This window comes from Delphinapterus leucas, chromosome 6, assembly GCF_059928025.1.
Source record: "Delphinapterus leucas isolate spDelLeu-1000000601 "Yukka" chromosome 6, BTC_Dleu_Yukka2, whole genome shotgun sequence".
NCBI classification, from domain to species: Eukaryota; Metazoa; Chordata; class Mammalia; order Artiodactyla; family Monodontidae; genus Delphinapterus; species Delphinapterus leucas.
The window spans coordinates 83,977,168-84,049,256 of NC_143134.1; positions in this window are offsets into that span (position 1 = coordinate 83,977,168).

Genomic DNA, 72,089 nt, shown 5'->3' on the forward strand with positions numbered 1-72,089 from the left:
AATGAGACATTTACCTTTAGGGACTTCAGGGAGGACACATCTGGACATGATTTACTGGAGTAAACTTTTGGTGTAGCTTCAACTTTTCCTATCCCTAAGCATCTGTTTCCAAGCTGTTTTCTTTTTTTAATAAAAATTTTTCAGGTAGGTCTAAAAGCCAACAGATTCCAATAGTCCCAGTGTAGAGAAAGGACAGCTCAAGAGGTTGCCAGCTGAGAAGATTTACGGGGAATCCTACTACTGGGGACATACATCAAAGCCAGATGATGCCTCTAGCGAGATGCTGGGTCTAGTTAAGCTAATACTGCTGGTCTCCTTTCAGACTTCAATCAATTGGACTAAACTAAAAATATGCCTTGCCGCTCTGAATTTACACCTGGAAACCAACACTGAATGCTATCTTCATTGTTACCTAAAACATACTGATATGTATTAAATATGAATCCCATGTGAACATAATTAACTTTCTATATATGACTGGTGATTAAAAGTTTGCAAAATTCTCTATGATTACTTTTAACATTATACCTGATTTTGTCCTAGGACAACATAATTTGATCATGAAAATTAGTGGTAAATGGTTTTGAGACATAAGATTTTGCTTAGGTTCTTTATAGATACACTCTATTTCTGTTGGGTGAATACACTCTGTTACTGTCTGTAAAGTAGAAAGGTGCCACTGTATTCCTGAAGTCTTTGTTTTCTCTTTACTGCCATTTAAGATTTCTTTTATCAGGGAAAGGAGAAAATGAGTAAACAAGCATGCCTCAAAGCCCATACACCCTCAAGTAGTTAGTGCATTGCCAGAGAACAGGGCCCAAAGTGGGGAAAGTAAGAATAAAAACCTGTTTTGTTTTAGTTGTTATTTGAAATACTAACATTTTAAAAATACAGATTGAACTCTGTATTCAATGCAGTAAAGCTTCCTTAGAATGTCCTTGAATTCTTTAAATTTATATTCTAAGTAAGGCATGCCATGTTTTGGTAATCAGATAGTAAATAACAGTAAATATTTGTTTTCACCTCTTCTTTCATAACTGTCCTTAGATGTACAGAATGTGATGGTTAAACTATAACGGGAGTCCTTTTTATTTGTTATGGATCATTTCAGCGCTCGTTAAGATGTCTTAAATTAGTGTGCCTACATTTATTTACTGATATTTCTGTATAAAACTCGCACGGTGCAAATCCTTATTATAAACATGGCCTGTGCTCACATATAAAAGAGAAAAGGCACCAGGTAACTTGTATCCCAACTTCCTAACTTTCTAAGCCACTTAATATATTCTCGTAACAATCTCTTTGGAGATTGTATGCTGCCTCAGGGCTGGGGCGGTGTATTGTTTACCTCTGAATGCACAAAGCTACATATAATAGGTAACAAGTAATTAATAAATATTTGTTGAAAGGAGCTTCCTAAATGAATATATTTTGTTGCTATAAGGAATAAACTTATGTTAATTACCCCATGTAATATACCTCCTTTCGGACTACTGGCTGGGGACTACTGACTACTCCTTTAGGAAATTTTAATTAATTGTACCACCCATTCCATGTTGACCAACAAAAAGGAAAAAAAAAAATTCAGGCTTCCTGTTGTTGATAAACAAGCTCTAGGGCAACAAGAAGAATGAATTTCCTTAAACATGCAGCAAAGTTACTGCAAGGCTTCCAGGTGGAAATAACTGCTGGGTGTTTAATATACGCATCACAATATACACAAGCACTATGCTGTGCGTTACTTGGATTCTCTTGTTTAATCTAGGCATTCACCCTACCGAGTACTACTATTAACCTTAGTTTAAAGAACAAGGAAGTTGAGGTCCAGTTGAGTAATGTTTAGCTATTGTTTTAGTACTTGCCCAGCGTCACTGCTAAGAAGTGATAGAACTTGATTTACGGCCTAAGATCTTAGTAATCATTACGATTTACTGCCTTTTAAATAGACTCAGAAAATGCATATTCTGTACAAGAAAACCAGGTGGGGATCATGTACTTCAAAGCCCACTCAGTCAGTCAATAAATATTTATCATATACCCACTCTGTGAGGTTTTTCAACAATGCCTTTCAGGAGTTTCAAAGCCGAAAAGAGGACAGCTCCTGTCCTCGGTGTGTTCCCAGCCTTTTAGGGGGTGATTCACCATGGTGAGGACCATGCCACAGGTTTGAATGAGAGACAGTGAAGTCACCTTCAGGGGGTCCCCAGCTTACCCAGGTTGGCCTGGGAATTGCTTAGTAGAGGAATTGAGGAATTGTCGTGGAGGATATTACCAGGAGCACAAGACTGGGAGTGTTCTAGGCAAAAGAACAACCTGTGGAAAGATGCAGGGATGAGAAATATCAAGGCCGTGTTTGGGGGAATTGGAACAGCACAACCACAGAACGTGAGCAGAAAAGGGTCATGAGTTCATCAAAGTCATTATGTTCAAGTCCACACAGGCTGTTTTTGGGCCCAGATTTGACAAACCCAGCCTTCTAGAGTCAGATGTGGCAGCCTGTTCCCATGGCTTGAGCTGGTAGCAGCTCAAGGTGGAGCCACGCTCCTGCATCCATCGAAGTGTCAAGAGTTTGCCTCCCCTTCTACTCACTGTCCTTCCACAGATGTATTTCACATTCAGTTTTTACATTGGTTCTGTAAGGAAATCTTAATTAATTGTACCATGCATTCCATGTTGACCAACAAAAAGGAAAAAAAAATTCAGGCTTCCTGTTGATGGTGAAGATGATGGATTCTCTCATCTTTTTGAATAGTTTTGCCAGGCATGATTGATGTAATAATAGGTAGGTTTCATTTTAATGCTAGTGACAATGGGGGGAAGAGTTGGCAAGGAGAATAACAGAGTGGTACTCTATAGCAGGTATTTAACGAAGACAGCCTGAAAATCAATATTAATCCTTTGCTGGCAGCTGAAAATTTCAGACAACTTAAGCAGACAAATGGGCCATAATGTCAGTCAGTAGTATTAGTCTATTCATTGGCTCACCCTTAGACTACATGAGAACTGTTGTTGATTAAAAATCCATTCTAGGGATGCCACCTCACATTTTAAACAGTTTTTATTTTCCCTTGGGGCCAGAAAATATTCCTCCCTTTGCCTTTTCAGGTCTGTATTTAATCCCATCAATTTCCAAGTAGCTCAGTGCTTCTCCTGTGTGTAAAATTCTTACAGGCCTATTGGAGCTTCAGGGTTACCTGTCTCCTACCTTTGGAGTCCTCCACACCTAGACAGCACATTTTCTACATGAACCAGAGATAATCCAAGGCTGTGACAACCCCAGAGAGAAGTCCCATAGAACAAATCAAACTTGTGGCTGGATTTCTTGTCCTTATCTATGCATGTGGATAGAAGAGCTATCATGGGAAAGCAAGCAGTGAGGAAAATTAAAAAAGAAGGAACTGTGACCTTTCTATATTTCTTACCTAGTAAATATATCCCAGGATTATTTATATAATTTAGTTAGTCTAGGACTTCCCTGGTGGACCAGTGGTTAAGAATCCACCTGCCAATGCAGAGGACACAGTTCGATCCCTGGTCCAGGAAGATCCCACATGCCTCAGAGTAACTAAGCCCGTGCACCACAACTACTGAGCCTGCGCTCCAGAGCCCGTGAGCCACACCTACTGAGCCTGTGTGCCACAACTACTGAAGCCCATGTGCCTAGAGCCTGTGCTCTGCAACAAGAGAAGCCACCGCAATGAGGAGACTGCACACTGCAACAAAGAGTAGCCCCCGCTCACCCCAACTAGAGAAAGCCTGTGCACAGCAGTGAAGACCCAGCACAGCCAAAAATTTAAAATAAATAAATTAATTAATTTTAAAAATTTAGTTAGTCGATCTACTTTGGGGAGCAGCCCGCATAGATCTTACCTTAGGCCTGAGGCTGGCTAGCGTGGCAAAATGCTTGGAAAAATGAACTTTGAGTCAGTCAATCTCCCAGGAAACAGTTAGGAATTTCCTGTGGTTTTACCTGCTACTTGTTCCTGGAATGGTAAACAGGAGCTCCTTGATGGACTTGTCATAATCTTTGTGTCCATCAAGGGTAGCTCTTCATCTTTGTAGAAACTCGATGGCTGAAACTTGATGGCTAGGGAAGCACTCTCTTTCACTGAGAATGCTGTAGTCCCTGATCGGTATAGCATATTTATTTAGAAATGTCTCATGTCTTTGACCAACACTGATGGAAAATGTATGTTTTCCCTCTTTTTCTGGTTAATGTTTTTCTCTCAGTCAGCTCTTTGTAATCATTGTGACAATGCGCAAGAACCTCAGTTGACAAAATTATGCTTTCACTATTGATTGGAAAAGATCTGAAAAAATGTGAATGTGTTCCCAAGGTCTCTTTGATAAAAAAGGGCGGGAGAGAAATCTCCACAGTGTAATCCCCTGTGGAGCTGTCTCATATTAGAATGAAATGAGATCATTCGAATTTATAACAGGCCGTAATTCTAGGAGTCAAACCTGATGTCTGCTTCACATCCTAGGGGAAGTGGATTCTCGGTGTTTGTGAAGAGAGCAGACTGAAATTTTCTAGAAAATATACAGAATTAGATGTCCAAAAACTCCATCCATGGAGGCTTGATTTAATTACAAAGAACTTCTAAAATGGGCCTACTGTTATCAGGTTTAGAAAAGAGTGAGAAATAAATTTAATTCTTATTCATTTCTTACTGCAGTGTAGGCACAAAGCTAGATACGTTATGTTGTTATCTTGTTTGACACTCACAACTTTTGAGAGCTCGGTGTTCCTATACCATGTCAGATGAAGTCATTGAGACTAGGACAGGAACATTAATGGTGAGAAATGTAACAAGAATTCATTCAGCTGCCCCTGATTTCAAAGCTTTCACACTTTTCAACACACCATACTATGCCTAAAAAGATTCTAATATGTGGTGAAGGCACAATAGATTAAGAAGTCCTCCTGGGTGTCTCCCTTTCTTTCATACCTCACATTCAAACCATTAGGCTCTATCTACGCATTTATATGTAGAGTCCAATCACTTCTCTATTGCTATTATGCTGCTGCAAGCTATCAACATCTTTTTCCTGGATTATGCAATATCCTCTTAACGGGTCTCCCTGTATCACCACTTGTTCTCATATTGTCCAGCCTTGACATAGAAGCTTGAATGGACCTTTTAAAATGTCAGATCAAATCACTCCTCTGCTCAAAACTATCCAGTGGCTCCCTAACTTCACTCAAAATAAAAGGCCATTATAATTCACTGAGAGTGTTGGAGTACAGAACCCCAGGTCTCCATCCCTCCACAAAAGCAACTAATAAGCTGGCAAAAACTGTCAGAGTCAACTTTTGCAGAATCCAAGAACCTAGTCATAAACACAACAGTGAACAGCAATGAATGCAGAAATAAGCAGCTGCAGTGCAGTGAGAGAAAGCAGCAGCATTTTTTAAAACAGATTTTATTTTTTAGAGCAGTTTTAGATTTATAGCCAAGTTGAGCAGGAAGTACATAAAGTTCCCATGTATCCCCTGACCCCACATACACACAGCCTCCACCACTATCAGTATTCCAAACCAGAGTGCTACATTTATTATAATCAGTGAACCTACATTGACACATCATTATCATCCAAGGTCCATAGTTTAATTAGGGTTCACTCTTGGTGTTGTACATTCTATGAGTTTTGACAAATATCTATCATTATGGTATCATACAGAATAGTTTCAACCCACTTAAATCCTCTGTGCTCTGCCTCCTGGTCCCTCCCACCCCCAAAACGCCTTGTGATCAATTATCTTTTTGCAGTCTCCATGGTTTTGCCTTTTCCGTAATGTAATATACTTGGAATCATACAGTATGCAGCCTTTTCAGATTGGCTTCTTTCACTTAGTAATTTGCATTTAAGTTTCCTCCGTATTTACCATCTGTATATCTTCTTTGGTGAGGTGTCTGTTTAGGTCTTTTGCCCATTTTTAAATCAAGTTGTTCATTTTCTTATCACTGAATGTTAAGACTTCTTTGTATACTTTGCATAACAGTCCTTTATCTCTTAGGTCTTTTGCAAATATTTCCTTCAGGTCTGTGGCTTGTCTTCTCATTCTCTTGACAGTGTCTTTCACAGAGCAGACGTTTTTACTTTTAATCAAGTTCAACTTATCAGTTATGTCTTTCATGGATCATGTCTTTGGTGTTGAATCTAAAAAGTCATCACTAAACCCAAGATAATCTAGACGATCTTTTCCCTATGTTATTTTCTAGGAGTTTTACAGCTTTGCATTTTACATTTAGGTATATGATTCATTTTTTGCTATTTTTTGTGAAGAGTATAAGTGTATGTCTGGATTCACTTTTTTTTGTGTGTGTGTGCGTGTTGCTCTATAGCTGTTCCAGCACCATTTGTTGAAAGACTGTTTGTTCTCCCTCCTATTGCCTTTGTTCCTTTGTCAAACACTAGTTGACTATATTTATATAGGTCTATTTCAGACCCTCTATTCTGTTCCATTGGTCTATTTGTCTATTCTTATACCAATACCACACTGTCTTGATTATTGTAGCTTTATAGTAAGCTTTGATGTCAAGTAGCATGAGTTTTCTGGCTTTGTTCTTCTTCAATATTGTGTTGAATATTCTGGGTCTTTTGCCTCTTCATATAAACTTTGCAATAAGTTTGTCAATGTCCACAAAATAACTTGCTGGGATTTTGATTGGGATTGCATCAGATACACAGATCAAGTTGAGAAGAACTGACATCTTGACAGTACTGAGTCTTTCTATCCATAAACATGGAATATGTCTCCATTTATTTACTTCCTCTTTGATTTCTTTCATTAGAGTTTTTGTAATTTTCCTCATATGTATTCATAAGAATATATATATATAAGAATATTCATATATATTCATAAGAATATATATATATAGAGTTAGATTTATACCTAAGTGTTTCATTTTGGGGAATGCTTATGTAAATGGTACTGTATTTTTAATTTCAAATTCCAGTTGTTCATTGCTGGTATGTAGGAAAGTGATTGCATTTTGTATATGAACTTTGTATCCTGCAACCTTGCTATAACTGCTTATTAGTTTCAGGAGGTTTTTGGCTGATTCTTTTGAATATTCTAGATAGACAGTAATGTCAATGCATGGGATACAGCAAAAGCAGTTTTAAGAGGGAAGTTTATAGTGATAAACACCTACATGAAGAAAAAAAAAATCTCAAATAAATAATCTAACTTTACAACAACTCAAGGAACTAGAAGAAGAACAAACTAAGCCCAAATTAGCAGAAGGAAGGAAATAACAAAGATCAGAGAAGAAATAATGGAATAGAGACTAGAAAAGCAATAGAAAGATTAATGAAACTAACAGCTGATTTTTGGCAAAGACAAAATTGACAAACTGTTAGCTAGACTGACTAAGAAAAAAAACAGAAGGCTCAAATGAATAAAATCAGAAATGAAAGAAAAAAACATTATAACTGATAACACAGAAATACAAAAGATTATGAGACAACTGTGAACAATTATACATCTACAAACTGGATAACCTAGAAGAAATGAATAAATTCCTAGAAACATACAACTTACCTAGATGTAATTATGAAAAAGTATTGATAGAACATCTGAACAGAGCAATAATGAGAAAGGAGATTGAATCAGTAATCAAAAAATCTCCCAAGAAAGGAAAGCTCAGAACCCGATGGTTTCACTGGTGAATTCTATCAAACATTTAATGAGTAATTAAGACCAACCCTTCTCAAACTCTTCAAAAAGATAGAAAAGGAGGGAACACTTTCTTATTCATTCTATGATGCCAGCAATACCCTGATACATCAATTGATGCAGAAAAAATTATTTGACATAAGGAAACACTGTTTCATGATTTAAAAAATACACCAACAGACTATAAAAGAAAAGAACTTCCTCACCATGTTACAGGGTGGTTGGGAAAAACCCACAGTTAACATTATACTTAATGGTGAAAGACTTAAAGCTTCCCCCTTAAGATCAGAAATAAGACAAAGATGATTGCCTTTAATACTTCTATTCAACATTGTACTGGAAAATATAGCCAAGAAATTAAGCAAGAAAAAGAAAAAGCATCCAAATTGGAAAGAAAAATGTAAAATTATTTTTATTTACAGATGACATATTGTATACATAGAAAAATCCTAAAGAATCCACCAAAAAACTATTAGATATAATAAATGAACTTAGCAAAGTTGTTAGAATATAAGATCAAAACTCAAAATCAGTTGTATGTCCACACACAAGCAATGAACAATTAACTTAAGAAAATAATTCCATTTTTAATAACATCAAAAGCAATAAAATCTTTAGGAATACACTCAGCAAAGGAGGTGCAAGACTTTTACACTGAAACTACAAAATATTGATGAAAAATATTAAAGAAGATATAAATAAATGAAAAAAAATACCATGTTCATGGACTGGAAGATTTAATACTATTGCCCAAAGCAATCTACAGAGTAAATGCAAACCCTATCAAAAGCCCAGTGGCAGGGCTTCCCTGGTGGTGCAGTGGTTAAGAATCTGCCTGCAAATGCAGGGGACACGGGCTTGAGCCCTAGTCTGGGAAGATCCCACAAGCTGTGGAGCAGCTGAGCCCGTGCACGACAACTCCTGAGCCTGCACTCTAGAGCCTGTGAGCCACAGCTACTGAAGCCCATGTCCCACATCTCCTGAAGCCTGGGCGCCTAGAACCCGTGGTCCACAACAAGAGAAGCCACTGCAATGAGAAGCCCACCCACTGCAACGAAAGAGTAGCTCCCACTCGCCACAACTAGGGAACACCCGCGTGCAGCAATGAAGACCCAGTGGAGCCAAAAATAATTATATATATATATATATATATATATATATATATATATATATATAAAAGCCCAGTGGCCTTTTGTGCAGCTATGGGACTGTTAACACAAAACCAGACAAGTTTAAAAATTAATTTTCCACAAGGGTGCCAAGACTGTTCAATGGGTAAAGAATACTGTCTTCAACAAATGGTACTGAAACAACTGGATATCCACATGCAAAAGAATAAACTTGGTCTTCTATCTCATACTATATTAAAAAATTAAAGGGATCGAAGACCTAAATGTAAGAGCTAAAACTACACAACTCTTAGAATAAAAGATAGGAGTAAATCTTCATGTCCTTCAGTTTGGCAATGGGTTCTTTGATATGACACCAAAAAGTGGAAGAAACAAACAAAAACAAATAGATTAAATTGGACCTTATCAAATTAAAACTTTTATGCATAAAAAGATATTATCAAGAAAGTGAAAAAAATAACCTAAATAATTGGGTAAAATACTTGCAAATCATACATTTGATAAGGGTCTAGTATCCAGATTCTATAAAAACTCTTACATTTCAACAATGAAAAGACAACCCAATTAAAAAATGGGCAAAGTCCTTGAATAAACATTTCTCCATATAAGATATACATACATATGAAAAGATGCCCAATGTCATTAATCATTAGGGAAATGAAAATTAAAACCACAATGAAATACCACTTAACACCCACTAAGATGGCTACAATAATCATTAAGGAATCCCCCCCCCCCTTTCAGCCAACATAGCAAGGGAGTTTAGCAACATATGACTCAGTGAGATCACTGTCAATGTGACTAACTCCACATGCCATGTCTGGAGGGCTGGGTTGCTGACACACTCCCTGTCATTTGAAGACTCGGTTCAGAACCTGGGCCGGTCCCAGACTGCAGGTGGGAGGCTTCAGTGACTCAGCTGCGTGCCACTGGGAGAGGCATGAGAACACATCTACTTATAGGCCTAAAACTACCAAGCAAAATGGGGAATTGAGGCAATTACCCAAGGAGTTTGGGAAGAACAACATCTTAACCCCCACTTTCTTTCCTTGTCTGCCTACTTTGGGCAATTATTCTTCTTTCGCATGAATCTAGAGCAGTTTTCTGAAGTGTGCTCTGCTCAGCAGTGTTAATGGATGTTTTATGGAAAAGGGATTCTTTGGAAACGCTGCATTAAATAAAGTAAAACAGGCCTCATTATTACAAGACTTTGAAGAGGTTTTATGTGCACTGACCCTTTGAGAAAGAAATGTAGCATTTGCCCAAACCTATTTGCCTATGAAAGTCCTATTTGCTCGTCTGCAAAGGGCCTTGCCGTTTCTGCCATATCATTGTTGTTGAAAACAGTGTGGTGCAAAGTAAAGCCCACCAGGCATGGAATCCAGGAATCCTGCAACAGGAGTCTAGACTACAGAGCTGTCAGCACCACCACGTCATCTTGGGCAAATCACTGTATCTCTTTAACACTGTAACATTGTTTTGATGTACCAGTACCATACTATTGAATTATTGAGACATTTTAATTAGTTTTGCATATAATTTGACTATTTAAAAATGTTAGCAACATCCAGGAAACTAATGGGAGTAGGAAATACAGTTCACTTGTATTACCTATAGCATAATCTGAATATAAAAATGTGTCTGCAATTATCTAGCTGATAGTCCAGAAGAATGTCAGTGGGGTAGTTCTCTAGAGAATGCCATAGCTGCCCAGAAAATTACTAAATAAAAATATATTAATGCAAATTTCATTGCACCGTCCTCATCTCAGTTACATTAGGGAAACTAAGTCAGCAGTCTGTATTTTCATCATCCTTCTGGACTTTGTAGGCAGTTTTCCATGATTTGCCTGACTACTTGGAATCATGGCTATGGCCTTCTTTGGCTTTTGAAATTTTCTCTTGGTTCTTTGTTTCAAGCTGTTTACCTACTTGGGTTTCCCCACCACTTTTAAATACCTATGCCTCATCCAACTTATAAGTCCTGCTTAATGATCTAGAATAATATCATGAATTGTTTACAAAATTAAATATGCTCATTTGCAAATCGGTGTACCCGTCTTTGAATTACTAGGCTGGCCCTGACCAAATGCAAGTTAATTGAAGACAAAATGTGGCACTGCTTATTGCAGTAAATAAACTGGAAGCATATTTAATCTTGCTGTCCTCAGGAAAAAAAAAAAAACATCTTTATTTTGTTCTTTGGATGCTGCAAATATGCCCATGTTAAATATTTTTCAATAAACCTTTATTGCAAGCCTTTAATTAATGATATTTTCTTAGACTGAAATGACTGATACCAACAGCAGGTGACATGGAACCATTCTTTCTTTTTTTAAAATTTCAAACAACTTTCATCATTTGTACCTAGAAGAAAGTCTTTTGTGTTCTCTCACCTGCAAGATTCCTTGAGTAGTTGCAAAAAGTTTTGGTAAAGCTAAACTTTACGAAAACGAGCCGTATGTATTCGTCTTAACATTTTGTGTATTAGAAAATGTGGCAACAAGATGTATACTGCACATAAAAATATGTTTGGTTTTTATCTCCAGATATGTATTTTAACTTCCACCTGGCAGAGGTTCAATTAGCCCTTAGTGATGTCTGCATCAAAATATGCAAACTGAAAATTGGCTGTTAAAGTTGGAGGAAAATGGAGCTGAATGAAAAAATACGAAATAAATAAAAATCAGTAAAGGAATCAAATGCTTGATAAACCTGGCTTGGCATTTCCAGGAGTGAATAAAGTATTCACAAACTATATTAAAAAGAAGAGGAATATTTAAAATAACTCACACTCCACATCCTACAGATACAGACACAAATCTCAGAAGTAATTAAAATAAAGATATCAAAGGGGAGGGCAAATACCCCTGCAAACTCAGAATGGTAAAATACACACAGCCTGACCTCTGTTACCATTGAATCAAATAAGCTGTTAATTACAAAAGGATGAGCACCCTCCAGAGATAACAGCAAACTCCAGGCAGTCAATAGGATGTGATAACATCCAATACAATCAAGAAACATTTGAGTTGAGCACAGGATTATACATGAGGATTGGAGGATTAGGAGACAAGGCATTTCTGAGTCTAGTAAACAGAAAGCACAGGATGCCAGCTGAGGAAGGTATGGGATAGGAAAGACAGATGTGATGAATCAGTCACCAGGAAAGCAGGGAGATAATAGCCCAGTTCTGTTCCTGGCTGGCAGGGAGTGAATGCACCAAGATGACCTCTCTTGAACCTCTAACCTTCCATTATGAACTGAGCACGTACGTGACTATAATGTTAAGAAATTCTAAAACTCTGTAATTGCTGTTGACTTTGGTTAAGTAGGACCGTTGTTACTTCGTATTCTAAAAAGTATGAGGCAAACTGCGTCCTTTAAGAAATCCTGGTATTACAGTACTATTACTCATGGTTGAGATTATAGCTGAAGGCGTATTTTAGGACAGAGAAATTCATTTTGATGAACATACATACCTGATGTTTTTCTTAGATATTAGCTACTTATTGCTAGGTAAATATTACACCCAAGCTTAGTGGCTTAAAAACACACTTTTAAAAAAAATCTCACAGTTTCTATGCATCAGGAATCCAGGTGTAGTTTAGCTGGGTGTCTCTGGTTCAGCGTCTCTCACAAAGCTCCAATGAAGGTGTTGGCTGAGGCTGCAGTCATCTCAAGGCTCAAATTAGGAAGGATTTACTTCCAAGCTCATTCATATGACTGTTGGCAGCCCTCAGATTCATGCCCAAGCTCAGTCACATGGCTGTGGGTAGACCTCAGGTCCTCGCTAGCGTCTGCCTGGAGGTATCAGTTTCTTACCTGCAGGCTTGTCCACAGGGCCCCTCACAACATGAAAGCTTGCTTTCCCCAGGGTAAGAGCTTAGAGAGAGAGAAAGAGAGAGAGAGGGAAAGCCCCAAGGTGGAAGCCACAGTCTTTTTGTTAACCCACTCTCAGAAGTGTCATCCCATCACCTCTGTTGCATTCTTTTCTCTAGAAGCAAGTCACTGATAGCAGCCACATTCAAGGAGAGGGAATTACACAAGGGCGTGAAGACCAGGAGGTGGGGATCATTGAGGGCAACCTTAGAGGTGGTCTCCTGCATCTTATTTATCAAAATTTGTGGGTCAGTACAACAATATTGAAATACCCATGAAAAGGACTCTTTTGCAGTTCCTAACTGGTTCTTTTTTGCGTTATAGTTAACTCTTTATGGACAGTAAACAATATATATGTATGGCAAATATATAGAGGGAAGATTAGGAACTTCTTGAAGAGTTGAATAACTTATTTCCTTTATCCCTCCACCAATATCTAGTAGGTAGTCTGACATCCCAACTCATACTTTTAGAATCTTATTTGACCTTTGGCAACATTGGGCAACGTTAACCACTTCCTCCATGCAACAGCTCTCTTGGCTTCTGAGAGTACTACCCTATTCTGTTTTTCCTCCTACCTCTCTGACTTTGCCTCTTAATATTCTTCTCTTACTCTTCCATCTCTGCTTACTTACTACATTTTTATATTCTCTCTAATTTCCTCCTTAGCCCTTTTCTCTATTCACTCCATTTACTTTCCTTCAGTGGCCTTACACATACCCATGGTTTTAAGTATATTTAGATACTGATGATCACCAAATGCACCTATACAGTACAGAAATCTCTTCCACTCCCATGGAGCCCATGCATCCACTAACTCTTCATTTCAACTTTGTTATTTTCATCCTACCAATTTCATTCTTGACCATCTTCAGCGTCTCAGGTAAAGGCACTATAAATCTAGTTTCCAATGCAGAAATAGAATAGTCATATTACACATCCCCTTTTCCAAAAGCCCTTTAAGATTGTCTGTCTATATCATTTTCTCTATATTTTTCATCTTTCTTCTCCTTTCCAGTCCCACCACAACTGTTCTAATTTGGGCATCTTCCTCTTCTCACCTGGATTAAGATTGTAGTCTCCTAAAATGAGGCAACAACTTCCAATTTGGCTTGGTGTCACCAGAATGATATTTGAATGATTGAAAAGCCCTTCCCTGGCTCCCTCTCAGGGTCATGATAAAATCCAGTCTAGTCATCACTGAGCGCAAGGAACCTTATGTTCTTTATTTTCTCCTTTGTTTTTATCTTCCAATGTGCCCCACGTGCACTGAATGTTCTAGTCATTTGGAACCACTTGCAGGCTCTTGCAGGCTCTTGAAGCTACTTTCTCACACATACAGACCTGCATACCTCCTAAGCCTTGTACATTTTTCAGGCCCCCCCTTTAATTGGATAACTCCTATTCATTTTCCCCAGTACAACTGAAGAATTGTCAGGTCTGGAAGCCTTCTTTGAATTGCTCTTCTCCACACTTGCACCCCACCCCATGCACACACACATACATACACACCTGCATATGCATTACGCAGCCACAGGCTGACTTGCATGCACTTCTTCTGTCTTCCCGTAGTATCCTGGACCTGCATCATTGCCATGACCATTCTGTAGGTACTTATCTGTTTACTTATGTGTCTTCCCTATTAGACTGTGAACAAACATCATGGGGGTAGGAGCGTATACATTTCTGTATCCCCAACATCTAATTCGGAGTCTGGAATAAAATACGTTCATGATAATGTGCCATTGATTGAATAAAAACACGTATACATGAATAAATGAATATTGGAGTCTCGTATTTTCAGTATATACAACATATATTCAGTTTAATATGTTTAATTTTTAAGAGAACTCCCATTTTTAGGCGCTCTAAGGGAACTGGAGAGTAAGATTCTTAAAAAATGTGATGTTTGCTATCTCCCAGTCCCACCAAGTGAGAAACAGAAGTTGGAGTCTTAGTAAATTCTTAGTTGAAACGGAGAGCTGCATTTTTCTTTAGCTGATTGCAAAACTGTGTCTGCCGAGCACATTCACCTGTTGACCTTCTGTGTCCTGTGTGCTTGCCTGTAATTCTCTTGGTGCTTCCAGCCACTTGGCTGCTATGTTGTGATTAGTTACATTCAGAATGTTCCCTCTTCTGTGGGGCTGGAGGGTTTTCTCTGTGCCCAACTCTTCTCTGCCTTGGGAGCCAGTCGGGGAGGGAGGTGAAACAATCACCTTTGACTGACACTCTGGAAAAATCGACAAGAGCTATATATAAATGCAAGATTTGGTTAACTTTAGTCAACCAAATTCAAGTCCCGAGTTTCACTTGTTGTTCTGGTTGAGGTTCCAGGACCTCACCATAGTAGGATTGGTTATAATTCTGTTGAGTGATTCACAGGGTGATAATCATATAGCACAGAGTTTGTTTTTGGCCTGTTTTAAGAGTTCAACTTCCTTACAGATACCATCCTAGTAATTCTCCAAACATGCCCACATTACAGAGGAAAGCATTGCACCTATGCTCACGGGTGGGTACTTGAATCTGTTTCACTGCCTAGGGGCAGGACCACACCCAGTACATACTAGGAAAGTGAAATCTGTTCTGGTTTAACTGCAGGCCCTTAATGCCTTTGATCCTCCCAGGAGTGGAGTCCCTCAGCTACAATTTAAGAATGTTTATTATTACTATATTATTAACATCACTAGCTAAGTATGACGATTTAGAATTCTAGATTCACTTCTGTGTATGTATGTGTGTGTGTTACTAATCTGAATCTGATGGCCTAAGTCTGTCTGTGTATGCGAATGTGTGTCACTACTGTGAAAGTTTCCTTGAGCTGAAACGTTTTTAATTTTCTGAATTCATTCACAGAGTGCTGAGTTTCCATCCTCTCTAAAGCTCCCCAGCACACAGACCGTATTACTCTCTCCTAGTTACCACCTTGAATGGCACTTTTTCTCTCTGGATAGAGCTGAATTAAGTTCTGTCTTGAAGGCTTCGCAGACTAAATGTTCTATAGCTCCAGCATTTGGGCAAGACCGTGAAAAAGGCAGTTCGTGTCTAAAATTCTTTCCTTCCCTGTTAGGCCACTTCCACTCACCCTTGCATTCCCCTCCCGTCCCCACTTGTCCAGTTGTCCACAAGGCATCAACCTCTCTGTTGTCTGATGCTTCATTCATTTTAGTAGACTATCCGGGGCCACAATGATACAACGTACTACTTTTCCACGTTACGTCAACATTTGAACAAAAATTAGGCATATGATGAAGGATCAGATGTCTTGTGGTCACGTTTTAAACATCAGCCAGCAGAGAAAGGAGAATTTTTTTTCACCTGAGACTTCTTGCCTCACCTGTTTAGGATACCAGCCCACATTAACCGAAATATAGTCTTCAACTCAGATTGACAAAACATCTCAAGCTACCTGTGGAACTTTTCCTTAGACCCAGCATTTTTACCTCCATCATCAAAACTATCATCTCAACCACACATCAACCTAATTTCTTCACACTAATCTCTGACTCATACTACAAGGTACTAAATATAAGAGTATAAGAGTTCTGAACAACGATATGCAATAAGAATATGCTTTGTGATCCAATGTTAAAACCTGGCATTGGTGAGGATGGAGAAAAGCACACATTCACGTACTGTATTGTTCTCGATGGTGTGGTTTTAGATGTGAAAACTAGACCTACCGTATCAATTTGTATCCATCATAAAGTCATCCAAGGATGAAGCTGATACCAGGGAATGCTGAGCAGACCAATGGAAAGAAACTGAGTCCTTGATGACATGACTGATCCTATGATTCAAAGCAACCCTGAAGTCGCCCCACCTATGTTCTTCCCAAGTAACAAACCTCTACATTCTCTTTACATTTTCAACCAAGTTATATGTTAATTGCTTCTCAAGTCAGTCTAAATTATAAACATAATGTGGGATATGATACAGGTTGTAAAAAGAATAATGTGAATCTGTATATACTAATAAGTTGCTATATTTTAAAAGTCAAGATGCAGAACACTGTATAATACTGTACCATTTGTGTATAAAAGTGATTATAAGCCTTTATGTATTCATATGTTAGTTTATACATGTATACCCTTGTATATGCAAAGAATATTTCTTTCTTTATGTTATATAGAAATAAAAATAACATCCAGTTGACCACGGGTGTAAGAATAGGAAGTTGTAAATGGAGAAGAGGACAGATTTTTACCTTATACACTTATAAATTGCTGGGATTTTTTAAATGGGATTTTTTTTTTTTTACCTTAAAGGTGAGGATAACAACTAATGAAAAATATTTAAATTCTCCTTGTGCCAGACAGTGCTAGGAGTAGATATTATACCACTAGACAACAAGGAACTCATTGTCAAGAGGAGATAAATATACATAGACAAATGCAATAACGTGTTTATTGAAAGTGCCAAGATAATGTTGAGAAGAAGGGTGCTTCATTCTTCCTGGAAAAGTCACAAGGACTTTCCCAGAGGGAATTATGCCTAAACAAGTGTCTAAAGTGGCAAAAGGACTTTAACAAACTGACTGAATGAGGCTGGGGTGGGGATTTCAGGCAGAAGTAACAACATTTTTTGAGCATATAGAGGGATAGAATGTGTTGATAGTTCCTTGTATCTTTCAGGAACTGTGAATAATTTGGCAATTCTGGAGAGGCCAGAGGGAGGAAAATGAGGGCAGAGCAGCAGGAAGAAGAAACTAGATAATGACAAGCTTGTTTGCCATGCTTAGAAGCTTGGGTCTTACTTTTTCAGCATCTGGAAACTATTTGCCAAGTCTGAAGATTCTATTAATTTCTTAGAAAAAAATTTTTAAACAAATAGAGGAGTATAATAATAGAGAATATACAGTATAATATAACAAAGCTCAGGTACTCATCACCCAATTTTGTCAATCTAAATATTTACTACCTAACTTTTAAAAGGAAATAAAATACTACACATGTTAAAGCTCACGCAGTACCCTTCCTTTATCTCAATCACCATTGCCTACAAAGAAAAGCATACCTATACTTTATAGGTTAATATTAATAGAAGGAACAGACCACACAAATGTGCTACAACCATTGGGGGTTTTTGTACTCTTAATTCAGCCTGTTCGCATCTCACTGTACAGTGGACAAATCGTAACATAACCGTGTAAATAAGAAACCATGGTCATCATGTAGTTTTTCCACATATTACTCTCTTTTTATAAAATGACACCCTTTAGAATCAAAAGATGTATGTCTGCTATATCTTGATACCACTTGAAAGTTACCAAAAGACTCACCCATTTTTCCAGGATGTTGTATCTCTTTAAATTTTGCTGTAAGTTCCATAACATCGTCTTAAATACGTATTTTAAGCATTAGGCACTGACCTGATATTGGAAAGGGACATGATGGTATGTAAACTTATTTTAAAAATGAGGATCAAAGAAAGTGGTCATAAAATCATTGATTTAAAGTCACCAGATGATTCTTCAGTTCGTGTTTTACTTACATCATTGGTGTGCGTGATGTGTGTTGAGTGGGTGTGTATGTGTGTACATCAGGATACAAAATAGGCTGGTTTGTGTTTCACTATCTGGTTCATAAGAAATATAATAAAACCAACAAAGTGGTTCTTGGATGTAAAGCAACTCTACCATGTGCCACCACTCTATGAAATGAAGATTTGAATGATACTCACGAAGCTAGTTACTTCTGTACAAGTACAGAGCATTCAACATGCTCCATGGCCTACACTGCAGAGAAGATATACTTTTCAGCACTTCTTTGATATATTTCATATTATTTACTCCACATTACTTAATATTAACAAGGCTTAAGTTCAATTATATGTTTACTAGGAAAAGAGAAACCCTAATAAGCACAGGAAAGCATAAACGTTTACTGAACACTCCACATATTTAAGGGGATGTTATGCCACTTACACCAGACTTTAAAGAGATACAACATCTTGGAACAATAGGTGAGTTTTTCAAGTGGTATCAAGTACCTGTGTTTATAACCTACAAATCCACACTAAAGTCACTTTAAATAACTTCGAAAATAAATAAATACACATGCCATATTTTCTAGATTAGTGCTAGGGATTTTTAAGTTCCTGTACAGTCTGTTTAGAACCATGTTTTGAAATCTCACTGCCTCAAAGACAATTATCTTCCTTCTTCTTTTTTAATTACTCGAGAACCGGCCCATTTTTTATACATCAAAACTAGAGTTTCAGTGTGTCTTCTTTCAAAAAAATCTTAAAATGAAAAACAAAACACAACAGTGCAAAAATAGTGTGATGATCTTTTTCTGTTTGGTGATTCACCTGACCTGCTCTCTTCATCCAAATATTCCATTCCATCCAACAGCCCAATCCAAATAAAATCAGCTTCTTATTAAGCACATTCACAATTGGATACAACTGTTCTGCTTTAAAAATTCTGTAACTCCTTGCCCCAATCCAATATTTCAAATCCCACTTAATCAAAACAAAACAAAACAAAATTTAACTAACATGAAATTATTTGCAACTAAATAAAAGTAATTAACAATCTGGCCTTTAAATAAATAACTTATAATAAACTATATTAATACTATATTTATATTAATACCTAAATATAAAACTATAGTTTATTTATAAAGTAATGCCCTTAGTATAGTCTGTTAATTGTATATAATGAACATATTTATAAAATAATGTCCTAATATGGTGCATACATTATTTTATAAACATAAATTTGTTTATTAAATATAGATTTTTGCATATATATGTATACTTTTTCTCATCAACCCAACATTCACTCTTTTTCTCGAGTTAAGAACTTCAAGAAACCAAAAATCAAACAATTTAGGATAACAGAAAACATAATTTTGTCTTTCTCTTATTCAGACTATTGAGTTGAAGACGATTTCAAAGAGAATGAAAAAGTCACTTGGAAGTGCTGTCAAAAATGGATCGAAAAGTTTAGACTCTCTAAAGAGGGAGACCAGTTAGGAGGTTATAACTGTAATCCAGATAAATTCTGATTGGGCCTCTTGTGACATGGTGGCAGTTGGAAGGGAGAAATGGAGATTGCTATAAAAGACATTTTGAAAGAAGAAATAAGTTTAGCAGACCGTTTGAAAATAGGGCATGGAAGAAAGGGAAGTCTCAAAGATAACTCTAAGATTTTGGAACTGGAAACTTGAGGAATTGAAGGTGCCATTAACTGATAAAGGGAAGCTGTGAGCAAGTGTCAGTTTCAGGGAAAGCAGCTAAATTCAATTCTGGAGCTACTGAATTTCAAACTCTCTATGAAGTAAATAACATTATTATTACAATTTTACAGACGAGGAACTTAAGCAGGAGGCAGTAAGTAATTTGTCCAAGGTCACGCAACTAGTAAGTGATAGAGCCAGAATCGGAACGCAAGCAGTTTTCTTTCTTATTACCCCAGTGAAATTTTACATCCGTTGCGTGACACAGATCTGCCTTTTTCTTTGGAAGCAACTACAGGTAATTAAAAAAATCGTAATTGACGTTTGCTCTTTGTCAGCCCAGAACAGTTGTTTGAAAAGAAGCTTCTGTTTTCTGAAAGATCCATTACCTGGTTTTCTGACCCAAATTGTCCACTTATTATAATCCAACACCCGGGTTCATTGATTGGTCCAAGGATGGGTACCAAATCCAAGTTAAGCCAATCACTGCATTGCCTCAAAAACTTATAACTTGAAACCCGGGAGTTTCTTGGAATTGCGAACTTGGGTTTGCCCGATAGCCATGTTGCTAACTCCAGGGAGGGAGCTATGTGATAGAATGAAGCCAGAAATAAAGGATATGAGGCAGGGGGAGTGGGAGACTCTTGGCAGCATTTGTTCTTGATTCCAGTCATTCTTGAGGCCCAGCTGTACTTCCTCCTTCTCATGGTTTGGTTACATGAACCAATAGTCTTTTTTTCTGCTTAATATGTTTTAAGTCAAGTTTCTATCACTCACTCAATCAAAAGAGTCATGGTTGATAGAACCACACACCCCTGGGGGAACCTGAACAAATTATTTAAAATCCCTCAATCAGTTTGCTCGTCTGCAAATGGGAGAAGCAGACATGCACTTTTCAGGATTTTTCAGAGGATAAAATGATACAGGTGAACTATTTGCCTTTTCTTACTTAAAACTCACTTTATTACCTTGAAAAGTACTAGTAGCATTCTTGGAGCTGTTTCACTACAGTGAAGTGTATTCTCTTCTTTAGAATGGTTAATAACCTAGCATGGGACATACCTCTCTCCCTAGAGCACTGTAGGTTGCCCATTATAGAGACTCAGAGTCTCTCAGATCCCTAATTTACTCTCTCCCTCCTGCTGCATTTCCCACAGCTTTATATAAGTGGTGAGAGACCACAGCAAGTATCTGGTTAATTTCTTTATCCACAGCACATGACATAGTATGTAACCCTGACTCAGTAACTCTTTTATAAAGATTAGAAGCAAGTTGAATTTCCTTAAAAAACGGTCATGGGATGTGATGGTCTAATTCCCAGCATCTTAAAAACTCTCAGTAAGTGGTCATTAGTGCTCCAAACTCTGCAACAGTGGCTTTTAGTTGTCTCTTTATTGGTATCTTTTATTGATTTTTCAAATTTGCAGGTTAATTTCAGCTTTTTTCTCCCCTCCCTTCCTTCCTCCCTTCCTTCCTTCTTTCTCCTTCTCCTCCTCCTTCTCATTTCTCTCTCCATCTCTCTTTCTTTCTTTCTATACATTAGGAACGTATTCTGGATTCAGAGTCCCAGACGCTAGATATTTCACTCTTTGCTCTTTCTTGTGAGCTGTTCTTACCTCTTGAGACCACCTCTGTTATCACTCAGGTCAGCAAGGAAGGGTCACTATAACAAGAGACCAGAATTAAGGCCTTAAATCAAACATCATGCTCTGATACTATGAATATTTAAGCTACTTGTCGGGTTTTGGCATAAACAATGGCACACAGTTACTAATTTTTACCAAGTTGTTTCAATAAAAAAAAAACCTCCAGTGATGGTAGGAAAATAATAACTCTAACCTTTACCAAGTTTAGGCTCAATGACTTTGTCAGTAAAGGCATGGAATCTAAGAAAGATGCTCTACCTTCTTTAGGTATAAGAACTGGTATTTATAAAATATGTGTATATTCAATGCTCACCTATAATGAGGAATGCAAAGTAATTAGCAAGACACAGATTTCAACATTGTTTTCACCCGCTTCAGCAAATGCTGCCAAGGTCTTCATGGCCAATTTAGCCTCTTGCTTATATGAGATATGTGGGTGATATTTTCATCATAGGTAAGAAATAGGATTGTAAGAAATTCATTACCTTTAATGCTTATTATGGACAGTTGCCAGGCACAATTGCATTTCACACCAATCAAGGATTAAAAGAGAACAACTTAAATGAGCAGAGTTTTAAATGAACTGGAATCTAAAAGCAGCTGCAAAAATTTTACCCTTTTTGAATGGGAGAGCACTTCTTTTCCGGAAGTCTTCACAGTATATATTATTCTCTATTTGAATGGAAACGTTTGCTGCCAAATACCTGCTTAGGATGTGAAAAGCCAAATTTAACTTTTCTTTAGTACAGCCTGGAAATTAAGCCTTTGCTTTAGAGGAGAGTTGGCTTATTCATTGTAATAATGGTTATCATCATGGAAAGGTTTTATTAGGTATTCAGATCCTATTGGACAATATGTATGTTACACAAAAAATAATCCCTGTTTTCAGAGAACTCATATCAGTAATAAGATGTGTATCACACAGAAAATGCCCTAAGTTAGATGCACACACACCATACAGTAATCACCAAGATGTCTATCTTACATTTGCTTTATGTTGCCAAGTTCAAAAAATCATAAAATATATCTGCATAGTCATTTGTATATTCTCAGATCAGTCCTCTAGACATAAACATGTGAATTTATCTCTTGTTTTACAGATGTGAATATGAGGCTCCTGGTGGTTAAGGGACCTGCCCAAGGCCATAGAAGTGAGAAAGGTCAATGATCTTTCTGCTACTCCATGTATCACATCATTTTTATGGGTTTGAATTGGTCTGGCCCCAGGCAAAATTGCAAAATTGGTGAAGATTGTCTTATTTGACTCAGCTTCCTGTTCTGGGGTTTTCTTTATCATTAGATGCTTCGCCTTCTTGAAGCTCTCTTGACTCTGTCTTCCATTACACACTTCCTCCTACCTCCTAGGTGTTCCTTATTCCCTTCACAGATACTGTCCCTCGGCCCACCCACACCTAACATGCCAGTGTTCCTCAGAGTTGTGCCCTAAACCTTTTTCTTGCCTCATTGTACTCCATATTCCTGGAGGTTATCTCCCACACCTGTAGCTTCTGCTACCACCTATGTATTGATCCCACCCAAATTTGATATTCCTAGTTCAGACTTCTCTCCTACTTGCTACCTCTGCCTTGATAACCTGCAGCTACTTAACATATTCCCCAAACTGAACTCATATTTCCTTTTCTACATGCTCTTCCTCATCAAGTGTCCCGTCTTACTTGATGGCACCGTCTTCCCAGTAGTCCAAGCCAAGAGCCTCAGAGACATCTTTGAGCCTTCTTCCTTTCTCACCCTATGTAATTGACCTCCATATCCAGAGATTTCGTTAAAGAACAAGAACTTTTCTGCCCATTTCCCTTTCAGTTCTCATTGCCATTGCCTATTTTTGGTCCTGCCCATCTCACACTAGAACTTATTACTATAGCCACCTAAATATTTCCTTGTGTTTCTCTACTCAACCAATTACTCAAGGCATTCTATTCTACTTCCACCTGAGAAACCTCCTTCTAATCATATCCAGGAAAATAAGGAGGGTGATATTTGAACTGCTTTCCTCTTTTTCAAGCTGTCAAGTCTGTACCTTATCATGTTCCATGTCAACTTTCAAAGCTTGTCCGGTTTTTATATCAGCCACCTCCCCAAACCTCATCAAGGTAGGAGGACCTGGTGAGAGCAGCCGTACAGCCAAGTGCTCAAGCAGCAGTAGCTACTTCAGCCCCCTGGGTCTTGGCAGCTGTTGCACTGACTCAGCCATGTTCCCGGGTTAAATGGTTACAACATTCTTCAAAGAGCCTTTGTTCTTGATTTGTTTGAGATGCGTGTTATCTAGTCTTTAATGCAATCCAGAAGCAAGACCGTAAGCAGAAATAAATACGACAGCTAAATCAATGGTAGCACAAAAACATGTCCAGGTGTAGTAATAAATGAATAATCTTTGGCTCTTCGTATCAGTGTAAATGCCCATGATACTATCTTGTGCTTCATTCCCCGAACTTGCCCTTGGGAGTGGGAGGGCGGGCGTGAGGAATTCTGTAGCAAAGCAGCAAAGTAAGGTGCACACAGAGCCTCACCCTTTTCTTCTGCCTTCTGTTTCTCTAAGTGGAGTCTTCTTGTTTCTTAATGTAGACTTGCTTTATAAACTCATGGGGATTTGAATTCACGTAATTCATTTTTCAAGTTTTGACCCCCCATATGGTTGCAGGCGTCTAAGCTGAAACTTTCAATTAATAGCACGCACTCTTGGATTGTTAGCACTGGAAGAAATCCTATAGATAGACTTTCTCAACTCATTATTGAGAAAAACGAGGCTCCAAGCAAGGAAACCATGGGTCTGTGGTCACATAATTAGTGGATAGCAATCAACACTTAAATAATACTTGTGTTGGCTTCACTCTACTTGAGTCAGTGCCCTGAACTCTCATGTAAATCTGGCATACTCAAACAAATTGGTTTGCACAGAAAGCACCATGATGCAGTGGGTAAGAACCGACAGTACAGTCAGACCAACTCAATCCAGTCTGATTTTAGTTCAAAGTAGTTAAATTCAAAGTTCAGTTTTGCCACATGTAAGATGGATATAAAATTAACTATCTCATGGAATCGTCATGAGAGTTAAATACGTCTGTAAAACGTTAACATTTTGTATAGCATACTTTTAATCTTTTACTCAAAAAAGAAGAAAAACATAACCAATAATATAATATATTAATTGACTTACCAGCTTTGTCCAAACTCTAAGGGGAAGAAAAAAAACACAGCTCTTGGCTATAAGGAGTATTCAAAAAAGTGAAGATGTAAGCACATCATTTAATCTCTCCTTCCTTTAGATTTTCATTGGTATAAAATGGAAATTAAGGGAGCTAGCCTCCCTACCCCAAAGATTAGCTCCAATCCAGAATGACTTATCCATGTAACCACAGTTTACATTCTAAGCTATAACTATACCATAAATAATATGATTAACAAAGTTGTATGATATAAATGTCCAGTAATAAGAGAGAACTCTGTTCATCAGGGAAAAGGCATGATGGAGGTGGAGGGAGATAAACAGGGCAAAGCTTCAGAGACAAGATGCAACGGACTGTGGGCTGAAGTTTGCAGGAAAGGAGGGACCTGATTTAATAGTAAAAGGGCATTTATGTGCGGGAGAAATTATTGCATAGATTAAGGCTAAGCAATTTGTTTCCTTGACAGTGGATGAAATATTCTCAGTTTAAATTCACTAAAAAACTATTGTGTAACCATAGGTTTGTCTTCTGCCTTCCCTTATCTTCTCAATCAGCACAGTCAACAATTACACCCTTTGCTCCAAGGCACTCCCACCCTAAAGATTTCACCCATAAATCAGGGAGTAGCTTTAAATATGTGATTTGCTACCTTCTGTTGCAATAGGACAGACCAACAGAACATAATCTCCACTTGGGGTTTTAGTGGAAGCTGTGATCAAATCCAATTTAAATAAGAAGATACAGCAAAGAAACTAATTTTTTACAAAGTTGCCAAGGGAAGAAACTAGTAATAGCAAACATAGAATGGTGCCTCTAGGTTGTATATAAGGACTGTTATTAGGAGACAGTGTGTGTGTGTGTGTGTGTGTGTGTGTGTATGCGTATGCACTTTAAATAACTAAAAATTTAGATGTGAGAAAATTTTTTTCTTAGCTTGGCTACCACCAGACTTTAAGAACTTGAGAGCAGCTGACTTTTTATTGTGTCTCTCACTTAGAGCTAGAGGGATGTGAAACATTATCTAGTTTACTGGTTTTCCAACCACATTCTGGAGAGCCCAGACGTTTCACAGAGACAGCGGGTTGACCCTCACACACACACATAGGATTTGTGTTGAGGTTAACTCGCTAACAAATAAAAGAGATGAAAGAAAGCACTTGTGACTTCAAAAATACAGTCATTTTTAAGTCAAGCGTGACTAAAGAAAGCATTGTTGACTTTTAAAAGTATTTGTTTCTAGGCAGTCTTCATGAATAATTCCACTGTGCCAGTTCTAGGTAGTCAACCCCAAGAGCACTCATGTGAGGGGCTGCTTACTTGCGGTCAATAAAGATAGGAATCAGCGTGTTGCCTGTCCCACGACACTCAGCTCCTGCTCACTCCTCGGTCAGTCTCCCTACACTCTCACCTATACACCTTTCTGGGCCTTGTGGTCCCCAAGAAGGTCTTTTGTAGATTCAAGCACCAGGGTTTCCCTCTGAACCACTGACAGACATTTTCTGATAATCACAAATTTTTAAGCTAAAGCACAAGTGATCACCCTAATAACACAAGTAATTTTTCAGAGCAGGTAAACAAACTTCACGCCCCAAATGGGAGTGATGATCATCATTTGGGTGATGATGGGGTGCCTTGTGGGACCCTTCCCTGGTGATTTCCCATATTACGTATACCATTGTCTATTAACAATCCCATTGTGTTTCTTTTGAAGAGGGATGCACTAAAGAAGCGTCTAAGCATACATTAGTTAACTATGCTATACATGAACCAAGAACCACGTGTTTGAGGGTTATTAATATTTAGTTTATGAAAAAGGTTCTATTCCACTAAAAATTCCAAAGTTGATTCATACTAATCATTTCTTCTTATGGGAACTAAAGGCCCGGGAGCTGAAGCGAATTTCTCAGTCACACAGCTTTTAAATGATGGATCAGAGGCTAAGGATGCTGGTGTTTTGTTTTGTTTTGTTTAATTTATTTATTTTATCTATTTGATTTTGGCTGCGTTGGGTCTTCGTTGCTGCATGCCGGCTTTCTCTAGTTGTGACAAGCGGGGGCTACCCTTCGTTGCGTGCACGGGCTTCTCATTGCGGTGGCTTCTCTTGTTGCGGAGCACGGACTCTAGGCACGTGGGCTTCAGTAGGTGTGGCTCGCGGGCTCTAGGGCGCAGGCTCAGTAGTTGTGGTGCAAGGGCTTAGCTGCTCCACGGTATGTGGGATCTTCCCAGACCAGGGCTCGAACCCAGGTCCCCTGCATTGGCAGGCGGATTCTTAACCACTGTGCCACCAGGGAAGTCCCAGGATGCTGGTGTTTGACTAAGCAGTCAGTTACCTGCCCCCACTCTTCCAAACAATCACAGAATTGCAGGATGTCAGAGAGATAAGGGATACTTGAATCCATTTAGCCGGTCGGTTTCCTAAAGCACAGATCAATGCTAGAAGAATGCTTGCATCCCAGCTTGATTCTAGACTTCTGGCACTACCTATCTATGTGAGTATAGCCTCTTTAGACTTCAGTCTTCTCAGAAAATGAGTTCACACTAGGCAATCGTCTGGGTATCAGTGAACATCAGTTTTTGGTAATGGTATCCCATTACCCCTTGGAGAACCTCCTTTCCCTCAATCCCTGTCACTTGGTGTGGGTGGGACTCACCCTCCTGCTACGGGTTGGTCAGTTAGCATCATGTCTCAGTGGATGGTCAGGACAGTCTCCTTGACCTAGTCTCTGCCAAGGAGAAGCAGGGTGGGGTTTTGCTCTCTCTCCATGAGGGTGGTTTTGCTGGGAGGATAGGGGCCTGTGACTGCTGAAGGATTCATATGAAGAAAATCTACCTGAGAATGAAGCCACATAAAGGAAAGAAGAGCTACCAGGTAGGGAGAGAGTCTTAACGCCATCATCAGCAGCCCTGGATTCAGTATCATTAGCCAAGAGATTCCGTCTTTTTGTTTAAGCTAGTTCAGGTTAGGTTAGGTCCATTTACAACCTGAGAAATCCCGTGACAAAATCTTTGGGTCATTTAAAGTGTTCAAACTGGGACTTCCCTGGTGGTGCAGTGGTTAAGAATCCGCCTGCCAATGCAGGGGACACAGGTTCGATCCCTGTGTGAAGATACTTTCTTCACACAGCTGTGCAATTTGAACACTTAAAAAAAATAACAAATGATAACAAATGTACTCAGAAATATAGAGGAAATTATAAAGTAAACTTTTCTTAGAATAGTATTCTTCAGAGCTCTTGGAACACTTTTCATTGTTTTTATTCCTTGAAGATGCTAACACGCTTTAGTGCTTTGGAAATAAATCCCTACTTTTTAAGAGACTGTCCCACTTAACTCAGCTATATATTCTTTTGCCCTGAATCATTAAAGGGAGAAAAGGAGTGGAAGAAGGGGAAAGGACATGGCACCATATTTTTAGCAGCTTTATAAATTTATACATTAGATTTATTCAATTAATAGTCATCTTTAACAGGTTGGACAACTTTGTCATTAACTCGAGGTTCCATTCATTTACAATATCATGCCCTCATTAAATATGCTTTAAGAGGATTTCAGTTGAGTAGGAATATTTGAAATGAGGCATGATAAATCTTTTCTCTTTAATGAATTTATTCTTTTTTGAGGGATTAATTAAAATTAGTTGTAAAGGAGAGATACGTAGTAAATGAGTAGTGTCCAGGTAAAGGTTAAAGAATAACTGCCATTAAATGAAGTACATTATGAAGGCAACTTGTTAATGAAGAATTTTCCAATTTACATGAACCAACAAGAAGTTCATTAATCAAAGAAATTACACGCTTCTGAGATTGTGTTTCTTTCCCTCCATCTTTTCTTTCTTCCTTTCCTCCTTCCATCCCTCCTTTTAAGTAAAGGAAATTGGCTTCATTCCTGTTTTGAAACAAACTTACACTTTTGCTGAGAACTTGGACACTTTGAGATACAAAATTGTCATAAATTAGCTTGCTTAAATCCAGAGGCTTCATTCTTAGAAAGGGATAGTAAAGATGGTATAGGAAAAAAGAGGCACAAATGGTGAAAGAGCTGAACTTTCAAACTAGGGGAAACACATCCTTTCAAATTTAATTCACAAACTGGGAATGGAAATGTCATTGCCTCACTCAGAGGGTTAATCACTTTCTAATTTGAACTGGTAAATTTTATAATGACACTGTGAAATTAGCAGCATTTTATTGTGTTAATTATCTGCAGGACACTATATCATTACTTCTAATAAATGTAAATGAGACTGTGTCTCCTAGGACAGTACACAGACAAGGTGAATTTTTATTGGCTATTTTCGGGATTCCAGTACAGTCTTTCTTCTTATTTTTAATCTCTTATAAAATACTTTCAAACGGGGTTGGCTTACCATGCCAATTTCCCTCTATTTTATTTAATGTAATATTTTAAAGGTCATTAAAGTTACCTTAGCTCACTGGAAATCATTTTTACTCAAAGCACGGTGATTATTAAAAACCATGCCAAGTGTGAGCCCAATCAACCAAGACTGGGAACCACAGTCCTGCTATAAGAATAATAAAAAAAATTCAGCCTTTCCTTTTAAAGGCATTTAGAAACATGTTGCCCACCCACCCACTTCATTCAACTAGGTAGCTACAGATACAATTCTGCAATGCAATGAACTAGCAAAATGTTGAGGTCAGTGGTAAAAAGGAAATAAAGTTGTATTTTTTTCTAAATTATTCAATAAACATGAAAGTTAAGAAATACACAGTGCTGTGCTAATCAGAGTTGATAAATACTGTTGGAGACTTCCTCTAAGTCACCACAAAAGATCAGAGTTGATAAATACTGTTGGAGACTTCCTCTAAGTCACCACAAAAGACTGCAGAGGGTGTGAAGAAAAATAAAAGGCATTTCTCAGCCTTAAAAAGTAACAAACTAAGAGAAAGAGGGAAAACAAATATAGAAATAAGTGATAAAAGAAAAAATATGCAAAACATATAAAAAATATATCACAAATAAGAAGATATTAAGATTAAAAGGCAAGGGGTGTTGGTCACATGCTAATTATAGATATCAGAGAAGAAGGAGTTGTCATTTAAGATGAGCCTTGGACAGAAAAAGTCGATTTTGATAGCCCGAGATAGGGAGAGGGCAGAGTGATAATGAGTGATAATTATTTTAAATAATAGCTACCAGTTGAACAACTACCATGTGCCAACGCATTCTATACATTAACATTCATTATCCTAAGGGCCTTGCAATGTAAATATGATTCCTGTTTTATAGATGATGAAATTGGGGAAAAAGATAGTAAATAATATACCCCAGGTCACAGAGACAATAAGCAGAAGAGTCAGAATTCTAACTTGTTTCTGTTTAATGTAAAATGCTGCACTGTTTTCAATATAGGATGCTGCATCGAAAAGCAAAATTTGTCATTAGGCATTTCCACAATGGGTAACCAATGAGTGTGGTACCATAGTTCTCAGAACAAATCATAAGCAAACCTCTCTCTCTCTCTCTCTCTCTCAATCTCTTTCTCCCTCTCCCTCCCCTCCCCATACCGCTCATCAATTTCCCATGTCTATAAATAGGAAGAAAAGTAGGTTTAAGGTAAAGATTATATCAGATAATTAATATGAGCACTTAGCATTCATTAGAAGTCATAGTTTTTATTGTTGTTCCTTATTATGTTGTTGTAAATAATGTCAGTGTTCCTGTCTCGAAGAATTTGTTTCCTTTCTCATTTCAGTTGCCTACCTTTTGATCATTCCTCTTTTTCTGTCATTTTGTACATAGGGTGAGGATCAAAAATAAATGATAGATCTGAACGAGGCTGCTATATGCTGGTTAACTTTTGCAAACTTAAATGAGAGAAGAAATTTGAAACTCACAGCTGAAATTTACCATTAATGTGATTAAACAAGCAAGAAATAAGTAGCCCGTGCCCACAGTGTTCATTGCCATTCTAGATGACTGGCTATGCAGAGAAAACAGAACGTGGCCCCTGCCATCAAGGAAATAACTATTTAGTTGGTGAGATAAGACAAGCATGTGAACAATAATGAGTGATAATAGAAACTGGATTATAATTAATGCCTTAATTATAAAACATAAACCATGAATATTATACGAAGACAGAAGAGGGTGGACTGCAAAGGAAAGGCCCTTGATGGGGGTGGGACATGAATTACACCTTGTATGATGAAAATAAGGTTGCACAAATGGCACGGAGTCTCATGTGGATTATGTTTGCCCAAGCTTTGTTACCATGGTAATCTATCTCTGTTGTGAAATTAACAGAATAAATTACCTCTTACTTCAGAACTGAGATATACTGAGAATTGGGGAAGGAGTTTTGACTCCAGGTAAATAAACATGACTGGGATCACTGCAGAAATGCCAAGTGTTGTTGGTTATAAGATACAGTGATTCTATAGCTAGCAAAGTTGCTTTTTAGTTGTGAGAAAGATGTATAATGAAAATTCTTCTAACGTTAAATTGGGTTCAGTAGCTCAAGTTTTACAAATCCCCTTTCATTAAAATTAAACAGTGGGTATGAGTGGGTAGGAGGAAACAAAAGCATAAAAATTTTCTACTCATTTTTAGAGAGAAGTAATTTGCTTCCTCCTTTATTTTATTTGTTCATTCCTTGATTGGAACAGGACATTGGAAAACTGAGTTATCTACTAAAGCATCATTTTTAAAAAGACAAGTAGTTGTAGGATATAAAACAAAATGACTATTTTCCAATTTACCAGATGAAAATAACTTAGGAAAGCAAATTATTTAATTGATAAATTTATTTCCAATTAAACAGTTTAAACAGTTTAATTGACAAATATAAAAAAGCTTAAAGGTCTCTATTAAAGGACAGAGACTCTTAGATTGGGTCAAAATATTCAACTACATACAATCTATAAGAGACACACATAAAACAGAGTGATTCAGAAATGTTATAACAATGGCCAGGCAAATGCAAACAAAAGGGAAGCATGAGTGATGGCATTTATTTAAAGCAAAATAGAACCCAAGGCAAAAGGCATTGATGAGTAGAGTCATATTACGTTGATACAAAGTAAAATCCACAATGAAGATGTAAGTATCATAGATTTGTATGTGACTAATTACATATAATCACAATATATGAAAAAATTGTTTTAAAATGTTTTTTTAATTGCCAGTTCAGCTAAACAGATGACTACTTGCCTCAATAACTCTATAAGAGTAATGTTATTACATCATTCCAATGAAATATTTTTTAAATAAAAATATCAGTTTACAAAAGAATTAATTCATTGTATGGCAGAGACTGATGAATGATTCAGCATACTCCTTTTCTTTCTTCCTGGAAAGAAAAGGATAAACTATATTTCCCAGCCTCCCCTGCGCTTGGATGGGGACATGTAGATTGAGTTCTAGCCAATGGAATGTAAATGGAAGAAATCCATGCCACCTCTAGGCTTGTCCCTTAAACCCTTCCACATGCAATCACTCATGCTCTTTGTTCTTCTGTGGGAACATAGACACCTTGGAAGCTGCTAGGAAGATTGCAGAGCCACAAGATGGAAGTAGTCTGGGCCCCTCATCTTGCGGATCATGAACACCTATTTTAGACATTATACAAATGAGACCTAAATATCTATGGTGTTTAAGCCATTTTACCCTTTTCAGCTGGATTTTACAGCAGCTTGCATTACCTAATTGATATAAATAATGACCATAATCTGTGTGCATGTGTGTGTGCATGTGTGAGAGAGAGAGAGAGAATATTAGTATGTGGTTATCTGTGTTTTCATACATATAATTTTTGTCACAGTTGTTTGCTTCCATGACCATATGGATGTATTTTTAATTTCATGCAGATAAAAGTTGTGTTTATCTTTGGGTGATGGGATTAAAGATGAATTCTGTTTAGATATTTATTCTTATTTTCCAGATTTTTTATAAGGAACTTGCATAATTTTATTATAAGAAAATATTAAGCTTATTAAATTTTTAAACAAGAGAAAAAGTAATCTCCTTCCTCAAAGATCTTATAAGGGCAGAGACAGGCTTCTTGCACATTAATGACTTGTGAGTAAACATACATGTCTTAAGAGCTTTTAAGAGCTTACTAATCACGGGAAGGACTAGTCATTCTTTCATTTATTCATCAAACATTTATTGAACACCAATTATTTGTCCAGTGCTAGGCCAGGCACAAGAGATATGATGACACAGTAGATATGCTTTTACCTTCACAGAGAAAGCAAAGTTTCTACACTCTGCACAGTCTATTATGAGAGATGGTTATATAAACAAATAACAGTACAGTGAGATGAGTACAATAGTGGAGGCTAGTGATAGCCCAGATAAAAGAATAATTAACTCTATTTTAGTAGTCAGGGGGATTCCCATGAGAGGAGACAGTTGAGCTTGCTTTTGAAGAACACATGTGTTTGCCAAGTGGGTAAGCAGGGAGAACATTCTAGAAAAGATACTAACACATGCAAAAAGCATGACATTTTTGCAGACACCATGAAAATAGCTTAGAATGACAGACATGCAGCTCCATGGAGGGAGGACGTAGGGGGATATGAAGCACGAGGTGGAGTTAGTGGGGACAGATCATGAAGGCTTCAAATGGCCAGACTGTTGTTTCTGTCGGATTTTAGGTAGAAGGAAACTGTGATCAGACTGGTATGGTGGAAAGATGTCTTCATCAGAGTGAGGGATGGTTGGAAAAGGGCAGGCTGGAGGTGGGGCTAATTCAAGGTGGATCACGTCTTGGGTCCCATCCAGAGCAAGAGCTGGACGAGTGGAGAGGAGGGGTCATTCATTCCTCTGAGCATCTCCCAAAGCTACCATATGAGTCTGCCTGACTCGATGGTGTTGTCACCAGCCCTGTGCCTTGGGCAGCCAGTCTCATTAGCACACGGCACATACCGACATTTATTCCTTTCTCCGTTGCTACCTACATAGAGAACACCTGCAAAGTCAGGATGACCCGCAAGTGACTGAAGCTGACCTTGAGTTCCTTTTCCTGCAACTAAAATTTGAGACAGTTTTAGATATATTTAGCACACATGGCACATATTTTACAAAATTTTAACACATTTTTTAGGACAATTAAACATTAGCTTGTTGCAGCTGTGTGCTTTGAGCGCCCATTACTGATGTGCAGAATTATCACCGGGTCTCCTCCCCACCCACCAAGGCCAGTGCTGTAAAGGCTTGCCATCTTGCTTCTTTCCCTCTCATCATTCAAAAAATTAAAGGGAAAATCCCTTCTTCCACTTCACAGCCCTCCTAAATCCCTTACATACAAATTTGAGGGGAAACAAATTAGTAGTGAGCAATAAAGGTGCATTTTGTTATTACAGGATAGTAACTGTTCGCAGATATCGTAGTCTTGGCTTGCATTGTGTATTCTCATAATGTCAAGTATGTGAGAGGCAAGGTTAAAGCTATTCCAAGTCAGAGGAGGTATTGGTTCCCTAGGTCGGCTGTAACAAATTACCACCAGTTCAGTGGCTTCAAACAACAGAAATGTACTCCTTCACAGTCTGGAAGCCAAAGCCCAAAATCAAGGTGCTGGCAGAGCAGCATACCCCTTGGAGGCTCTGGGTCGGGGGCGGGGGGGGATGTTTTCCTTATGTCTCCTAGCTACTGGTGGCTGCCGGCAATGCTTGGTGTTCCTTGGCTTGTGGCTTCATCCCTCCAATCTCTGCCTCTGTCTTCACATTACCTTCTTCTCCCTGTGGGTCTCTTACAAGGACACTTGTCATTGGATTTAGGGCCCACCCAGGAAATCCAAGATGATCTCATCTGAATATTCTTAGTTACATCTGCAAAGACCCTTTTTCAAAATAAGGTCACATTCACAAGTTTGGAGAGTAGGGTATAGACATTTCTCAAGGGGACCACCATTCAACTCACCACAGAAGTCAAAGAGTTAGAGCCTCAGAGCCAGAAACAATGTGCAAATCCATGACTGGTTAGGGGACTTATAAACTCTTTGAGGGCAGGTGTTAAACGCCTTATGTGGCATGTAGTAGCCAGGACCTTGCAGATCACATAGTGGAGGCTCATCAAAGCCAAGGCTGAAAGCTTTGTCTTGAGATCCAACAGTATTAGAGACTGGATTCATTGAAGTAGATGGTGCAGATAAACATCCCAACTCCTGATCCTTCTGAGAATTTCATTCCAGTGCATTTATCTTCTCTCAAAAAGCAGTTCTCCACATCTTAGCGGGCAGTTTTATGTGAATTCAAGAAAATGACTTCCACAACCCTCAGATTAATTATGTTATGTAGAGAAACACCCTGTTTCATATTGTTCTTTGCTCACATTTGTCTTGTGAAATGTGATTACCTCATCCTAGGACACTACCCTGCTGATGTGAAGGTTTCAAACATTGCAGGCACCTAAAAGAAACCTTTTCTTGAAAACTGGTTCCAGTAGAAATGTACAACTTGATGCAAGGGCCTCTGTTTCCCTCCCTCTCTCCCTCCCTCTTTCTCCCTCCCTCCCTCTCTCCCTCCCTCCTTCTCTCTCTCTCTCTCTCTCTCTCTCACACACACACACACACACACACACACATTTCTCTCTGTTAATAACACTCCTGGCTGATTTATTGATTGCCTGTAACACTGCTGGCTTTTCTTGAAGCACTTGTGATCTTCCCAGTTGTAAGTGCCACCCCCAGTGGAAAGTTGCCCCAAACTGGGATGTTTTTATTGCTGTTTGACTTCCCCAATTTGACTGGTCAGGTCTGAACCTTCTTGGCTTCCCCAGAATAAGCTCCTTAAGCCTTTTCCCTCCAAAGCATCTGTAAACAGTTGAAGGTCATGATTGTTCACTCTGCAGGATCGATATGCCATTAAATTGTGACAAAAAGGACTGCCAGCCCATTAAGGGCTCCCTCATACCCTCAGTAATCCTGATAAAGTGATGAGCTGTTTTAACCTCTCTGGCTCCCATTGCAAACTACGTAGCAAACTCCTAACTGCTGAGATAACCCCTTCCGCAAAGTCAGGACGACCCACAAATGACTGACACTGGTTTTGAGCTCCTTCTCCTGTACGTGTTTTTCCGGCTGTTGTAGTCACTTTTTTATTTAATCTTCTGGGTTTTTTTGTTTTTTTTCAACCACAGAGTCTAAATTCTAGTGTTATTCTCAAAACTGTTTTGTTCTGGAATGAACCCTCCCCCGACAGCCTCATCCATCGTGTACATGAATAGGCCCATTGTCTACTGGTTGAGAGACAAAAGTAGAAGTATCCATGGGGACTGAAAATGACGCAGGGCTAGTTCACCCCAAACACATGGGATTTCCCTAAATTGATTCAGTCTTAGACATGTGGTGAGTTCACAGTAGTTAAATCTGTTGAATTTCTGCCTATTCTATTTTCTTAGCAATAAAAGGTGAGGAGAGAGGCAGAAGGTTTTAATAAAATGGAAGAAAGGCAACTTTTGTGAACTGAAAATATTTTTAATGGATCTAAGCATCCTCAAAACTATTTTAAAACTAAATCTAGACCAATCTAGTCTTGCTCAACATTACATGGTGAGCTCATTTATTATTTGAAGAATGTTGCTTTCACTCAGCTAATGCTAAAATTAACGGCTACTATGAACTGATGTCCAGTGTGTTTGAAAAATCCATGACTGTTTAGCCAGATAAAGTTGATCTCACGCTCTTCACTTATGTTGAAGTTATCCAATATCCAAAATATATTTTTACATTTTTGTTTCCAGTTTCCAAATTCTTCACCAGTCCTGCTGGCTTGTGTAAGCTAATGTAATCATAACTCAGGGTTTAGATTTTATATCTGGTGTGTACATGCACAACTTGCATACCCACATACACATAAAGCTCTTTTCTGAACTATTCTAAAAAACAATACATCATCTGGGTGGCAAAATCATGTTTGAAAAATTATATCTCCAGCGTCTCACTTCATTCAAATTTTTTTCTTACACTCTTTAGAAGATTACCAAATCTAGAAAAATCTGAAGATCACTACACCAAATGTGCTTAGTAAAAAGGCACCTTGATTTAAGTTCCTGAGGCTTTGTTACAGGTTCATCAGCTCATTGCACACAGGACTTTCTGGGCACAAATACCTGTTCATTTATTCCACTTTCTATTTTGCTGATTTGCAAGCATGAGTTTTCAGGGAAACCTTCACCTCAATTCAGGTCTGGCCCTTAATAGCTTATTATGTCAACAAAACATACCTTCAAATGAAAAACCAAACACTTGAAACAAGCAGGAGTTGCAGGTAGTAAACAGAAAGAAAACAGGCTTAATATCTGCTGAGACCATCTGCGCGTCTTTCTTCAGCATATCAATGGAATAATCTAAGAGGACACAAGAATAAGAACAAAGCTTCAGGTCATTCACTGATCCACCAGCAAAGCTCGATAAGTGGTATATTAGCTTAAAATCTCTTACATGCTGCTTAGACATCGTTGCATAGGTTCTGAAAAGAAGCAAACAGACCCTTATTAAATGGTACCAGACACTAGAGGGTTTTTTTCTGCTCTGTCTTGTTTGTACCCCCATATTAATCCTGAATTTAGATTTTACGGCTTTGAATTTGCTCTGCACGTCCTGTGACATAAGTTAAATGGATAATGATGACTTAATGAAATAGATGTCTCTTCCCTCCTGTAAAGCTTAATCATGCCAAGCCCCATTTACAGATTTCTAGCTTATGTTACTCATTAACATATTAAATATGTATTGTGTGCCTACTAGGTGTCCTACAGTGTGCTAAATTTCTGGGGACACAATAATGAGCAATATCAAGCAGCTTCTATGCTTCTTGGGTAAGTGTTTCCGTCATTAAGAGCTTCCATTATATTATAGCAGAGAAATTAGAGCAATAAGACTTGCAGTAGTATTGTCTTTTCCAGCAACTTTAATCCTTTGTACTGGATATTTGCATTCTGACTCAAATGGGTAACCGCTGATAACAGAAGAAGGGTGGCTCCCGATTACAAAACAGAACAGACAGAGGTCCCTGAAACCACTCTGTAGAGCACCTCACTGGCCGACGGTAAACTTTTTCTCCTGCTTACCTTGAGTCTGATTTCATCATCAGCCAGTGAGCCACCTACGCTTTGGCCCAAACCACAGCTGCTGTATATCAGCTGCACTTCGTGCACTTCATAGGAAGGCCGGTTGCCAAACACATGTTAAGAAGCAAATTTATCTATCATGCTCACTTGCAAGGTGTCACGGAGTCCTGGCCCATTCATTCAGAGGAGCTTCCAAGTAACAGACATCCTTTAGCAGAAAAACACTCTTTGAATCAATCGCCCCACATTCAGATGTATTACCTGAAGCTAAAGTTTACTACAAAATTTACCATAAAATTTACTACTATTAGAAGGAAAGATGGGAGAAAGGAAGGGAGGAAAATGTGGACAGAACAGAGAAAAGGTCTTGGCACAGATGGAGCCAGCATAGGCACTAAATCATTCCAGGGAATGCAGTGGTGCAGATTATTTATCTTACCATGCTCTCCCCTCCAGTGTTTGGAATGGAAAAACTTGAAAATTAAAAACTCTGTATTTACATTCTCCTTGGGAGGTATGGAGGATTTTAATAAATCTGTTTGGCTGACTCCAGGAAATCTGCCTCTTTAAGTTGCATCACACCCAGCTGTTTGCATTAAAGTTCATCCAATTTGATTTTCATTTGTCAAGCTGATGCCTTTGATGTCAAAATTACTCTCCCCGTTGCATTTAGCCCTTAAGGGTTTCCAGCTGCCATTGGCTCTGTAATTGCGTTGAGGTCTTCAGCCAGTCTTGGGTCATATTGTTCTGCTTTGCAGTTGTCTAAACTCTATCTAGGTGACCTCATTCAGCTTGATGACCTAACTTGAGACACTCATCCAAGATGTCTTGGGAGCTGCTGTTGCATTGTGCTCACCCTCTGGTAACCAGCTTCAGCTGTATCTACTTCTCAGGGAGAGTTCACATCTCATACCAACATCTTCTGTTCATTTGGACAAAGAATATGTTCTGTTCCCTTCGGAATCACTGATTGCCACCTGATTTACAATGTCTCTCTTTCTCCTTCAGAACAGATGACCTCTTAGTGTTGAATGAGTCACAAATTGGTTTGGGGATCGTAAGTAGACCACAGAGTGTTGAATCAACATTTAAAGAGCTCTTCAGTGTCACAGTATTCAGTTCTATTCCTTGGGATTCTTTATGAGAGAGATGTCTATTGTTATCTTTCCTTTATAGAGGAGAAAACCAGGAGGTTAGGTGGAGTGTCCAAAAGGTTTTTTTTTTTCTTTTCCTAATAACTATCTAGGCCAAACTTTGCTTTGCAAACTTTTGGCCACACTAAACTCTTACTTGTAAAATTCTGTGTGATTTGATCCACTACTCTTTTATCGGCCTATCTATCTTTCTCTCTATCTAATCTGTCCCTTGTATATTTCCTCTCTAAAGGGAATACAAATTACCAGCATTCTGATCTCTGTCCCATTAGTGAATTTTTCTGTCACCAACTTGAAATGTGTCTAGTTGTTTATTTTCTCTGAGAATCAGTTACTTCATTTGTAAATAGGACTCTATACTTCCATTTTAGAGTTTTCCTGAGGATTAATTGAAATAATAAGAAAAATACCATCACTCTGACTGGTGTGGTACGAGAAAGGATAGTTCTTTTCCTCTTTTTCTTAGTATGAAGGTGGCACTGGGCCAAAAAACTATTAGAAAAAATTAATAAAATTACTGATTCATGTGGCATAACCCTTCCCAAACTGAGAAATCATCTATTTGGAGAATCGAGTCTGATTCAGTGTGAATTTTCTTTAAAAAGTAACACCCTCCACACCCAGATCCAGCATATCAGTTTCCTATTGCTTCTATAGCAAAGTGTCACATATTTAGGGCTTAAAACAACACAGATTTATTACCTTATAATTCTGGAGGTCAGAAGCCCAAAATGTGCTGGTGGGGCTGCATTTCTCCTGGAGGCTCTGGGGGCGGGGGCGGGGATCTGCTTCCTTGTCTTTTCCAGTTTCCAGAGGCTGCCCACAGTCCTCAGCTCATGGCATTGTCACTCCCACCTCTGTTCCAGTTGTCACATCTCCTTCTCAGACTCTCCTGCCTCCCTTTTTTTTCTTGTAAGGACTCTTGTGATTACGCTGCACCCATGGAGATAACACAGTATAATTTCCCCATGTCTAGATCCTTAAACTTTATTACAGCAAAGTCCCCTTTGCCACATAAAGTAGCATACACAGGTTCTGGGGATTAGGACATGGACATCTTTGGGAGGCCATTATTCTCCCTACCCCAGCTAATAGTTTGATTTTGAAGTTTTCCTCTTTGAGTGGAAATCCATTTTTTTTTTTTTTTTGGCGGTACACGGGCCTCTCACTGTTGTGGTCTCTCCCGTTGTGGAGCACAGGTTCCGGACGCACAGGCTCAGCGGCCACGGCTCACGGGCCCAGCCGCTCCGCAGCATGGGGGATCTTCCCGGACCGGGGCACGAACCCGTGTCCCCTGCATCGGCAGGCGGACTCTCAACCACTGCGCCACCAGGGAAGCCCTGAAATCCATTTTTTGTTCATTATTTCTATATCCTTTAATTACCTTGTTGATATTTTCAGTTGAGCCTTATATTAAAATATGATTAAAGATAGGCTGTAATTCTGGAGGGAATTTTACCCTTGAGGGCGGTGCTTTTTAACGGGTACATTCTGCACCATGGTACATTTTTTGAGCACAAGCAGGATACTGAGTTAATAAAGACACTGACATTCCATTTCTGGTCAGGGTGCAGCATCTCTAAGGACCTTGGATTCTAGAAACGTTGTTCAGCTAACTTTATCTGGAATGCATGAGCTTCCCTTTTTTTGCAGCCCTGGGTATATAGGTTAACTACACTAATGGATTTTATCAACCTAAACTGGCTTTCAAAAGTTGCTCTCTGGAACCTATGTGAAGGGAGTGTCTAATGGGTATCTGTGTGTATCTCATCATTTCCAATTAAATCTCACTCTACTGTAATTGGAGTTCCAGCTTCTTGAAAAGATTACAGAAGCGTACCGTTATCCTTAAAAGTTGGAAAACCATCAGCCTGCACTAAGTTTAACTCTAGCTTCATAAATTATTTTTAAGTAGTGTTAACATTACTCTTGATAAACTACTTTACAGGTATATTGGGATAGCACTCTGCCTTCCTACTTTTCTTCCTTCCTCCAATTTCTTTACTTCCTTCAACTTCTCTCCTTCCTTCCCTTCCTCCCCCTCTCTTTCTTTTCTTTCTTCACTTCTCTCTTTTCTTCCCCTTTCTTCTTCTCTCCCTTCTTTCTTTTTCTTTCTTTTCTTTCTTTGTAATAGGACAGGATATAGGAAATGATAACATCTAGCTTTCTCCTATACACACATATGATGGTAGATTCTGATTCCTTGTGCTCCACCTTTTAGTGCTGGTGTGCACGAAAGTCTAAAAACATCTATGAAGTCAAGGGGCTTATTTTTTGGCAGCCACACCAGAACTCAAGCAGTAAAGTGATTATTTTTCTTCAAAGTAGCCACATACAACAGTAAGTGTTTATTTAGTGAGTGCTTCCATTACTCAAAATATTTTGAAACTGCTCTTTTGAACCTGCCTTCTGTGACAGTTTCAGAGTGTCTCACTACATTTTAACCACCCTCTATTTGTCTCAAAATGCATTCCTTGGATTAATTATCTACCTTATGTGCCAGACTTAAGTCCAATACCTTTTACTTATTTTCAACTGACAACTCCAAGGATGAATGTTTACCAGCACAAAAGAGGATCAAAAGAATGCATCCACTTAAAGATCAAAAGTCTTTAATCTTTTATCCAGTGATTTGTAATAGCTGGAATATTGAACAGAAATCTAGGTATGCTGCCCAACGCAATATGATAGCTAAAATTATGAAATTAAGTTTACAGGAAAATATACATTATAAAACTTTAAATGCAAAATCATTCATACAGCATTACATGACACACACAAAAACATACCTACATACATTTATATAAAAGGAATTACTTTACAATGTTTAGGATGGTTACCTCTGAGTGATCAGATTATGGGTGGTTTTAATTTTCTTCTTCTTTCTCTAATTTCCATAGTACATACAATTACTTTTGTAATCAAAGAGGAAAAATACTAATTTGAGCTCTTAAGGATAATTCTAAATGCAAATTTTAAAAATGCTGTGAGTAATGACACCTTCACTAGAATAAATGCATAACCTTTAAGGGTTCATAAGCATTTGAATGCGTTTGGGTTATTTTTGTTTAGAAATAGTCATATTGATTTAAGGCAGATTGTACAAATATATAATACATATTTGTAAATGCACTACTGACTTTTCCCTGTTACAACTGAAACAAATCAGAGGCATGGGTGATGGCTTTAAAATCACATCTGTTGAGCCATGGTCTGAGTGTCATAGAGCATTCGATCCAATAGGTGCCTAACTGCTATGGTCAGGAGCTCTAGCTCCTGGAGCCAGCTGTATTATACTCTGAAAGGCAAGCACTTACATTAGCTGGGCCCACTATAAAACAAGCTTAAGATCTCTTCCATCTCTAAAATTCAGTGAATCCTTTTACTCACTGGTTTGGTAGTAATTACTAGCTAGTTGACTGTTCCATTAGTAATGGTACCCACAGCAAACAAAAATCATTGGAGGCAACAAAAAAAGGATTTGATGGATTGTCTCTTAAATCATACTGGAATTTCCCCAGATTAGTTTGGCAGTGGGTGTAGGACCTCAGAAACGATGAAGTTTAATCATGCCGTCTCTTAAAGCTAAGCGACTGCATCTTCACCTTTTCCAAAAACAAAAGTGGCCCTTGTTTTTACTCTAAGTAAAATTCTCTTCAAAGTCTCCTACTTGAATGTTTCTAGACCTAATGCTACTTGATGATTCTGGAAAATATACACTGCCAGAAAAGTAATATGCAGTGAATTTTAAGTAATCACAACTTTCTTTTCAGTTTTTTTCCTTAGTTTTCTGACTACTGCTTTTCCAGCTTTCATTTCTATATTATTCAGAGTAGTGGTAGATGCTATGATAAATAATCATAAATTTTATATGGACACACATACACATTTTTTTGTTTTGTTTTGTTCCTGTTCTCCTCACAGTCTGACAAGTAGCCTTCTTCCTCATTCTGACTCAGGGCTCTAGGATCTCTATCTGTGGCTATGCTGAGCCTTAATAGCTTGAAGTTCTCGACTTCCCGCTGGCAGGGGAAAAGGGCTGATGGAGAGGTCCCACCCACTTCATAAAAGGAGGAGCAAGAGTGAAACACACAACACTCCCCACATTGATTGGCAGGAATTAGTCACATGGCCATGTGGATGCGAGGAGTGCTGGGAAATGTAGTTCCTGCTTGGGCAGCTGCTTCCCAGTGATAACTCCCTGCTATGGAAGGGGGATCATAAATTTAAGTATAGAACCCCACATCTCTGCTCCATTTCCTTGGCCTTCTTGTTGAAAAAGTTATTTTAAAATATATAATATAAATAAATATATGAGAAATTTACCAAGATATAGCATGTATTCCTACGTGCACTGATTTTCTCATTCAGTAATGTTTATTTGATAGTCTATCATGTGTATGGCCGTATGTATTCTAACACTGGGGCTACAATCATGAAAAAGACAATTCTGGTATTTCTGCCCTCAAGAGCTAACTGTCTTGTTATACTTATAGATAATAAATAAGTAGCCAGGCAAATAATCACATCTTAAGGAAACAAACAGGTCACTATGATACAGGTGGCTGGTGAGAGGCCTGCTTCGATTGGATAATCAGAGAAATACTCTCTGACTGTAGACATTTGATCCTAGACACAAAGAATGGGAAGGCGCTTACTCTACAATTAGCACAGCAGGAAAAACAATACATGCAAAGGCCTTTAGGTGGAAAAGAGTTTGAAGGGCTTGTATGCATTTTTCTAAAGATTAGATTTATGTCTTTAAAATAATTAGATTTATCACCTTGCAGATTGAAATGGAAATATTACAAGGTATTTGGGCAATACGTCGACCAGATGATCAAACTTCACATCACCTTCAGTGGAATAAATTAGCAGTCTGTGTCCGTGCCATGAGGTTCTGAAGGCACACCATCACCTCCATAGTGTTCTTACAAAAATAAACATGAAAAGTTTTAACCTGAATCTAATCATGAGAAAACAATCAGTTAGCTCCAATTTGCAAGATATTCAGCAACACCGTAGACCCGGACTCTTCAAATTGAGAGTAAAGAGTTAAGACAGATAAACGCAATGCATGATCTTAGATGAAATCATGGATGAGACATGCACACGGATGCCAACAGCAAAAGAAAACAACAGCTATGAAGGACTTTATTGAGACAGTTGTGGAAGTGTGACTACGCTTATATATTAGATAACAGTATCGTATCAGTGTTAAATTTCCTGAGTGTGATAAAGGTATTATGGTTACATTAGGAAATATACGATGAAGAGTTCAGGGATAAAATGTGAACCTAGGTGACAGGTATATGGATGTTTGTTGTATTTTTCTCACAAACTTTCTTTGTGTTTCAAAATTAAAAGTTGGGGAATAATTAGATTCCTGTTTTTAAAGAATTATTCAAGGTGCTCTGTGGAGAAGAACTTGAGGAGGGGGTGAGCGGGAATGCAAAAAACAGTCAGAGGGTTATGTCAGTCGTCCGGGAGAGAAATGCTGGTGTTTTACCTTGGTTATTGCAGTGGGCATTAAGGGTAAAGTTGGAGGTGGAATAGGTGGATTTAAATACATTTGGGAAGTAGAACCAACAGCTTTTTCCTAGATTGAATGTGAGAAAATGAAAGTGAAAACAATAAAATAATGATGGGAGTGATGTAATACACAAAACACATGCTGGGGTGAATCTCAAATTTCACTGAGATATTTAACTGCTGAAACTAAGAGAAAAGCATGATTCACATACACAGGCTTCACAATATCCAGAGGATACAATATAACGGCTGTGTCAGAAGAAGCTGTGACAGTTCTTAGTACTGAGAGATGCAAAGATTTTCCTCTGGGTTCTCGTAAGAAGGGTGACGCTGGTGTAAATATCATTCCTCCTTACATCCATACGCTTCCAGTGACCACAGGAACAATCATTTAAATGACACAACCGGGCTTTGGCAAGTAGACATATGATCAGCAACAGGCATCTTCCAAATTCCTACAGAAAGAAAACCTGCTGGGCCTGAAACTCTAAGCTTAATGCAATTCGAAGAGAATAAGCAGTTTTGTTCAGTTCAGGCCAACGTGTTACTTGGTATTTTATGCCAGAGCTGTTATTGCAATCACATGGAGGAGAAGATTCGATGTGAATGGTAAATTATAAGAAATGCCCACACTTCCTACTTCCTACATCTATTTTAGTTGGTGGCAATTACGATTTACTACGCAACACTCAAAATACAAATGGTGCTATGTTAAAGGAGATGGAAGAGACAGATTTGCAACCTCAAAGCGTGACTTCAAAATATTGGCGCCGGAAAGATTTCCAGTTCCGGAAGGCGGTAGAGACACAGCACGCGGGGCCTCCACAGGTGAGGGTGACGGTGGGAGAGAAGAGCTCGGAACCCACTGGATGTGGAAGTGAAGCTGTGCAAGCAGGTGGGAGACGCCAGAGTGGGCAGATGGAGGAGGCCTTCGGTGCCAATCACACGAGAGGGCGGCACAGACAGTGAGCAGAGAGTGCGGAAATACTGCTAAGCAGGGAAACTGAGAGCGTAAGGACGGGAGGAGAAAATCCAGAAGGGAAGCCAAGAACTTGAGCAGAATGAAGAAGCAGGGTTATGTGAGGAGAATGCGTGGGCATCCTCCATGCACCCCCAGCCCGGCTCCAGGCTCCTCTGCCCTGATCTTGGCCAGGAGGCTGGATTCTGAGGACTGCACTGCACGGCGCTCCTGTGCCCTCTGCAGCCAGTTGGTTTCATCTGATGGGAGCCACTTTGAGGAAATCAGAGGACCAGCAGAAGGAGAGGTTTGTTTCCTCCCGGACTCCTGCCTACCTGGTCTCAGTACTCTCTCCATCCCCACTGACAGCCACAGCTGTCACCGGCTCCCACCGTTCTTACCCTCCAGAATGTGCTTGGTCACGGCATCCCACCTGTGCTAGCCCAGAGGGAGGGCATCATCCCTCATATTTTCCCCTCCACTCATGCTCACACCTTTGTAAGTAGTCACTTGATTAATGCTCAGGAAAATGCCATCTAGTATTGCCTGGGATCCTGACTCACATGGGGTGTTGCAAGTACCCACGTCCAACTTCAGGGAGATTGATTAAGGACATAATGGGAACCACACTGAGTTACATGGCGAATAGTCTGGCTCTGAAGTAGGACACGTAAATGATGTCTCCACATTCCTAAAACAAGAAGATGATGGATTCGTTAATCTTTCTGCGCTTGCATCATTCTTCAGCCCTTACGACACTCATATTCTTTCTAACCAGTGTCTCTTGTGTTCCTGTCTTGAACCTAATCCCTGTCCACATTCAGGTCTTTATATCTGGATGCATAAGAACCTAGAGCTCTAAGACAATTCAGAACAATAAGGAAATTAGCTTAAGAAGACTTCCTTTCAGGATAGTTGCCTTTATCTGGGTGAGCATCACAACCTCAGAGGTATGCATACTTTAGAATTAAACTTCAAAGCTTCCTAATTTATGTACCCACGCTGACTGCTCTTCAGTTCATCTGCCCTGTTTTTGCATTAATAGCAGAGAGGAAAATTTGTTGAGAGTCATGTGCACATTTAACATAGCCGGGAGGATGCAGTTTGTGTTATAGGTATCGCAAGGACGGTAAGAACGCAAACTGAGATTCATACACAAAAGAAAACAAAGAGATGTTACCCCTTATTCTAAATCAGTAGAAGAGCTTCAGACTGTATTCTAGTCGCTAAGATTATAATAATTACATTTTGAAAAGCTGCCTACGTGTAAAAATGGCCATGTGAAATTAAACACTCAGACACAAACATACAAAAAGATACCTACCTTGCTCTCTGCCCTCATTCACCTCCACCCACACAAGCTTTCTGCTTCGTCTACGAAGTGCCTGTGATTGTCGCATTCAGTGTGACGCTGATACACAGAGAACATCAGTGGAGTGCAGAGAATGAGAAGGATCTCAGCTACAATACCTCAAATTAGAAGTTGCTCTTGAAAATCTGTCCCCGAAATAAAAGTAATCTGAGGACTATACTTGATTGAATTCAAGTGACACTGTTTTAAACACAAACGGCAGAAGTGGGAGGGACATTGGTACCTCTTAGACACAATAGCAATGGCCAAGAATGGTTTGTTATTAAAACTACTCAAACTTCCTTTAAAAGGAAAGAAGCGCCTTTTGTTCCCCCTGCCCCTCTACTAGGAGCAATCTTTTTCCATCTGATACAAATTATGGTTCAAGTTTCATGAAACAAGGCTCTAGAAAGATATCTTTTACACTGCTGGCACTGACATTATAAGTTTGCATCACACTACGTACAGTAAGGATGGTTGTTATAGAATATTAGAGTCACATCTTACAAAGGAAAGTTTGGAAGAAATAAATGGAAGAACAGAACTACAGAATAATATGGGGCTAATTCATGTCACTTATACATAGAGAAATATTGTTGGTGCAATTAGAACAAGATCACAGAGAAATAAACCAGGACAAGGAAGAGACCCCTAAAGGTTAGGAAATAAAGGTATGTCAGATGAATGATGATATTACAGAGAAGATCAAGCTTAATCATACTATCTATAAAAGCTAAGTGACTAAAATTTAACCTTAACCAAAGTCATGGTTAGCTCCTCTTTTTCCTTTGCAAAACTCTCTTTAACATCTCCCATTTGAGTGTTTCTATGCCTAATTCTACTCTGACAAATAAGCTTTGGAACATTAAAAAAAAAAATGATGCACAGAAAATTAAATGATTTCTGAGACAATAATACCAAAAATTGGAGGCCAAGGCATCTTCCGTTGGAAAGAAAAAAATTCCCTCATGACAAAGAAGATATTATGGAACCTTGTTTTAGTAATTCTTAGAAATTACAACTGTACTTGTTAGAGCAAAATCTGGAAACCATAACATTTGAAGACAAAAAATTCAAAGCTTTCAGGCAGAAGGGTGGGCCAAACACTTTGGTGGACAAAACGTAGCCTAATATAAAGAGTCCAATCTAACTGGGGGGGTGGGGGCGAGAATGAGAACAATCAGAGAAACACAGACTTTTAGAATTGCTTTTATGGGGAAAGATGCTGGAAGAATTCATCCTGAAAAAATATATACATAAAATACTACGAAATGCTTCACTTACCATGAATAAGGAAGGTCTAATTCACAAAAATAATCACGTTCTACCACCCTTGAAAAAAACAATTTGATTAAATAGCTAAATGAGTTGACTCTAGAAACACCATGGGCGTACTTTACCTGGACTTTATAAGAAAGCTTTTGATACTGTGCTATACACAGGGGTAATCTGTCAAATAGTTATTAAACTTGGGAGGCATGCACGGGCCTTGGCCAGATAAGTACAGCCCTATAAGCTGCATCAGATAAGGCAGCCAGCAAAGTGGCACAGAGCAATCCATTTGAGGAACAATTTGGTTCTCTCAATATTTTAATGAGGTAGGGAGAAAAAAAAGAAAAGGAAGAAAAAGAACAGGCAGTCAGGTCATTCCATTTGCAGGTGATGAAATACGGGAGGCCATGTTGCAGAGGGAAAGCCACATCATTTATCTCAGCGGGAAGAACTCCGTCTTGGGAAGCATTTTTCAGTCCTGTTGCACCGTACTTGGGCTTTCCAAGTCCTCCTTGATAGATTTGCTTTTTCTTTAATAATACATCGAATTTGTGTAATACTTTTCTTCCTAAAAGCACCAAGTACTTTTCATGGATTTTATTTCATATATCCTCATGAAAACCTGTGAGTTTAAAAAGGCCAGCTAAAAGTTGCCTATTTCACATGCAAGAAAGAGAGGTTCACAAAGGCCAACTGATAGGCCCATGGTCGCAGGGAACATGCTGTACGGAGTTAACCATTCATCTTCATCAGTGGACACACTGAATGGCCTCGGAGGGGGCTAGAGACCCTGTCATTAGGTATTCTAGCACATCCATGATAGAGAATGCTCTTCATGCTTCTTTAGGCTTCTAACTGGCCAGGAATTAGCAACCTATGACCCAAGGGCCAAATCTGGGCTGTGGCCTTTTTATGTATGGCCCACAAGTTAAAAATGATTTTTACATTTGCATGTGGTTGGAAAAATTCAAAACGAGAGTAATATTCATGACATATGAAAACCATATGGAATTCACATTTTATTGTTCCATAGGTAAAGTTTTATTGGAACACAGAAGTGTCCATTCAGTTACTTTTGTGTCTGGCCGCTTTTGTGCTACAGAGCAGATCAGGGTAGTTGTCATAGATACCATATGGCCCATAAAGCCATATGTTTTTTTGTTTGTTTTTTTATTTTTTAAAATTTGTTTATTTATTTATTTATTTATGGGCTGTGTTGGGTCTTCATTGCTGTGCGTGGGCTTTCTCTAGTTGCGGCCAGTGGGGACTAATCTTCGTTGTGGTGCGCGGGCTTCTCCTTGCGGTGGCTTCTCTTGTTGCAGATCACGGGCTCTAGGTGCGTGGGCTTCAGTAGTTGTGGTGCGTGGGCTCAGTAGTTGTGGCTCGTGGGCTCTAGAGCGCAGGCTCAGTAGTTGTGGCGCACGGGCTTTGTTGCTCCACGGCATGTGGGATCTTCCCAGACCAGGGCTCGAACCCGTGTCCCCTGCGTTGGCAGGTGTATTCTTAGCCACTGCGCCACCAGGGAAGTCCCAAGCCATATGTCTTTATCTGGCCCTTTGCAGAAAATGTTTGCGGACTCACTGAGTTTCTTTCCTTCCTTCCTTCCTTCCTCCCTCCCTCCCTCTCTTCCTCCCTCTCTCCCTGCTTTCTTCCTTCCTTCTTTCTTTTAACAATGAAAATCTCCTTCAAAAAGCAGTGGAGGGCTTCCCTGGTGGCGCAGTGGTTGAGAGTCCTCCTGCTGATACAGGGGACACGGGTTCGTGCCCCAGTCTGGGAAGATCCCACATGCCGTGGAACAGCTGAGCCCGTGAGCCATGGCCGCTGAGCCTGTGTGTCTGGAGCCTGTGCTCCGCAGTGGGAGAGGCCACAGCAGTGAGAGGCCCACGTACCGCAAAAAAAAAAGCAGTGGAGCCAGAATCTTGCCCTAGAGCTCATTTTCAAAACAGTGAAACCAAGGAGTCAGAACTTATCTGTCTGTCTCTTTAACCAAAATAAACAGATGTGTGAGAACACGCGGCAGTTGGTGTCATCTCCCTAAAAGTGAAGGACAGTTACTTCCCCAGGTATCTCCTTCCCTATTAGATTGTGAGCCCTTGTGACATAAGCATGCCTTATCTATCTTTCCACCCCCAGCCCCTGGTACTTAATAGGGCTTAGTTCCTATTAATTTAATAAATGTTAATGGACTGAAAGAATGAATGACTTAAGTCCAACCGACATCTAGGACAGACATAGAAGTCCCATACTCTCTGCCTCTTGTCCCGTTTCATGTCTATTGAAATGGCATCTTTGTCCTTTGCAGAGCTCCTTGAACTCACAGAGATTAATGGAAAAGAGTAAGCACACAGCATCCTCTCCCTAAAAATACAAAACAAAGCAGGTATATAATTTTTTCTACTGGCAGAAATGAGACACACAGCCTAAAAGCGGTTGATGATATAGAAGCATTAGTAAATGAATTCTCATTAGTCAACACTGGATAATTCCACAGAGACTGAGAAAAGAGAAAAAAAAGTTTAAAACAAGCCAATCAATAACTCTGTTCTGGAGGAAAATTGGGGCTGGTTTCAAACCTACCAAATAATCATGCCCTTTTATAAGTAAAGTTGGTGAGTTTGTTTTTTTCCAGGTATAGTTGCTCACCCTGCAATAGTTCAACAAAACCAGGCATGTTTTTGTCCACTGAATGTTACCAGGTCTATATAAAAGGACAAAGTTCTGGAGACATGCCTCATTCTGCCTATGGCATGCGTATCTCTGCTTTTACTTTACTCTGGCTTGCTCTTGAATTCTTTCCTGCATGAAACCAAGGACCCTCACTTGGTGGCCTGTACCAGGAACTCGCCTGAGACCTGGGACATGACCATCCTCTCGTGTCCCATTTTCCTGCAGCCTCTTTTACTTCTGGCCTATCCAAAAAAAAAAAACAGGCAAAGTTCTTACATCAGTCTCCATAATGCAGGAGAAAGTGTTAGGATACATTGACACAAACCAGATATAACCTCTGCTCTAGTATCCTCCTATCTGCTAAGGATCTTTTTCACATTTAGTGTCAACCAAACCCCAAAGGCAAAAATGCCAGTGGAGATGAGAGTCAGTCCTCTGCTCAGCTCAGGTGCATTTCTCATGGATTAGCGGATCCGTGAGATATAAAAGGAACAAGAATTGATCCCATCCTTTATGGTGATGGCTTTGCTGCTGCAGCAAATAAGATAAATTGTGACTTCAGACTATGATTAACCTCAGATGACCTGTTTCAGTCAGTGCCTGGGCAAGCAAAGAAAACCTGCCCAGATGAAAGTGTGAGGAGACGATTTATAGAGTGTGAAGGCACTCTACAGAGCAGCAGTAAGGGAACCTCCAGGGGACATTGAGACACCCAGAGACTAGCAACAAGCAGAAGCTATTATCATCTCAAGACCTGAGGACGGAGGGGAGGGAATAGTCCTAGAGGATTCTAGTAAGCGCTGGAGCCATAGAGAAGAGCCACCTCACAGAAGCTGTCGTGGAGGGATGGAGGCATTGTCAGAACCACAGAATAAAGCAGAGAGAAAAGCAGTGGGGGAAATGCCCTCTCCTCTCTCTTCTCCTGCCCTTTGATCTCCTGCCAGAGCTTCCCATTGGCTGATTCCAACCAGAAGCCAGAGGTCAAGGGAGTCTGGCCAATGCCATTAGTAGAGGTCATAGAAGTCTTCCCTCTCTCCCCAGCCTGGGCAAATATCAATGCAGGTAAACGGGTGGACCAGGGTGGGCTTATGGAAAATGACCAGCAGATGAGCCACAGTATGAATCTGTTGTCCATATCCTCCCTGTCTCCTATATCCAACCAACCACATACCTCTCTCTAACTCTCTTCTGCAGGCTTCTATGCTTTCCAAGTAAAAGAGAACAAATTAATAAGCAACTGAATTTGCTAAGCCATCAGACAAGTACAGGAGAATAATTAGCCAACCATCAGAAACCAACTTGCCTGAAATGTTGGAAACAACATTAATTCCCTACCTTCTCCCAAGGGTGCCACAAGAATGTCTCTTGGGTGATAGAAATAATATTTTAAATCTTTTAAGATTTTACTAGCATTTAGACATTTTAAATAACTTATTTTCCTCTAATATATAACATTCTCTTCTCGATTGCCTCTTTAGTATGCTTTGTCACAGCCAAGCCCATAGGGTGACAGGTTCACTTCATTAGGAAGCCTCAGGGTTCTGGAAGATAAACACTGCGTGAGGTAGTGAAGTACATGCTGGACTTGCAAACAGAACCCAGAGGTTTGGGTCCTTGATCCTTCACTTTTAGTGCTTGAGTAATCTTGATCTTACGCCAGGCTCTTAACCTCTCTAGGCTTCAGTTTTATCATTTGTAAAATGATGGAGTTGAACTGCATGAAGTGTAAGGTTCCTTTTATCTCTGAGATTCTGTGACTCTGCTTCTCCTTACACTCAACCAACTGAAAGTGTTGCACTGCAGAAAGAATATATTCCAGACTTAATAGTGCCCAGTATGGGACGTGGAGGGAGAGAATCAATACCACTAACATAGGACAGGAGATGAAAAGTGCAGAGGGCGGTCCATCAAGGGCTAATGCGTGCCAGACTTGTTGGCCAAGGCCAAAGACCAAAAGAAAAATGAGGAATGTGGAGGGGAGGGCTGGGCATCGGTATCAAGATTAGGCTCCCTTTAGGAATAGCTGCTGGTGGAATAATTTATAAATCATGGCATCTTTTAGTTTTTATTGTTTGGAAGATGACAGGTTTGTCTGTTACTGCTAGCTGTTAACTAGACATTGGCATATTGTTCCCTAGGCCCTGAGTATGCTTCTGATACTCACTATCTAAGTAAAACAGGTTTGGCCCATCACACAGCCCAGCCACAGCCAGGAATTCTGAACTGTGGAGTGTGAACATAGTTGTGTGGTTTGTTTGGTTCTGGTTTCTCCTGCATCCCCCTGCAGCAGCTATGAGGACTGTTAACAGGAATTATGTACTAGGGAGTGCCTAGTGAATTTACTAATAGGGAAATCACCTTTGTGTGACTCAGGAATGATACTGTCTACTGTTGATACTGTTATGTATTGCAGACATGCCGAGCTGGTACTGGACAATATATTAGAAAAGAATTATTATCCTGATTGTCCTAGTAATTTATTCTTTCTCCTTCTGTGATTGGGTACTACACAGATATTTGAATGCAATGATAAGGAGCCTCTCCAACCATTTGAAATAGAATAAAAATAAAGATATCAGTTGTTCATACTATCTGAATGCCGTCTGTCCCTGTGGATACAGCTAAAAGATTTTTCCTCTCTCTGTTAAGTGGCACAATTCAGGGGGACATCCTGGTACCCAGGCAGGTGACTGAGTTCTCTAGCTTGATGTGTAGAGAGCAGTGGGCAGCTGGGAGTTAGTGGGTTAACAGCAGACTTGGATAGTAAGCTCTGACAGTCTCTACTCCTAGACATTATTCTCTTAACAAACCTCTGCACTAGGGACAACATTGCTATATATTCTGTTTCTTTACCTGCATTGTAAACGAAGATACTACTCAGTAAAGAATCCAGTAGCAATCCTTGAAAGAGGGAAAAGTAAGTAGCTAGTATTTTTCACGGCTGCAGAAGAGAACAGAAAACATTTCCCAGATCACAGAACTCAGTTTAACCCCAAGCACTTGGCCTTCTGCAGGCCATCCCCCAAGAGTGTGGCCTTGAGTTGTTATCAACAACAGATACAACAATGCCTAATTTTCTTCTGAGGCTTCCCCCATGCTTCATGCAGGGCCATTCAAATTTCTTTGAAGATGCATAAGGAAACATTGCTTAATTCTAGCCCCTTTTCCTCAGTGGTGATTTTTCCTCCCTTTGAATTTGTTCACTGAGAAATCAGGTCAGAAACAGCACACAAACCTCATAATACTCTTTGTTATAAGATGTACGTGATATTGTTTTATTTAGTTCTGAAATCTTTGCCCAGGGCTGAAAGTACCTTCTTGATAATTTAGTCTTCCAGATGACTCAGATTCATTATAACACCAGCTTGGCCTTAAACCTGAGCTGGTTGTGCTTTGAACTTAGAATTGTGGCTTTTCAATTCATAACCTTGGGAACAGACATCATTTACAAAAGCCCACAGCAAGGTATTATTTTGTTTTGTTTCAAAGGCTAAGCATTAGCTTTTACCTACCAGACTTTCAAATTTTTCTAGAGATCCCAAATAATAAAACAATCTCTATAGCCGAATGAGTCCAGAGAAGTTTTGTTTTTTAAAAATTGGAATAAAATATCTCTTCTCTCTTTGGGGAGCATAAGAGAAGTCTTCTGATAGCAACAGTCTTGAGCGATCAGCTGTGTGCCTGTATTCAAAGTATTTGTCATATGATAATGAAAGCCAGTCATATTCATTTATGTTTATACTTTATACATATTTCTCTGGTGCTTTTGTTCTGAATTTATGGAAGGCCTTTACATATTTTAGCTAATCCTAACACTATCCATATGAGATATGTGGATAAAGGTTAAGATGATGGGGAAGCAGCCTCTCTGCTTGTAACCACATAACCATAGGCAAAACCAGGAGGAAGGGATGAGAGAGAGAGACAGAGAGACAGAGAGACAGAGAGACAGAGAGACAGAGAGAGAGAGAAGAGGAGGGGAGGGGAGGGGAGGGGAGGGAGTCTCCTACCAGTCTAAATCCTTACTGAAATTTTTCCCGGTCTCTGTCTCCTTATTTTCCTTTCCTTTTGCTACTTATTACAATACTTAGTCTGTCAAAATTGTTTTCTTCTCTCCTGGCTTTGTCCAAAGACCCCTTCCTTCCTAAGTCTGTTCTCAGTACTGCCCTCCCACTTAAGAAATGATCCCTTCTCTCCATAAAGTCCCATAGAACTTGACTTTTACCTTTGTAACAAAACCTATCGTATTCTATTTTGTGCAATGCTTATTTGTGTTTTGTTTTATCTTTACTACAGGCTGTAAGTTCCTGGGAGGCAAACTTAAATAATTCAGAGCGCTTAGCGTAGGGTCTGGTCCATAACAGAAACTAAATATCTATGTGTTAAGTGAATCAAAGGAAATTTTGATTCCCAAGTTTATATGTCCCTGTAGGAGAATCTGCAAACCAAACCTTTCCTAATCTTCGCTTCCCTTATCCAATCAGTTGTCAATTTTCAGTCTTCTTTTCTAATACTTCTTGAATCTATCATCCATTCTCTGCCATTGACCACGTCAGTTTGGTTCACCCGGGGTAGCTTTCCACCTCTATCTCTTTCTACCCCTCACCCTTCCCTCTACCCCTTCCTTTCTACTCACTGCTTCAACTCTTCTTCACGTACAGTCTTCTGTGTAAAATAAAAAACAAACAAGCAAATACACTCAAAGTCAATATCCAGTGTCCATCATCACCCACTGTATTACAAAGTCCTCTGACATATGGCAGCCTTATTTCCCAGTATTGGCTAACATAAAACCTATACACTAGCCTAACTGAACTTTTTGCTGGTTCTGGAAGTTTCCTAATCCCTTATATCCGTGTCCTTTTACTCATGCTATTCAGTCTACCTAGACTGACCACACCTCTAGACTGCCATCTGCAGCTATTGTAATTTCACTTGTCTTTTTAACCTTAGCTCAAAGATATAAGCTTCCATTAAATCTTTCCTTATTTTTCTCTGTATCCCTAAATGAGATGAACTCTCCTTTGTTGGGATTTTCTCTGTCTTGACATGATTTGAATTGTTTTCTAATCAGGAATTACGTTTGATTCATTTTGGTATAACCTACAGTACCTGGCAGAATGCCTTGCACATAATAGGTTTCAATACATATTTGAATTGAGTCTCTTAAAAGTCATTCACACTTATCCATAAAGGGCAAAAGACTCTATTTGGGACTTCTCTTAATTCTCAACATCATCTTTCAATTCCACTTCGTTTCTCACTCTCAGTATTTAAATGTCATTTTGCAATTCCCCAAAGAAAACGAACTTCTTCTGCTTTTGTTCCTTTGCTCTATATCATTACCTTCTTTTGCAGCCATTTAAAAATTTTCCTGCCCTTCTCTTCTACTCTTTCCTTCCGTTTTCCCCACAGCTCTGAGCAAACCAGTGTATCACTCTAGAACTTTGGGCATTGGTTCAGGTGATCTCAAAGATTTCTTTGATTTCCATTAGTCAATGATTTAACAAGTTACATAAGTTGAGAATCCAAGTTATTACAAACTTAACACTTGTGTTCCCATTAGTCTTTCTTGTTTTTAACTCCATTGTACCAAAGGGGTCTAGAGGTCTTTGTAACCCTGGGAAGGGAGAATTCAGGATTCACTAGTCAGTGAAGCCTCCAACCTGGAAGGGATCCAAGCCAAGAGTGGAGATCAGGATGTGTTTCTAGCTGACAGCAGAATTGCAGACTGGGAAACTCCATTGTCTGGATGTTCAAGGGAAGGCATGCTACCCTGTCTCCTTGTTTCCAGCATGCCTTTGGGGCATGTTTCATATTTTTATCAATTTTGCCATAGCAATGTTGCCAGTTCCCAAGACACCTTGGGGGATTGTATATCAATGTAATGTCCCAGGAATATGATTAAATGAAACTTAATTTTGAAAAACTGTGTATTGCAAAATTTAACTTTTGCCTAGTCCTCAGTTCTGGAAGATGACAGAAGAATAAGCAAAGTGTGTGGCAGGGGCAAAAACGTTAATGCTGATTCCCAAGGAAATCTTTTGAAATGAGTAAGGAAATGAGAGGAGCAACAGTGATTTGAGCCCCATTCATCCAGAGAAAATACGTGGCAGAAACTAGGATAACAAAATGAAAATAAAAACAACAAAATAAAAATAGAACATGCAAGTAGAATATTTACCAGATGATAAAAATAGATAGTTGAAGAAAGAATAGGAGATGTCTCCATTGCTGTCAGTCATTATGTCTTATATTTATTTTATATAATAAAATACATAGTTATATTATAGCATTATTATTAATCAAATTAACCTGCTCTCAGGAATCCCTTATGAGTCCTGAATAGTAACACTGGTAAGTAAGTCGCGTAGCAGTAATGTAGGTGACAAGCAATCTCTCCTTTCTTCGTGCCTCTCTCCCAACTAATCTGTGGGATATGCAATTAGTGTATAGGAGAATGACACAGCCAGGAGACTGGAAACTGGGTTTCCTTTGATATACAGTCATGTCCCCCATGCTTCAGTTGCTCTGCCAAAGGAACTTTAGTTTCTTTCTTCCATGGAACATATCGTTACATATGTTTCATAAATCCTCTTACAGTCCTTACAAAGCAAATAGGGGACACATTTGTTTCTCCTACCTGGATAGATAGGCTGACGGAGGCACTGCAGGTTAGAGGTGGAGAGCCATTTGTGATGTCAAAAGGACCTGGCTTTGAGGCTTCCATTGTGTCAGACTAGCCATGAGACCTTGAGCAAGCTTGACTTTTTTCATTCTGGACATGAAAATATACTTAGTGTCTATCTGAAAAGACTGTTGTGAAGAATAGATATCATATATATGAGAATATATATCTACACACATAAGCATGCATACACACAGACACAAACATCCACTGCACATGTATGCTTTGTGTAACAGCTCACACATTGTAAGCATTCATTAAGTGTGGCTAGTATTTTTATTATCATGAAGCACTTAATTGTTCTTAGTTTTTCAGTAATGTAACCGTACTGTCCAATACACCCTTCTAGATGCCTGGAGTTAACTACTAGGCTCCAGCACCCTCTAGCCTGGCTTGGAAAACTGGACCATGATCTACTTCAGCCTTTCACGAATTCTAGATGTGTTTGTGTGTGTTGTGGCCAAGCTGTCAGAACAAAAGATATAGGGCATCCTTGTTCATGCCGTTATTTTTAAATACAAAGCATTTAGCAATCAGGCCATTTTCTTATCTTTTGTTTCAATGGAAGAAATCAAAACATGCAGTGCCTGGCATGTAATAAGCTCTCAATAAATATCATCACCATCTCATTTGATGGCCTGAGCTCTAAACGCCCAATCCTGAAGAAAGAGCAGACACAGAAACAGATAGACTTGATTTTTTCAATTATAGCTGCTATTACCACAACTACACTATTACCATATTTTTAACGCCTTTTTCTTGAAATAATTTAAAATTTACAGAAGAGTCGCAAGAGTAATACAAGGAATATTTCAATTTACCCTTCATCCAGATTCATCAGTTGCTGTCATTTCACCTCCCCCCCTCCCCCTCCCCCTCCCCCTCCCCCTCCCCCTCCCCCTCTCCCTCTCTCTATATATATATGCTTTGGCATATTTTTCTTAAGAACAAAGACATTCTCAGTATAATCATCAAATGCAGACCCAGCATAATAGTGTTTCCTATAGACTGTCTATATTAAAATTTACCACTTATCCCTAAATATATCACTATAGTATTTATATTCCCTGATTCAGTATCCAAGCTAGGCTTATGTGTCACGTTTAGTTTCCTATCTCATTTACCTCCTAACTAGGGTTTACCTCCTTGTTCTAGGAGCTTCTTAAGAGAGAAGTGCAAAAATCAGTGAAGACAAAACTTTTCTTTCTAATGAGAAACAAAATAGCTTTATAAAATATAATAGCTTTTTGTAAGTAATATTATTGATTCTACCAAAAATCCCCCTCCAAAAAAAAATCAGAAGGGCTTTATTCTTACCTCTGTGCTTACTTTCACCAAGGTTACCCAGTAAAGTCTTTTACCATGAAAAAGCCACAAGGCTGATCCTGCTTTGATTTGACCCGTTTTCCAGGATAATTTGAATATAAATCAAGTCCCTACTAAGTGCCAGTATGAGTTGTGGTTCTCATCCTGAAATGGTTAAAAGATCTGGGCAGAACTACATATTGTATGATTCCATTTATAGGAAGTAAAGCAGATTAGAAGTTGCCTGAGGCTGTGATGTGGGAACTGGTACTGTTTCGAAACAGGCATGGGGGATCTTTTAGAGGATAAAAAGGTTTAAAAATTGGATTATAAAGAGGGTTGTGCAACTCTGTACATTTACTAAAAATCTTTGGATTGTATGATTAAAATAGCTAAGTTTTATGCTATGTAATTTATACCTCTAAAAATCTATTGGAAGGAATGAAGGAAGGAAGGGAGGGAGGGAGGGAGGCGAAGGAAGGACTCCGAAAAAAAAAAAAACCTGCACAGAGAAATCTTAGCCATAGAACAATTTAGGCAAATATCAGGGAGTTGGGCCTTCCAGATAAAGGCAGTAGATAACATCAGTTTTCTGTGTCTGCTTCTTACCTGTGGCCTGTTTTGAGTGATGAGCAAAGCTTGCGAGTTATCTAACCTGTGTGGTACCTAGAAAACGTTTCTTCTTTGGCAAGTGGAAGAGAGATCCTGTACTATTTCTTTCCCTCTGTAAAAATATCCTACCTGAATTTGTGAGTACAGGCTCGTGAAACCATGATAAACATTAAAGAGAACTGGTCTCCACACGTTTTGAAACTTTTGAAGCAAAACAGAGCTCACAGAAGTTGCCAAACTTGCCTTTCTGACAAGCGTCTCTTTGTACAAAAATGGTTCAAGGAAACACGTCTGCTTCCCTATCAGCACTGAAACATGTGGTATGCTGGGAAAAAGAGCATCACACAAATTTCATTGCAGAAAAAAAATGTAAATGTTGAGGATTTTTATGAATCAGTGACCTCAAAATTACTTTGGCTATTTAATTTTTTTTAATAAAATGAGGTAAGCTCTCCAAGCATCCCTTCTGTGGCCTCAAGACCCACCTTCTGTAAAAAGCATGAAGAAAACTTCAGTGGATCAACAAGGCTGTAACACTGGGGGAAATGACTGATTTCACTTGAACACCACCACCAACAAAAAATGTTTAAAAACAGTTTCACGGCTCGACTTTCTCCTTTTCTTTTCTCTTATAGTTGGAATGTATTTTATCGTCTGTCAGTTTTGCCCTATGCTATGTCCTCTTAAATTGGATCTGTAAGCCCTTCATAAAGTTTAATAAATCTTCAGCATTTCACCCTAAGGAAATTATATTAAAAACCTTCAAATGTGAAGTTGGGCCCGCAGACACACAGCGCTGGGAATTTTATCACCATAATCAGCGTGTAATGAAAGCCTCTGTCGCTGTTCCTTCCCAGTCATAATCTGCCTGTCTTTATGAAAAAAGGGGGGTTTGTCTGGGTTCATCTGCAAGCTTTAATTGGAAGATGTCTTCATTTCATTCCAGCCTACCGGGATAATAACTCAGCCCCGTGTTTAAACACAAGCCCTTGCCGCTGATATTTTTTCATTTAGTAAAGCATGTCTCTTTAAATGATTTAGCAAATCATCATGAATGCCAAGCCAGGGTGATTGGCAGCTCATTGCTGGTGCACCATTTGCATGACATTTGTTCTTCAGCTAAGAAAGCTGCCGCAGGTAAACAAGCAGGCCCTGTACTGACTCCCTTTGAGTCCCTTCCTGTTTATTTTCTCATAATCAAATGACATTTATGGAGAGGCAAATGCAGCTGCACATATATGAGGGAGATGCAATCAGGCTAAACATGATGACTTCATTGAGGTGATATTTTGATTAGAGAAAGGATATTTTTATGACATGGGGGCTTTTTTATTGAGAAATCTGGCAAATTCCCTTTTGTGTAACTAACACTTTATATTTTATCTATATTTTAATGTAAAGCCTGGCCTCAAATCATTGGTTGACTCGGCATTCACTTATGAGCGTTTCATTAAAATATGGGAAAGCATCAAGCACGAGACACAAGACAACTTTCTTTGTCTCATTCAGAAGAAATTAGCCTTTTCTTCCCTCAAAGGAAAAAAAGAAAGAAAACAAAGCAATGTGATATAAAGCTGTTTTATGCCATCAATGAATGTAGCTCTTCCTAAAGGAGATTTCAGCTGGGGTGTTATTTTATAGTGAAACATTTTATGCATATTTTCTAGCTCATTGTTCTACCAAGGAAGACGGACAATAACAAATCAGGTTTTTTTTTTTCCTACTTTCCTTTAAAAAAAATTGAATAGTAATATAATATCTCTCTAGTTAATGTGGTCGAGGAGGGTAAGAGAGAGCAAGCTGCCGGTTAGCAGGCTTGCAAGAAATGCAGAAGTCCATAGGACTTGCAGAAAGAGATACCTCTTCATTTCTGGAAAATGTTTCCCCTGCAGTATGAGCAGATATAATCTTTCAAAAGTTCCTCAGCTTTGGACTTCCCTGGTGGTGCAGTGGTTAAGAATCCACCTGCCAATGCAGGAGACACAGGTTCGAGCCCTGGTCTGGGAAGATCCCACATGCCGCAGAGCAACAAAGCCCGTGCGCCACAGCTAGCGAGCCTGCGCTCTAGAGCCCGTGAGCCACAACTACTGAAGCCCACCTGTCCTAGAGACGGTGCTCCGCAACAAAGAGAAGCCACCGCAATGAGAAGCCTGCGCACCACAAAGAAGAGTAACCCAGCTCCCCACAACTAGAGAAAGCCCGCATGCAGCAACAAAGACCCAGTGCAGCCAAAAAACAAATAAAAAGTTCCTCAGCTTCTCCTAGGGTTGGAGGCATTTCAACTCTATGATAAGGATGCATTTTCACAATCAGCTGTCAGATCCCTTCTAAGGAGTGCCTCAGACCATCAGAAACTACCTGATTCTTGATGAGCTAAAATAATCACTGTAAGAAAAGTATTGTCTTTTTCCATCACTTCTATGTGAAGAGAAGAATGGAGAAATATGCTTATTTTAAGGATGAAAAAGTAATTTCTAAGCAACCCCAATTTTTTTTTTTTTTTTTTGTCACTGTGATTTTGCGTTCTCTTCTGGATAGATAGGATCCCTCCTGTGCTTTTTTTCTTTCATCTATGAGTCTTAAATGGCAAGGAATGATTCATCTGACCCACAAGTCCTTGATTGCCCCCCAGGCCATCTTGACGAAAAGGACACAGTGCTTACAGCCGGAGACTCTGGGGCTGGCTGAGAGAGCAGGCCTTAAAGAGCCCAAGAAGTGAAAAGAGAAAAACTAGTGACAAGTTTGAGACGGAGATACAGCTGGAATGAAAGAAAAGGTCTAACATGCCTGTAGTCCCTACTGGTCTTTTTTGTTATACTTGAACACAGAAGAAGTACTCTTCTCAGCAACATCTTCCAACCTGAAGGTCAATGATCTTAAGTAATAACAGCACCGTTCATATGGTTCTTTATACCTTCTAGAATGTTATGTCATTTGATATAATAGTGTCTAGCATAAGCTGTATATTAAGAGGGTGCTTAGTGTTCACTGACTGAAGAAGCTTTAGCAAGAACTTGGTTCTTTCAAGACAGATGAAAGAGAGAAATTATTTTTCCATCAACAGAGTACTGTAGTTCAGAATGGGGCACTGTCCCGTGGAACTATTCTTGTTCTTCTTGGACTGTATCTGTGTGTAGTCTGGGGGAGGTTCCCAGCCCTCTCCTTAATGAAGATAACTCATGATTTAAAATGTCTTTTTATTCCTTTGTTTATTTGTTTTACTCTAAAATTCAAGAAATCTAAATACTTTGCAAGAAATCTGACTCAGATTAGGTAATAGAAATAATTTAAGAATTGTTAAGATGTGGACCGCAGTCAGAGAAGGAGGAAGTGAAGTTATCGTGAGGGCTTTCTAAGCAATTTGTAGACAGTGCTGTTGGAGGATAATTCTGACACAATTTGCATAGTAAAGGAAACCCCTTTGGGAGACTGTAGACTCCTGATGAGCCTGTGACCAAATGGAACCGGACTGAAGAGAGGGCTTGTGGCTCATGCATCCTCAACCATGGCAAGATTGCGTTAAGTGCCCTTGTGTCTAGCCTTGGAATTCCACCCTTAATTTGTTACAGCGTTTATCGTACCATGGAATAACTGCCTATTTCATGGTCTGTGCCCCTTAGAAATTATAAGGAATTGGCTCATGTGATTATGAAGGCTGGAAAGTCCAAAATCTGCAGGGTGGGCCGGTAGGCTGGCGACCTAGGAGAGCACATATATTACAGATGAAGTCTAGGTCGTCTACTGGAGAATCCTCTCGTGCTTTTAGGAGGCTGGTCTTTTTGTTCTACTCAGGTCTTCTAAAGATTGGATGAGGCCCACCTACATCACAGAGAGCAATCTTCTTTACTCAGAGTCCACCAATTTAAATGTTAATCTCATCCAAAAGCACCCTCACAGAAACGTCCAGAATGTTTGACCAAATACCTGGGCACACCATGGCCCAGTCACGTTGACACATAAAACTAGCTATCACATATTTCTAAAGTTATCTTTGCTAGGAGGAAACAAATAAAAGAAAGAGGGAGGGGGGGAGAGAGAGAGAGAGAGAGAGAGAGAGAGAGAGAGAGAGAGAGAGAATAGTACTATAATCATCATAGTCATTATTTGGGATTTGAGCTGAGCTGCCACCACAGGAGTGACTCAGCTACAAGAAGGACCTACCCAGGACCAGGGTACCTAATATTCCAACGGAGGAGATTCCAGTCAGCTCTGTCCAAAGGAGTTTTTCTCTGTTCCCATAGGGATTGGTGATTTTCATCCGAACATGACATTCTCTTCTAATGATGCTTCAGACAGAGAAATTGGCATTCAGAAGAAGCCTATTCCCCCAGTGAAAGCGGAAATATTTTCAGATTCCTAAGATCCTGTAGCAGGGCGGTAAATAATAGTTTAACCTTCCCACCTTGAAAAGAAATTAGTACTAACACTGAGTCTCTAATAGAACTGACTTCATTTTCTTCCACATTAGAAGGTGGTAAACACAACTACAGATGAGGTTTTTAGTTTCCTTAACTGATTTTTTAGGCCATATCCCCAAGAATTTGAGGCAGGGGTTGATCCTCTTTTCCCATCACTGCTAAGACATTCAGTTATATTTAACATTCTGGATTGGTCAAAATTCAACCTAAAATGAACCATGAAGATCTCTTGCATCAAGTATATCCAGATCATTAAAAACTTAGAGTTTTTTCAAAGATAGGGACCATTTGGTCATTTTTATTTCCCTATGCTGAAAGTAAATTTTTTTTTTCTCATCCATATCCTCAAGCTGGAAGTAAAATTTTGACTTAGTTGAGTTCATTTTTTATTTTCATACTTTTTACGTACAAGATGGTATGGTCTAACGTGGAACTGAATTACATTTATTTTGCATATCTTTCCCACTACTTTCTGTATTTATATTGTGCCTGCCTTTTTAAAGGCAAAAATCAGAATGAGGCAAACCATGTGGCATGATGGAAAAATCAACTTCAGTTCTAAGCTCCTTTTAAATGTGTGAGTCTAGGTATAGCAACCAGAGAAGACGAAATTTCAGAAAGTATAGGACACTCATGAATTGAAAGCCTAAATTTTCGGTAGTACGGCTCTGAAAGTGAAAACTTGACATTGGCTCATACATACACTTGCCAGCATAAAATCTGTGCCTGCACACAGACAATAAACCGCCCTTTGCAATGAGCACAAACATGCAGGCTCATGGTCCATGTACATAAATACAGAGATGAGAGGCAGAGAAGAGCTAACTGTACATCTCGTTGCCTGTTCCCACCAATTTCTAAACCCACAAATACTGGATTTTACTCAGCTATTGCAGATGCATATTTTAATACAAATAAGACATTTGCCTCTTTCTCTTTCTCTGTTCTTCTCGGAAAGAGAGAGAATTTTTCTCCCGTAAATATCTCTAAATTCAGTCGAACAAATTTTTCTTTAAGAATGACAGTAAAGCAGTATAGCGCATGGAGTAAAAATCCTAATACATCATCCAAATGTCTTTCCCCCGGAAGTATTCTGAGATTCTTTTGATACAGGACAAGTAAAATTTCTTCCTGCCTCCCTAGTAAAAGAATTAAGGATCAGTTTTAGAACCTTCTCTAACAATTGTTTTCTGGAAAGCAGATTTAAGGAGCTTATCCTCTAGTGACTTAATCCTATGAGATAATTGTAAAAGGGAGATTGTCATGTCAGATATGAAAGGAGTATTGGTAGGTTTACTGAAGAAGAACTCTATCTTGTTTTTATGCTTGTACTTCTTGTCCCGATTCCTTTGCAACATGGGTGAATATAGGTTTTTACATTACAAATTAAAAAAATTTTATCATCTCTCCATTTTTCATGTCAGACAGGTTCCTTTTGAAATAAAGTAGATGGAGCTCTATGAAATGTGCCTTTGTTGCCTGTCTTCAGAGATGACATAGTTTGATTAATAATTAATATCAGTTATTCTCTCACCTCTAAATTCACAAGTCAGTTTGCTAAGGAATTTAAACTATTCAATTAAAATTAACAAAGTTTTTTCAAGATTCACGTATACAGAAAAAATGAAGCTCTGGTCAAAATGATTGCAGTAAACAAGGGAACAATGAGCCAAGGTCATCAATCGGTTAGAAAGTCAGCTTATCATTTTCTGAGCATCAGGGAGCAAATGACCCTACATGGAAGAGGAGAAGGAACCTTTTCTCCATCCCTTTCCCCTTAAAAAAAAAAAAAAAAAAGAGAGAGAATGGGAAGCCAAACTGGCAAGTACAGGATGAAAACTCATCTGCTTGGCATGTTCAGTGTTGTTTTTCATGCTTTTCTCTCTGTCCAGAGGCAAACATAAGCCAAGAACTTCATCTTGCCTTTTCTTTCAGTAGATCTGGCATGTTTCCTGGTTTTTAGGTGCCTTCCTAAATGTGAGAATCAGGTGTAAGTTGGCTTTTCATGATTTATCACATCAGCATTGACTGCATACACCAAAAAGAATCCAGAAGGATATGATGAGTAAAGGTGTTAAACTATATCGGTGGTTTTCAAACTGTGCTCCTACAAACCCACAGAATTCCATGGAAAGTCCTTGAAAGTCACTCTGAAAGGCAAAGGAGCAGCTTAGTGGGCAAGGAGCCAGGCTGCAACTTACCCTTGACCGCATTCATTTCAAAAAGAAACACTGGAGTTTTATTATGTTTTACCTATTCAGAATCCACATAAGGTTTCATCTGAAGAAAAGATTGTATGGAAACACACACACACACACGCTAAACTTAATATGAAAGCCTTCTAAACAATTTGTATTTCCCTTCAAACTCAAAAGGGTTTTGATTGGCTATTGACACAGGACCTGTAAAATACCCAAGATACATGTGTTAGGGAGCACTGTTGTTTAATAGCACTGTTTATTCCTTTATGTGTATCCATTTCATTCCTATATAGTTCAGGGTATCAAGAGTGGGAGAGGAGCTGCGTGATAATCCAGTCATTTTTCACCAGAAAAATTGTTCTCCAACTTCGACTGATTACTAGAATCACCTGGGGATTTGGCAAAACTTAAAAGTTCAGGGCTTCCCTGGTGGCGCAGTGGTTGAGAGTCCGCCTGCCGATGCAGGGGACACAGGTTCGTGCCCCAGTCCAGGAAGATCCCACATGCCGTGGAGCTGCTAGGCCCGTGAGCCATGGCCGCTGAGCCTGTGCCTCCGGAGCCTGTGCTCCGCAACGGGAGAGGCCACAACAGTGAGAGGCCCGCGTACCACAAAAAAAAAGAAAAAAAAAAAGTTCAGACCCACCTCCTTCAACCAGCCTGCTCCTCTGTGTTCTTCCTTATCGCTCGAGATAATGCTGATACACATGGAAGTTTGAGTATCACTAGTCTAGAAGAAAAGAGCTGTTGCTCATCCTTTACTTATTACTGTTACAAAATCTAATCTTCACCCTTTGGTTTGGTCTGGGGAAAGAATATCACCACTGTTAACACTCACAAATAAAAAGAAACCTAGAGAACAATATTTGTTGTTAAACCATGAGACATATGTATAATACAGAAAATTTGATACAGCATGGCTTAGGCACATATTAAATCAAAATTCTCTAAGAAGGTAACATATTCCAGCTACATTATTTCCTTGTGCTTATTCATTGATTCATTTAATACACATTTAATAATGGAGGACAGAGAAATAAAACAATAATTACAGGGCAATAAGTAATGAAAGGAAATATAGTGGGAGCGTGTAATAAACCATCTAAGTTTGCCTCTGTTTATTCAAGAAATCCTTCACAAGGAAGGAAAATTTGCATTGAGGCCCACTGCTCGTATTTACTTTGTAACTTTGCCAGAATCAGAAAATTCAAAGTATTCCTTGTCTGTTTTATCTTAAGAACTATCACAGGTAATTGGAAATAAAACATAGCATTTCCCATTCTAACTATGCTTCTGTATCAACCACTGGACTTTGTTAAATGACTCAGAAAACTTTGAAATCTTGAATTGGAAGCCCACAGATAATCATTTCAAAATCAGTGTTGCTTTTCTACTTCCCATCTCAGAATTGGTCTACTCCCCATTGTTGGTCATGTTGTTTTTTTAATACAGCCAGGAGCCAAGCCAAGTAGATATTTGTTGTAGTGTAGAAACTGAGCTTCAGGGTTTTTTGATCATGAGAGAATTTTTGGCATCCACCTGTTGTAATTAAAACAGGTTTGTTTCAATGTAGTCCTAGATCTGAGAGGTGTTTTGACGACCCGGCACTCTTACTAGTTAACACAATGCCCCTATCAATACGCTTTAACCCCATCCCACTCTACCACCCACCTCAGGCCCCACATCTCCCAGATACTCATAGGAACTGCAGATCTGGACCAGAATCGGTCCAGACTCCAGATACATTTCAATTGAATAGAAGAAGGATTAGGTAGAAAATTTTAGAGCCAAGAGTAAAGGTATTCTAAGTGTCTTCTTTCCTCTGGTATAAAGACTCCCTCTTACTACAACACAGAAAATGTAAAATGTAATGAATCATGTCACAATAAAATAAGTTAATTCCTACATAAAAATTAAAACACATGTTTCAGAAGAGTGAATAAACCATTGGACTTGAAGTCAAGAGACCAATATTTAGATCCGTATTTTGCTATTTATTATATGTTATGTTAAGCAAGTAACTAAGTCTCTTTAGCGTTGTTTCCTTATCCGTTTAAAGGAAATCTTTAAAAACATCTGTAAAATCATGCTCAACCGTACTTCCTTTGCAGAATTATTGAGAATATCAAATTAAATAATGTATGTGAAAGCACCTAGGACTGTAGATAGCACGTTAGGAGCCTCGTAAATTATTATAAACATTACATTTATTTTTCCAAAATGTTTTTTTATTGTTGAGATAAAATAAATTAGATTGCTTTCAAGACTCACGTGGGAACTGAGGGGTATCCATTTTGGTTTTCTGTTATGGAGAAGAATGAAACATAAATCATTTGTTCATTCAACAAATATTTATTGAGGGTTTATTATGTGCCAAGAATTAGCCTAAGTGCTAAGCGTTCATCAGTAAATACGAAAGACAAACACCCTTTCCATCATGAAGCTTGTATCTAGTGAACAGCCAGATGTTGTCTTTTTTAGTCTTCTTCAAAGCCCGTCTCTAGTCAACTCAAAACACACACACACACACACACACACACACACAAACACCATATTCTTTGTGACTATTGTAAAGGAATGTTTCTCTTGCTCTTGCCAAAAAAAAAAACATGTACAGGGATGCCACATAAGACCATGCACATTGACTATATGATGTGAATTGTGGCCTCAGAGTTGTCCAATTTGGTGTCCATAAATATATATAAAAGGAAGACTCTTCTTTCTAGCTAACTTCTGGCCTTAATGATAGCTTCTGTCAGGATTCATGCTCTTCAGGGAATAACTAATGAAAATGAAGATTGAAAATTATTTTGTTAATGCCCTAAGCTACATAAAAAGTTGCCCTTGTACTCAAAGGGAATTGTCTTAGATCCTACAGATAGCCTCTTGGGAATATGACCTAGCCCTAGACTGAGAAAATTCTTATGATATTAGATCACTGAGGAGTGCTCCCAGGGGTTGATGCTTGGATAGAAGAATCACACAGCAGCTCTTCTCATATTAGGGAGTAGATGACTATTAAACAAAGCATTAAAATCTTTTTTGTTCACCCTTACAAAATCTCAAGTGACTATGTAGCTTACTTCTGCAAACTCCCCCATTTACAGGACATGGGGAGAAGGGCCATGTGGACCACAGCTTGTGGTCACCATTTGAGGGCTACAGTGTTGTTCCCAGCCGCATAGCTCCAAGAGTTGTCTCTCTGGTGGATTAAGAAGGATGAAAATGGATGAAGTACTGAAATGTGACATGTCAGGGGTTTTAACCGTGATCTCAGTACCTGAAGTTGAGCAAAGGAGCAAGACTGCTATGGATGATGCACACTCCCAGAGTACCTCAGGGCAATAACTGAGGGATTGTTTCCCTTGTACCAAATGTGGACCATGCATGAGAGAGGACTGGCATTGGGGCGCCTTAGAGCGTGTCCAGAAGGGTTACTGCACCTCAGAGAGGGTGCTGGGGGATCACTCTATTCTTAGCAGCTGAAGAAGGAGTAAGCCACAGTAGAGATGGACTGGTCCTCAACAAGTGAATTTTATAAAGAAATCCTCAGCAATGAGGGGAATGAGTGGAGGGGGAGGGCAGGGGTGATCTCTGAAGAACTCACAGAATCTCCCATTAGAGAGTCACATTTTATTTATTTTTTTAGTTTATTTTATTGAAGTATAGTTGATTTACAATGTTGTATTAATTTTTTCTGTACAGCAACGTGATTCAGTTATATGTATATACATTCTTTTTCATATTCTTTTCCATATGGTTTATCACACGATATTGAATATAGTTCCCTGTGCTATACAGTAGGACCTTGTTGTTTTCTTTATATAATTCTTTATATAATAGTTTGTATAATAGTTTTTTTATATAACTTTATATAATAGTTTGCATCTGCTAATCCCAAACACCCAGTCCTTCCCTCCCCCACCTCCCCTTGGCAACCACCAGTCCGTTCTCTATGTCTGTGAGTGTGTTTCTGTTTCATAGATAAGTTCATTTCTGTCATATTATAGATTCCACAGTATAAGTGATATCATATGGTATTTGTCTTTCAAGAGTCACATTTTAATATCTGTTGAGCCCAGAAAGTACTCACCCTAGATTAGAGTGACAGTACCCGTTAAGTTACAGATCTTACTTCTTACATCTTTTCCCATTTGATGAGCCATCCCTGGTTAGCAACATAGAAAAGGAAAAGTCAATACATTAGGTTGAAAGGAGGGAAGCTGACCATGTTGTTTGTGAACAAGAGGCTTCTAGTATGAAGCAGACAGGAGTGGAGGAGGGGAGAAAAGTTTTTAATTTCAAATCCCGATTGAAGTGTTAACTTTAAATCAAGATGGACTTTGTGATTACTGCCATGGACTGAATGTTTTAGCCCTCCCCAAATTCATATGTTGACACCCTAATTCCCAATGTGATAATATTTGGAGGTGGGCCTTTGGAAGGTAATTAGGTTATAAAGGCGGAGGCTTCATGTTGGGATTGGTGCCCTTATAAGAAGAGACTGGAGACAGCTTACTTCCTCCCTCTGCTGTCTGCCACGTCAGGATACAAGGAGATGCCCTTCTGCAAACCAGGAAGAGTGACCTCACTAGACACTGGATCTGCCAGCATCTTGATCCTGGACTTTCCAGCTTCCAGAATTGTGAGAACTAAATGTGTGTTGTTTAAGCCACCCAGTCTATGGTATCTTTGTTAGAGCAGCTCAAACCAACCAAGACAATTACTCAACTGAGACTGTTTTATGACAGAAAGTGTCTGGAGAACACTCTGTTTTACCCAAGAGTGACCAGTTAGGGAGTGTCTGAATTTTTATTCAGGAACAAAAATAACTAACCCAACAGAGCAATTAGGAGGACAGTGGAAGTAAAAATAAAAGTTGCTTGAGGATTATATCACATGGGTTGCACCTTATTCAAAGTCAAGGTGACAGACTGTGTTCGAATTCATTTACTATCCACAGTGACAAGGTCTGCATCAGCTTTGGAAGGAAAAGAATGTGCCCAGTTTTTCCAAATCTAACGGAGACTGTACCCCATCCCTTTTTCTGCACAGTTTTGGAAAGACTTTCATGCTGGTGAAATTTTCCATGAAGTATTTAAGAACTTTAGATAAGGGTGAGGAAGCTGAATGAATGAAGCGTAGTAGCTAGCCAGTAAGAATCAAAGTTTCCATGAGTCATTGGCCACATGCCTAAACACTTTCTGGGGTGCTCCATCACTGTCTTGGCTTCACGCGTATCCCTCCTTTCATTCAGAGCCAAGGTTTCGGGTTAAACCATGTTACTGATAAATCCAGAATGCTTCCTAAACTGAGCCAAACTACGTAAGAGTTTGACATACTGGTACTATTATTTCTTCAGCATTAAGAACTTTTCCTTGCCATCCATATAATGTGACTACGGGGGCCAAAAGACAGGATTTCTTACATGACAGATTATCTCTTTATCTCAAGCTGAAGCTTGACATTTCTATAGCGAGGAAGAGTCATTTCTTCCATAGTTAGAGATAAGGCTTACTTGATACACAACCATGTTGACACAAAGACACCCTAAATTGTAAATTTCAGGACATTTCCTGAGAATAGATTTGGAAGTAAATGTGAGATAATCAGAGATGCAGAAGGGAGTGCAGTAGGTGACAGAGAGAGAAATATTGGCCTGGGGAAGCAAAGCAAAACTTCCTCTATCTCTCACTTTTGCTTTGAACTTCATCTATGTCTGAGGAGAATTGTGAGGGTGAAGCTTGCAGAAGCTTTTATCATTTTTGGTCACTGAATTACGAAGTACATACTTTGGCAACCAAAGATATCATGTTGTGAAGTTTAGATTCTTTGGCATCAGAAAGACGGTAGACTTCTTTATTCAGTCTAACACCCTTTGAAATATTTCCTGAGCATCTAACTTTTAAACTGCTAGACTCTGCTATCACTATCTTCTCACACTTTAGAGAGTTAATTTTGTCAAAACTGGACTTCAGGGATTTCAAGTCAGTGAAATGATTTCTGGAATAAATGGCCAGGTGTGAATGCTCAGTGAAAGTTTGATTTTAGTCAGTCTCTGAAATCCAAAGTGTTCACTTTCCTCTGACGGGTTCTTTTTATTGAAACATGGTATTGTTTCCTTTGAATCACTCTGAATCCTTTTTCTTACAGTGAAAAAATACTGTTCTTTTTTTTTTTTTTTTTTTT